The 50,527-nt window shown below is 41.5% G+C and overlaps 5 protein-coding genes across 18 annotated transcripts; 2 read left to right on the top strand and 3 right to left on the bottom strand.

The window, feature by feature from the left end:
* The first annotated feature begins 3,632 nt into the window (after positions 1-3,632).
* Positions 3,633-13,109, top strand: LOC127600751 (myelin-associated glycoprotein-like). Of its 10 annotated transcripts, none has more exons than XM_052065510.1 (11): positions 3,633-3,778; positions 4,096-4,173; positions 4,262-4,654; positions 5,478-5,777; positions 6,817-6,916; positions 7,007-7,039; positions 7,113-7,148; positions 8,365-8,400; positions 8,486-8,551; positions 9,141-9,168; positions 12,879-13,109. In XM_052065510.1, the coding sequence occupies exons 2-11, from the start codon at positions 4,128-4,130 to the stop codon at positions 12,939-12,941; spliced, it is 1,101 nt and encodes a 366-aa protein (XP_051921470.1). In that variant the 5' UTR covers positions 3,633-3,778; positions 4,096-4,127; the 3' UTR covers positions 12,942-13,109. The 10 variants fall into 10 exon arrangements, 9 of the variants coding, with proteins under 9 accessions (XP_051921470.1, XP_051921469.1, XP_051921471.1 ...); XM_052065509.1 differs by having other exon boundaries at positions 8,362-8,400; XM_052065511.1 differs by having other exon boundaries at positions 6,982-7,039; positions 8,362-8,400.
* Positions 12,979-16,991, bottom strand: LOC127600768 (phospholipase A2 inhibitor gamma subunit B-like). Its single transcript, XM_052065559.1, has 6 exons — positions 16,162-16,991; positions 15,916-16,075; positions 15,710-15,829; positions 15,290-15,436; positions 13,753-13,863; positions 12,979-13,675 (listed from the first exon to the last, which is right to left on the bottom strand). Exons 2-6 carry the CDS (start codon positions 15,959-15,961, stop codon positions 13,461-13,463), a joined length of 639 nt encoding a protein of 212 aa, XP_051921519.1. The 5' UTR covers positions 15,962-16,075; positions 16,162-16,991; the 3' UTR covers positions 12,979-13,460.
* A 139-nt stretch (positions 16,992-17,130) lies between these two features.
* Positions 17,131-23,482, bottom strand: smg9 (SMG9 nonsense mediated mRNA decay factor). Its single transcript, XM_052065484.1, has 13 exons — positions 22,979-23,482; positions 22,833-22,907; positions 22,065-22,299; positions 21,888-21,985; positions 21,699-21,811; positions 20,485-20,596; positions 19,878-19,973; positions 19,701-19,786; positions 18,756-18,862; positions 18,564-18,671; positions 18,217-18,342; positions 17,994-18,141; positions 17,131-17,305 (listed from the first exon to the last, which is right to left on the bottom strand). The coding sequence occupies exons 1-13, from the start codon at positions 23,123-23,125 to the stop codon at positions 17,227-17,229; spliced, it is 1,530 nt and encodes a 509-aa protein (XP_051921444.1). The 5' UTR covers positions 23,126-23,482; the 3' UTR covers positions 17,131-17,226.
* Positions 23,483-23,552: 70 nt separating this feature from the next.
* On the top strand, positions 23,553-27,498 carry si:dkey-79d12.4 (zinc finger protein 70). The gene is made up of 2 exons (XM_052065485.1): positions 23,553-23,790; positions 24,545-27,498. Exon 2 carries the CDS (start codon positions 24,681-24,683, stop codon positions 26,181-26,183), a length of 1,503 nt encoding a protein of 500 aa, XP_051921445.1. The 5' UTR covers positions 23,553-23,790; positions 24,545-24,680; the 3' UTR covers positions 26,184-27,498.
* kcnn4 (potassium intermediate/small conductance calcium-activated channel, subfamily N, member 4) lies at positions 26,327-50,279 on the bottom strand. 5 transcript variants are annotated; one of them, XM_052065483.1, is made up of 11 exons: positions 49,474-50,274; positions 49,343-49,387; positions 45,249-45,344; positions 43,220-43,339; positions 42,903-42,994; positions 40,446-40,581; positions 35,489-35,599; positions 29,471-29,592; positions 29,036-29,105; positions 28,309-28,475; positions 26,327-27,890 (listed from the first exon to the last, which is right to left on the bottom strand). In XM_052065483.1, the coding sequence occupies exons 1-11, from the start codon at positions 49,849-49,851 to the stop codon at positions 27,887-27,889; spliced, it is 1,341 nt and encodes a 446-aa protein (XP_051921443.1). In that variant the 5' UTR covers positions 49,852-50,274; the 3' UTR covers positions 26,327-27,886. The 5 variants fall into 5 exon arrangements, with proteins under 5 accessions (XP_051921443.1, XP_051921438.1, XP_051921441.1 ...); XM_052065478.1 differs by having other exon boundaries at positions 42,903-43,339; positions 49,474-50,273; XM_052065481.1 differs by lacking the exon at positions 35,489-35,599 and having other exon boundaries at positions 42,903-43,339; positions 49,474-50,277.
* Positions 50,280-50,527: the final 248 nt, after the last annotated feature.

Raw genomic sequence — 50,527 nt, 5'->3', positions numbered from 1 at the left:
ATAATATGTAAGGATGTTAAAGATCGGTTTGTGTGCAATGGCTGAAGATGCATTTTCATGAGATTTGCTGACATCTTGCAGAATGCCTGTTCACCCTAGTTTTAGTGCAGAACATTTCACGGACAATGTATCTTGATAGGAACTTTTCATCTGAACAATCCGTGTATCATTTGTTGATTTGTTTTTCAGAATAAAATAGAAACAAAAAGAACACATATTGAGAAAACAAGTATTCTTCTTCTTATTTCATATTTTTTGTTGACTCCAAATTTCAGGCTACTACTTGGACGTTGGAGGTCCCACTGCACTTTGTATTACAACCGGTAAAAACCAAATGGTTACAAGAGCTATAACTACGTACACAGAATTGTTCATTATTAGATCCTCATACTTAGCTCATATAAGTCTGCTAGAAATGAAAGATTTATACAGTACTTACGTATCATTTGTATGGATACAGTCTTGTCTAGGTAAGAGAATTTTTCAAAGCCTTCCATTTCAACCCTGAAATGAAAAGGCCCTTGGTCGCTTTGTTGAAGCGGGTCAAGCTTTAGCGAGCAGTTCTTCTGTCTTACATCTCCCACCAGCTCGGTTCGACCTTGATATAGTTGCTTTATCTTTAAGTCATTTGGGTGATAGATGAGGTGATTTGCTGCCTCCAACCAAATCCCAGTAAATTTATTGATGGCCATCTGTGGATCGGGATAATTAAATGAGCAGGGAATCACGACACAAGATCCGGGGAGTCCTTTCACTGAAGATGGCAACTCAATGGTCCAAGACGATGCCTTAACACAGATGACTGCAAATGCAACATACCAATGTGATTATTCTCTGTGGAGGGAAAATATTTAAATGAAGAGATGATGCCATACCTTCAGAGAAAAAGAAGAGAAATAGTAGAGAACTATTTACAGTATTCATTTTGTCCTCTTGCGACGTGACCTGTAAAGAAAGTCAAGGAGAGTTTCCAGGGTGTGGCAGATGTACGACCTCCCTCCAGTGTGACAGGGTGACGGCATTTTGCCGGCAACGCAGCCAACCACGTGTGAAGACAAAGACAACACTTCAGATAGCTGAATCATTCTCTTTCATTTTCGTGTAGTAGTTATTGTGTCCATTTAAAAAAATAAAAATCATAGTTGCTTAATAGTAGTGACTGTCAGCCGAAATCCATATTTTCCTTATGCTTTATGTCATAAACTAACTCAAAGAAAGATACAGCACATTCTCTCCATTTTGTGTTTCTTCCTTCTTATTGCCAAAGTGTATCTTTTTAAATGCCTGAGTAAACACTGATGGGATCGTTTCCATCTTTGCAAATTTTAGTCACCACGACTTCCCCTTTTGTATTTTTGTGCTTGTCTTTGGACAATGTTAATCATTTCATGAAACCACTGTCGTCAAAAAGCCCACCAAAGTTCTCAATATAAGCCTCTTTATATTTCAATATTTTCCTTTTTTTTTGGACTGTTTGATAATGTTGTGTGTTTTACACACACACACACACACGCACACACACACACACACACACACACACAGTCTGGATTTGAAACCATCTGTACTTGCGGCTGACTTCATTTCTGTTGGGAATTGATTCCATTTTCATGCAGCATAACAACTGAATGAATCTTCACCATGTTTACTTTGAACTCTGGGCTCCACTAATTGACCAGACCTTCAGATCTCAAAAATGTACTCGCTCTTCGCCTGTCCATTGTGCTTTTTTTTTTACTCATAATGATTAATAATAATAACTTATTCTTGTATGATATAAAATTATCTTGAATGTTTTTTCTTTGAACTCATTAGAAATCTAGGTGACTAAAAGCATAGCATATTTCATTGTGTGAAAAGGTTTGCCATAATATTCCAATGTTTTGATGTAAACTTGTATCGTATCTAAATAATAAAACATATTGTCTTCACAGGGGCGGCCCGGTAGTCCAGTGGTTAGCACGTCGGCTTCACAGTGCAGAGGTACCGGGTTCGATTCCAGCTCCGGCCTCCCTGTGTGGAGTTTGCATGTTCTCCCCGGGTCTGCGCGGGTTTTCTCCGGGTGCTCCGGTTTCCTCCCACATTCCAAAAATATGCGTGGCAGGCTGATTGAACACTCTAAATTGTCCCTAGGTGTGTGAGCATGGATGGTTGTTCGTCTATGTGTGCCCTGCGATTGGCTGGCAACCGATTCAGGGTGTCCCCCGCCTACTGCCCGGAGACGGCTGGGATGGGCTCCAGCACCCCCCGCGACCCTAGTGAGGATCAAGCGGTACGGAAGATGGATGGATGGATGGATTGTCTTCACACGTTTATGTATCAGAAATGTACAATCCAATGCATGAAATTATACATCATAGAGATCTATGGAAAACAAGGTAAAAAATATGTAAACATTGTCAGATACATTTCAAACGATGTGTCATCATGACAGGATTTCCTCTTCTCACATTACACACAAACAGGAAGGCCTTGCTCCTTCAAAGCATATATTGCAGTTTATCAGAACAATACACTGAAACAAATAAACAAACAAACAAACAAAGATGAACCCCAATTTGCCATTTTGCCCCATTTCCTGTCCTTTTCCTGACAAAACTCAAATACTAGAGTGTCTCTTCCAAATTGGAGCTGATCACAGCTCCCCCACAAAAGCAGGGTTCAGCATTCCACTGCCATTTGGATAACAATTGTCTTGCTCCTGCAGAGCCAGGTGGACATAACGAACACTCTCTGTCAACGGGAGGTTTTTCACAGAGAGTCTTTGTTTTTGTTTGACGCTCCAGAGATCTTCGTCACATTGGGTCAAGAAATCCTCCAGCTTGACGGTATCTTCTTTGGGCCGTCCCCAAGATAGTCTCCCTGGACCTGGGTTGATGAAGCTGAAGGATGCCAGGTTACCCATCACAAGAAAGGTTCTTGAAGAGAGTATTAGCCCAAAAAAGAAAAAAAAGAGCATATTCAGCAATTACATGTTCAAGGAAGTAGGATTACCAGAAGAGGTCTTTACTCACTGGCCTTAATGTTCCAACACTGAACCTGGAGTTGTTTCCGCTCCTCATTTTAAAGTGTGCCTGCTATTAATGGCATCTGATTGAGGGGATTTAGGATTAATCATGGCGAGAACAATACAGGTTGATCACTGCTGATTAATGGCTCTGAGTGATAAATTTTCACTGTTACTAACACAGCCACTCAATCCGGAACAGGAACACACAATCAATTTTAAAGAGGAAATGTCATCTCCACGGTAAGATTTGCTTTGTATGCAAAACCTTTCAGGTAAGCTGGTTCATCGACAGCTTATATACAGGTACAGTGTGTGTGTGTGTGTGTGTGTGTGTGTGTATATATATATATATATATATATATATATATATATATATATATATATATGACACATATATATATATATACACACACACAACACAACACACACACACAAAACTTAGAAAACGGACACGTTTATTAACTAACAATATCTAGTGTCGTTTATGGAGCTATCATTGCCTAAACTATAGTTCCGCTGTATTAAGACAAGAAGGAGCTCGGACTTTTGCCCAAGTATTGAGACCGCCCTTTCATTTGCATTATTACTTCTCTCTGCACTTCTAATGTTTAAAACCCTCCTTGAGATTTTCACCTGCAGCTCATATGTTCATTTTGGTTTGGAAAAAGAGCATAATTCTATTTCATTGTTTTTTTTTAATTTATTTATTTTTTTGCTTGGTTTTTTTTGTAAATCCAAATTAATTGATCAGCCAAGCAGAAGCTCCAGCAGGTAAGAACGTGAAATATTTTCCATACATTTAATGACAAATTCACATTTCAATTTTTAGTACACACTGGATGTGTCAGACAGTATGAAATTAAACACAAGAAATGTGAAGTTGGTGCAATGACTCAAACATGAAACAGATGGCAAGGAAATGGTTTACGCCTCAATCAATGAAGCAGAATGTCATAGCTGCTATCAAAAAAAAAATCACATAATTGAATAGAAATTTTTCGAATAGAAAAATACAACTCACAACTATAAAGAGACACATATTTTAAAACATGATGTATTTTGCGAGGTAAAATGTCTCTTCTTCACAGAAATTGTTGCAGCTGTATCAAATTGAAGAAGCATGAATATTCAGAGAAGGCTGATGGTGTTGTATGTGCTCATAGCAGGTAACAGAGTCTTCTGTTGTTTACAATCGTATTCTTTTTTTTAATCAGTGACACATATCGCCATCATTTTGAACATTTTCTCTTTCAGGTTGTCAAGGTACTATGAGTGGCGAATGGAAGGCCACTGTTGTAAAGCGCATTGACGCCCTGGTAACTTCCTGTGTGGTGTTACCCTGCTCATTCAGCCATCCGAAAGAACAACTCCCCAGCTCCAGACTTCGAGGGATCTGGCATCTTCAAACGCAACATGACCAACGCATATACCATCAGGATGAGACAAATATCTTAGCCAGCTTTCGAGATCGCACTCGATTGTTGGGGCAGTTGGGTCAGGGGAACTGCAGCTTGGAGATGACACAAATCAAAGACTATGACAATGGACCTTTCTGTTTCCGCATTGAATTAGCGCCAACAGAAGGCGATACACCCAGCCCTGACAAATTCTCCTTTGTTGAGGACTGCGTCAAGATGAAAATGCTACGTAAGTCAGCAAGGACTTTTTGGTCCATATTAGGGATGGGCATAAAACCAGAATTCCAATTTGAATTATGTGGAACAAAGTGTTGAGGGAGACCAAACGCCCCAAAATGTGAAAGCAAAAATTATATTGTATTTGCCAGCATTAGTCAAAATGTGTTACTGTTATCAATATTGTGCTTGTGGATTAAGCGTTAAACAGGATAATTCGACAATCGTTTCTGAAGTGTCATCAGATTGTAGATACATATCGACAGCGAATGGCAAAATCTTCCTTGCGCCAACCCCGTGTCATGGATCTGTTTGTGTCCAACAGGTGGCACTGTAAGGCGCTGCCTGCAGTTGCACACCTGTTGGTCATTGTGTCGTTAGTTGTCACTTTAAAAGACTTGATGTCTGCTCACTCAGTGTCGGGTTATTTTTCCTGTCACTGTTTCTGTTTCTGTTTGTGTTTTGCTTATGCCATCGTTTTTTGTTTGTTACTTTGGATTCTTGTTGTTTCCAGGACTTTGTTTGTTCTGGATTTAGTTTTCTTGAACTAAACCCTGCTCCTCCCTCTTGACTGCTTTTTGGGGTCCTCCACCAGCACCATTACGTGACACCCCGTCCATGAAAAATATCGATAATAGTAAAGAAGAGCACACCCAGACAAACAGGTGGCTATGTCGTTACATAGCCGCCGGTCATTTTCGCCGATCATTTTCAGCAATACCCCAAAAGATTGATAGATAAATAATCTAGTTTAGTCAAATGCCCATCCCTAATCATCAGTATTAGCGCATACTGCTGAATTATGTGTTATTTAACTGTTTGAATGATGTTCACAGCTGCCCCTCCAAAACCGACATTGACCCTGCATGCAAACATAGCATACGAAGGACTTCCTTACACCGTGGTCTGCTCAGTGACCTACACTTGCCCCACCCACGGGCCCTCGCTGACATGGAGCAGGGGCAATGCACACGAAGTCACCACCGTCATCAAGGAGATACACAGTGGGTTTTGGGAGGCTCAGTCCATCCTCATCATCATTCCTGAGGCGAAGGACGACCACAGTGAAGTCACTTGCAAGGCCAGCTTTTACGGAGGGATGTCATCCTCTGACAAGTTCACCTTGTTTGTCAAACGTGAGTGAATAGATGCTTTCACTGAAAGCGTAGACAAGTCAGATTGTCGATTAATAGGTTGGACTACAAACTGTTTCCTGAAACTTTGATTTGATTGAGTTTAAAAACAAAATTTTCCAAATGACATCACTGCTGAATTTTGGCAGGTTGCGCCACAGCCAGCCCAACCCACTGTGGCACCTTAGCCAAGCTTTTATATGGTGTTCCCCGACACCGGTGATTTCAATTTAAAGGAACACAATGATGACAATTTCAAAAAAAAACTCTAATACTTACAGTATGTGTTACTATAAAAGTAATTTTTTTCCCTCAAATGCATGCAGTCTTATATTACAGTAGAAACAGGTTTAATTGACAGTACAATGAAATGTTGATAAGCAAGTGCAAAGATGCAGTAAACTGCTGTTTACTGTGGGAATGCAAAATTATGGAGTAATAACAATAATATTAACAATATGCACTTAAAAATGATTTAAAGTTTAAAAAATAAGGATTAAAAACTAGGATTTAAAATGTGATATATGAAGGCGTGAAAAGGAAATCATTTTGATTGAATATTAACAGCAGGACGAATGTTAGAGAGCCAGATATAAAGAAAGCAAATAATACAATTCAGGCATCGACTGAGTAGGTTTAATCTCTGCCAATGATCAATGGGTGTACAGAGCAGAATAAAACTTTTTGCTGATTAGCATACCGTGGTAAGCGAGGTTAATTGCTCATAAGCTACTTAAATGTGCACTGTTCAATATTACACTATTATCTATGTGTGAGTCTCCGTGTGTATTGAATATTATAATCCACTTGTAATATTAGCTGAAAAGTGCTTTTAGTTGTTCTTGTTTTGTTGGTTTCTTGAAAACCACTTGAACATTTGTAGCCTTCAGCCTTCGTAAATGTAACAAATTACATTTACGGACAATAGAGTCAAATCATTTGAGTGTATTTGGATTTCAAAATGTCTTATTTTCTGTTTATATAGCATGCCGATTGTCTTTTGTATCGGAAAGTAAACTTGAACATTTGGGGTTTTTTTCAGGCACCGAAAACCATCACCACATCATCATTCCTTCAATGGTAGCAGTTGGGATCACTGTGCTCTTCGGAGGACTCTGCATCGTCATGGTGAAAAAATACAAGTGAGTCATTTGAGAAACATCTTCCAGGAGCAATCTGATGGATTAACGGTCTTTATTTTATTAAGAACTTTGATCTGCTTTCTACTCAAGGAAACGCATTTCAGAACTTCAAGGTCAATCCAGGTGAGTGCTGATGAGAATGCCTTGATAGCGCCGCACGATACGTCTGAGGATTTCCATTGTTTTTGTCGTTTAGCATGCGCGACCGGCTTTCAAGGTTGTCTCGTCGCAGGTGAGAAACTTGAGCTTCATCGGGACTTGTCCATGAACGTGTCATCAAATTCATTTCATTTTCAGGCCTCGATCGGATCGTTTGGAACTAGGGTAAGCTAACCAAAGGCAACACACACACACACACACACACACACACACACACACACACGCACACGAATAAACCATCGGGCCTACTTGTGTACAGTCCCGACTGAGCAGAAAGGAAGTGCAGCTATTTTTCTATATATTTATAGATATGCTTCATTTGAATAGTGTCTGTTCTCTATTCTGAGCTGATGGCATATTTAAAACTGTTTTCTTGGGGTTTTTCACCCCAAAAAATTCAAATGAATTGACAGCTGCACCAGTTCAACTTTAAATATTCTTAAATGAATTTCTTTTGGCAAAATCATTGAAAGAGTCTATTGGTGGAGATATTTAAGCAAGGCTAAATTTGACAGGGATGTATAGTGCCTGCGTGGGTTTTCTCCGGGTACTCTGGTTTCCTCCGCCATTCCAAAAACATGCATGGCAGATTGTTTGAACACTCTAAATCAGGTGTCACCAACATTTTTGAGGGTGAGAGCAACTTCATGTGTACCGATTGTGTGAAGGGCTACCAAATTGATACACGTCTGAAATAACATATTTGTCCAAAATACCTTCAATAATATGAGGATGTGTTATTTTTAATACTTGATGATTTAAATTGTCAGACTTTGATCGTGTTTCGAAATGTCTCACAGTACTGCCAATGTTTGCATTTTTAAATCATAATTTCTACTAGCAAATCACAATGTCCAGGCACTGGCGGGCTACTCAAGTGGTCTTCACGGGCTACCTGGTGCCCGCGGGCACCATGTTGGTGACCACTGCTCTAAATTGTCCCAAGATGTGAGTGTGTGCCCTGCAATTGGCTGGCAACCGATTCAGGGTGTCTCCAGCTTACTGTCCGAAGACGGCTGGGATAGGCTCCAGCACCCCCCTCGACCCTTGTGGGGATAAAGCGGATTAGAAAATGGATGGATGGATGGATGGATATATTTCCCACTGTGTATCTACACATATGAGTTTCACTTTTTGAATTGAACTACCAAAAATAAATGAAACCGTCCACGATATTCAAATTTATTGAGATGCACCTGCATCCAGATCTGATTCTAGATATTTACTGTAAGAGCTGCAGTCAAGTGAAAGATTGCTCTATGTATTATTCACAACATGCTTCATAGCAGGAGACCGAGAGAGAACATGATGGAGCTGAATCATTTGTAAGTGGGTCGAACGGACAGAAAGGTACTCAAAGTCAGTCAGTCCGACAGTAAACATGACATTTTGTAAATGGGATCCACGCAGACCAAGCACTTTGACATCTGGAGCTGGACAGAAGTTCTGCAAAAATCCTCGACCATTTCCAAAAAGGTACCGACCTGCACTCAGGCCTCATCACAAAGAATCAAAAGCGAGTTATTCAAGGATAACGTTGCAATATTAGATTTGTATCATGATTTTTATGAAGTGGCAATGTTGTGAGAATAAAGTCACAATTATTTTCCTTCTAATATTACGTGGTTCACGTAAAATGAACTGAAATTGCATGAATGAAGTTGGGATATGACAATAACAAATTAAGTCATATTTCATAAATTACAAAAAAAGCTGTTATGCTGCCAATGAAGTCGCAATATTAGTGACAAACAGGATTTTAAAAAATTCAAGCAACTTTAATAATGTTAGTTTTTCTCTACTATTATAGCTTTATCCAGATTCCCTTTCTTTTGATGTCATGGAAATAACACCGTGTTATTATGGCTATAAAAAGAAAAAAAATTACATTCTTACTCTTTTCCAGTGAGAAGTTTTAAAGGATAAACATCATATTAAAAATAATTTTCATGAATGACACATATATAGATTTGTTCCCTTTTGAGGGGGAAACTAAGACCCTTTGGTACAAACTAAAGAACTATTTGTTTCTAATGTTTTCTTTTTTTTCCTTCATCTTCCTCAGCCAGCCCGGAACTTCCAATTACAAACCGGTAAGAGCCTGACTCCTAATTATTCCACAGGCCTTAAAACTCAAACATTTTACTTACACATGTTCTATGTGGCCTCACTCGTCTAAATACGGTCTTCTGATCAATAGAATTAAGTGGCAAAATCCACCCGTTTTTATTCATCTGATGGCTGTCAACTGAACGTGACATCATGATTGCTCTGGGCTGAGGAAACGACTAACCACGGCTCACCGGTTTTCTCAGTTTGGTGGTGTGACGTTCCCAACCTGAGCCCTGATTGGTCGTTTCCTGAGCTTTGAGCAATTGTGATGTCATTTTCCGTCGACAGCAAGTGACAAAACGGCCGCCCCTCTTGCTGCTTAATTCATATTCCATACACACACACACACACACACACACACACACACACACACACACACACACACACACACACACACACATTATATATATATATATAAATCCTCATCTCACCCCTCGGGTGGTGTCCGTCCCTCATTCAGCTCGGGCCCTCTACCAGAGGCCAGGAAGCTTGAGGGTTCTGCGCAGTATCCTTGCTGTTCCCAGCACTGCACATTTCTGGACTGAGATGTCCGATGTTGTTCCAGGGATCTGTTGCAACCACTCATCTAGTTTGGGGGTCACTGCCCCGAGTGCTCCGACCACCACAGGCACGACTGTCACCTTTACCTTCCAGGCTCTCTCCAGCTCCTCTCTGAGCCCTTGGTATTTCTCGAGTTTCTCATGTTCCTTCTTCCTGATGTTTCCATCACTTGGGACTGCTACATCCACTACAACGGCTTTCCTCTGCCCTTTATCTATGATCACGATATCTGGTTGGTTCGCCATTACCATCTTGTCAGTCTGGATCTGGAAGTCCCACAGGATCTTCGCTCTGTCATTCTCCACCACCTTCGGAGGTGTTTCCCATTTTGACCTTGGGGTTTCCAGTCCATACTCCGCACAGATGGATTTGGGATGGAACCCTCCATGCATGGTTAGGAGCTTTCGGGTCTTAACGTCTGTGGTCTGAATCTCTTCCTTTGGCCACCTTATTATTCCTGCAGGGTATCTGATCACTGGCAAGGCATAGCTGTTTATTGCCCGGGTCTTATTCTTGCCATTGAGCTGGCTTCTTAGGACTTGCCTCACTCGCTGGAGGTATTTGGCCGTAGCCGCTTTCCTTGTTGCCAGTTCGAGGTTGCCATTGGCTTGTGGTATACCAAGGTACTTGTAGCTGTCCTCAATGTCTGCTATTGTTCCTTCTGGGAGTGAGACCCCTTCAGTGCGGACTACCTTTCCTCTCTGAGTCACCATCCGACTACATTTCTCAAGCCCGAATGACATCCCGATGTCGCTGCTGTAGATCCTGGTTGTGTGGATCAGGGAATCTATGTCCCTTTCGCTCTTAGCATACAGCTTTATGTCATCCATGTAGAGGAGGTGACTGATTGTAGCTCCGTTTCTGAGGCGGTATCCATAGCCTGTCTTGGTGATTACTTGGCTTAGGGGGTTCAGTCCTATGCAGAACAGCAGTGGGGAGAGTGCATCACCTTGGTATATGCCACATTTGATGGACACTTGGGTAAGTGGCTTGCCATTGGCTTCAAGTGTGGTTTTCCACATCCTCATCGAGTTCGCAACAAAGGCTCTTAGGGTCCTGTTCACCTTATACAACTCCAAGCATTCAGTGATCCATGTATGTGGCATCGAGTCATAGGCTTTCTTGTAATCAATCCAAGCTGTGCACAGGTTGGTACGTCGGGACCTGCAGTCTTGTGCGACTGTTCTGTCAACCAGGAGTTGATGTTTGGCTCCTCTAGTATCTCTACCAATGCCCTTCTGTGCTTCGCTCATGTATTGATCCATGTGTCCACTTATCTTAGCCGCAATGATGCCTGACATGAGCTTCCATGTTGTGGAGAGACAGGTTATTGGCCGATAGTTGGATGGAACTGCACCCTTTGAGGGATCCTTCATGATCAGGATCGTTCGCCCTTCGGTTAGCCATTCTGGGTGAGTCCCATCCCTCAGCAGCTGGTTCATTTGTACTGCTAGGCGCTCATGGAGTGCTGTGAGTTTCTTTAGCCAGTAGGTGTGGACCATGTCCGGGCCTGGTGCTGTCAGGTTCTTCATATCTGAGACTCTTTCCTGTATGTCTGCCACTGTTATGGTAACTGGGTTCTGTTCAGGGAGGTTGCTGTGCTCCTCTCTCAGCCAGAACAGCAGTGGGGAGAGTGCATCACCTTGGTATATGCCACATTTGATGGACACTTGGGTAAGTGGCTTGCCATTGGCTTCAAGTGTGGTTTTCCACATCCTCATCGAGTTCGCCATTGTGCACTGCTGTTATGTGCAACCGCCTTCTCCCATATGCCTTTCAGTTTCCAGTCTTGGTGGGTCAGCTCTGTTGTTAGGACCCTGCCACTGAGCGTACACTTTCGCAGGTTGTGTTGCGAACAGCCTGTTTATTCGTCTGGCCTCATTCTCTTTCGTGTACCGCTTTAGGCGACTGGACAAGGCTTGGAGCCTTTGTTTGGCAGTTTCGAGTGCTTCAGGTATGGTCATCTGGATGTACCTCTCGGTTATCGGCCTTTTCATCACACCTCTCTGGGCCTCTGTCAATTGACTCACATCTTTCCGGGCCGCCTTGATCTTAGCCTCCAACCGTCTTTTCCATGGTGGGTAACGTATCTCATGGCTTCCATGGTTGCTCTTACAGCCCAGAGTCTCCAGGATTACTGATGCTGAAGCGTATATCAGCTCATTGGTTTCTGTGATCGTTACGGTAGGGATCGCCCTCAGTGCTGCATTCACACTTTCTATGAGACTTCACATAGCCGTTGTAATCGGTTTCTAGGTTGCCCAGCTTTCATTCTCGCCATGATCTTAGCTTTCAGGTCAGTTGCTGCCTCGCTCAGCATTTCATTCATTGGGGCTGGCCACCCAATCTCATCATCTGCATTCATTGGGGCTTGCCTCCCAATCTCTTGTATGACCTCCTCCTCTGATCTGGCAGCCTGGGGCCCTTCGCCATGGAACCTGCGTTGTACCTCATCAATCTCAAGTTGTGACAGCAGTTGCCGTTTGTGGATGTTGGAACACTGAGCTACTAGTTGTTTCGTGGTCAACCGTGACTGTGGGTTTCGAAGTAACCATTTAGCCCACATTCTCTGCATGTAACCCCTCTGACTAGGGTTGCTGGAATAGTAGCAGTCCAACAGAGCCATGTTATCGCCTCCCGCCCATCTCCGCTTTGTTCCAGTAGCCCATTTTTCATCAAGGTGCTCTGGTTCCCCAGCACCTGACGCAGACCTTGTTGAGCCGGCATATCATTCGTTTTATTGTCTCTCATCATTGTATGAGGTAGGCATTAACGTGAAGGATCTTGCCCAAGGACCCACACTGGATGGTGTTATGTGCTCATTTTTGCCCCAAGCGTGATTCGAACCACCGTCTCCCGTATGCCAAACCGATGCCTTACCAACTGAGCTATCCAGCCGCTATATAATTAAATTATATATATATATATATATATATATATATATATATATATATATATATATATATATATATATATATATATATATATACACACACACACACACACACACACACATCAGAATGCTGTGTTTTGACAACTGTGGCCGCGTAGAAAATATTTTAAAGCAAGATTTTCATCTGACTTCCCCTTTAACGACTGTCCTTAGTAACTTCTCTTAACCCGCTCGCAGGACACTTCCGATGCTGATGATTACGAGAACACAGCATATCTCAACGTGCACAGGAAGTGCTGAATTCAACAGCTCACAAACATCAATATGCATTGCAGTCATTTGTCAAGTGAAATATATTGCAATATTTCAATTGTTTGCTTTAACTGTATATGTTCAGGAAAACAATGACTTAGAAAGTGAAGGAGATACAACCATATGTTCAAATAAACAGAAACACCTACGTGAAAATGTCTAAATCCTAGTCTAGGTGTGATTTTTTTTTTTAAATTCCAGTTGTCATTGAACGCATCATATGCTAAAGTGTGAGTTGCTACGCATTGCCGAGCGGAAAGAAGGAGCAGCAACTGCAAAGTCAACATTTCTCTCGTGTGAAGCTTTCCCACATTTGAAAGTAAAGAAAAGAATGGGGAGAAGGTGTGTTACATTCAGTGTTATCGTTTTTCACAGTTACTCATCCTGTCCACTGGAAGTTCAATGACCTCATGGCAAACAACTGCCTGGGAATCTGAAACACCTTGAAACTGAGCTGCAGCATGAAGCAAAGTTTCATTCAGCAGTTTTAAACAGGACAGGCTCTTCTCAGAATAGGCCTGCGTGATAAGGCAAAACAATGAGAAACAGCAGTGGTGCTCCCAAGAGAAGGAGGCTGGCTCTTGGTCTACTGCCGCCGTTGCAATAGTCGCCCTCACAGCAGCTGATTCGGGTTCCAGCAAGCCCTTCCAGTTGTTCGGTATTGGTGCACATTTGCTTGGAGGCACAGCCCTTCATGGTTGTCCTTTGGCCCTTGATCTCCACTGAGAAACAAAGTCATACTTGTGGGCATCCATGTGTACCACTTGCAGAGAGAAGGGCAGCTTTGCAGGACGGTTACCTGTTGTGGAGATGCAATGGTACTCATTGCCTTGACATTCCACAGTACTAGTGCACTGTAGCCCATTACAAGTGAAGCATTTTCTACCGCTGGGCCTGGTCTTGCTGTAGTCTGTAAGATAAAATCAGCGAGTTGTACTGTGCGGCACTGATGGGATAGTGGTTTACTCGCCTGACTTCAATGCAGGTAACTTGGATTGAATTTCCACTCGGCGACCAAGTCAATGTGAGTGTGAACGGTTGTTTTTATATATATATATATATATATATATATATATATATATATATATATATATATATATATATATATGATCTGTGATTGGCTGGCGACCAGTCCTTTTGCCAAATGTCCATTCAATTCAACTCAACTGTATTTGTAGAGCGCGCTAACCCTATCATGCACCCCGTACACTGATAACATGATAAGCTGTCCACTGTTGTAACCGCTGTCGCTGAAAGGGTTAAAACAACCACCGCTGTACACAAGGTGACATGGAGCAAAAATAATTCATACAACAACAAATAATAGAAAGAACAAAAATGGTAAAACTAAAAATCAAGTCTCATGCTGAGTCAAATGCCAAAGAATAAAAATGAGTTTTAAGATGAGAGGGGCCAGCAACAGAAAAGGCTCGATCCTTTGCCCCTGATGCACAGGGGCAGATGAGCTTGGAGAGGTAAGGTGGTGTGAGACCATTTAAAGAATAAAACAAATAGAATCTTAAAAAGAACTCTAAAATGTGGAAGGAGCCAGTGAAGGGATAGGTTCCAGTCCATCCTGCTTTTTCAGGGAGGGATGACACTGTCCAGCAACTCAGCCCAATGTGGGTAAACGTTCCGTTTCAGATGGAGTCACAGGATGGACGTTTGAAGGAGACAGACGTTAATCACAGAAAGGTGGGCTCTCCGGTGGAATTTTGAAATGAACTGTGACCCTAAACTTTTGACTGAACCTATCCAACTCTTCAGCGTTTCCGTACTTGCGACACAATTTGCTATTCTCTAATGAGTCAAGGCGTGATAGCTTTATTTATATTGCACCTTTCATCCAGAAGGTAACTGAATGGGCTTCACACAATTAAAAGTACAACATTTATAAGCAGGGACGGCTCCAGGATTTTTCTTCTCTGCTGGTGCTAAATAGGGGGGTGAGATAGCAATTTGTAAATATACTGTATATATACCTGTATACTGTATATTACCAGTATATTCAAATAAAATGCTGGTGGGGATTAACTAGAGCTAGGCAGATTTTGAACCTAGCCTCGGTGTAGCGCCATCCCCGTTTAAAAGCATTTACAACCAAAAAAACTTAAAGATATGTAAAGAACCACAAGACCATCTTATCACGTTTGCTCACCAAACTGAGGACACCGTGGACTCTCCCCAGAGTTCTCAGAGCCGACATTTGTTTCAGAATTGTGAAAAATAGCTCTCCACTCAATTTTCATTTCCTTTTTCACTAAAACAGCATGTGGCATCTGACTCATGCTACATTTTACAAAGACAAAAAAGCTCCAGTCACATAAACGTGTTACCCGGTGCAGGAAGGCTGTTGCACAAGTCTGTAGTGCAACACTCGTTGGTGAGTACGGTCCTGGTCTTTCCAAAATTGACTGAGGCTTGTGCACACTGTGCAGAGAAGCTGCAGCTTTTCCCATTGATGTCTGCAATCACTGACTCGCCTACGGAAAAAAAAAAAGTGCACAGGCGTTTCGCCCACAACCAAAGTGAGCAAGACATCAACACACACACAATGGAAGCAGTGCAGCCAAGAGAGACATTACGAACTGAATGGTCAGTTGGGAATACATTATTTCAATTGCATGAGAGAAAGTATTAGAATTTAGGTTGTAAATGTAGATCAGGGCTTCTGATGGTGTTTGGGTCAGCCGAGAAGGCCCTGCTGGCCCACCACTGCATAAACTCACATGCTCGGTGGTCCTAATATTCAGTACCTGAATGCATGATGATTCTGAGTGCGCTACAATGAGTCACCATTGGGGGGCATTCTTTTGTTGTGTCGATGCAGGTGGCTGAGCTTCCTGCTGCACATTCATAACACTTCAGCGTATAGGCTGGGAAACAAAGGAAATGCCAAAATTTTACATTGCGTCCAGTAATCTATTACATTAAACACAGACAGATATACACACAAACTTGCCTTCAGGAAGGAGTAAAATCACAAGGAGGAGCAGTCGGTGATGCATTGTGCGTGATGGCCAACAAGTGACTTTTCATTGGGTTTGTTATCCCATATGTGATCAGGTCCTTCCAGAAGGAGTGTTTTATCCTGAGGCCACTCCCATCCATCCTCCTCTTCACTTGAAAAAAAATTGTAATCCACATTTATTGCCACACAATCATTTGCAGCTTGTTTTTTTTATTCAGGATTTTTTTTTTTACTCACCTGGTAGAAATACTAGATCTAGTCACTCAAGATGTCCAGAATCCCAAATTAAATTAGCATTTTCTCACACAATGGCACAAGGACAGTGTTGTTGCTCTACCTAGTAAAGTTTGGGCTACAAGCAATGCCAACCTTCACCCCTGCAGTAGCTCAAAACAAAGATATGGTTTTCATTGACCCCCCCCCCCCCCCAGTAAATGTTGCAGACACTTTGCATTGTAGCGTCTTTTTCATATTAGTAGAAAAATGCATCTGCGACTCCCCTTTCTACAGACATATGAGTGCATTACGATCAGCAAGTATAGTACAAAAACCTATTAAAAAAAAGGCAGGCGGTTTCAAATATTTCCTTCAATGCCATTATGTTTTCACAATGCCGTTAAAGTTCTGATCATAATTTCATCATCCCAGCACTGTCACACTGGTCAGTGGAGATATTAGACTTCTTCCCCTCTCTCAACCACAACTTCGCACAACATGTAAACTGTGCAATCAAAAGCAACAAAACTCCCGTTCCCAATGTCAACGGCGCATTTAAATATTTGAATGACAAAAGAAAATTCTTACTGCTTTCAAATTTATTTGGTTTTATCTTCAATCTTATGTACAGCACTTTGTTGCAGCTGCAGTTATTTTTTTTTTCCAACATTAATACATTTGAAGTGAAATTTCATTCACAAATCACATTCACAAACGGCTTTTATGAGAGAAGTCTTGCACCGGCTGCTCAACTACAACAGCGCAGTCAAACTGTCTCACGGGTCAATAACGGACGTTTTATCATGTGTAAACATGTCCGCACAACTGCTTTTCAGTCTTTCCCACCCTGTGGTGCAGGGCGCAGCTCCCACAGCTGAACTGCGCAGATTTCCCTGGGAAACAAGGTACAGTACAGGTAACCTGACAAGCATCTCTAAATGGTGATGTCATCCTGAGCCAGTGGCAGCCCATCATTCCACCCCCCCCCCCCCCCCCCCCCCCGCCTACAAACTTTTCAAAACCATGTCTCTCGTTTCGGAGTCCTTCTGTGGCATGGTGCTCTGGAAAAGCATGAGGACGCCACTTCTAGCCCAGCAAGCGGCTGTATTCAGAGAGGGCGGAGGACTTTTTGACACCATCCCAGATTCGAGCGGCATAGTGAAACCTGTAGAAATGGAAACAAAAACACGGTGGAGACTTGTACTGTTGTTGCATCTCTGTCTACATGGCAGGGTGGGGCAAAATTCTAAATTTCAGAATTCAATTAAAATAGATTCATTTAAATTTGAATTGAACTCCACCTCACAGGATGGTGAATTGAATTTGAACTACAGGAATTGGAACGAAATTATGCAATTCAGAGAAACTCATCACATATCAGCTGGAAAGCATTCTGGAAAATAAAGTGCTGTTCTACCACCATGTCAGAAAGAGCACATAAACCAAGGAGGTGAGGTTTTCAGCGAATAGATCTTTTGTTTCAAAATACATTTCGCAATTCGAGTAAAACAAATGCAAGACTACCTTTTTTTGGGGGGGGTGGGGGGGGGAATATTTGCCTGTCAGGAAAAACGTGCTTACAACAGTATTTTGTGCCCTATAAACAAACCCAAGAAATTGGGCAGGGTTGTTATTCTTATCTTAAATGATTAAACTTTAAACACACTAAATTGTCAAGAGGTGTGATACGCGCGCACACACATACACACACACACACACACTCACACAAAATAAAGGGAACACTGAAACAGCGCAATTAAATTCAAAGTGTTTCCCTTTATCTTTTTTTTAGCAGTATATACATATACATACACCACCAATTGCCCACATTACAAGCAGCAGTGTTAACATACCAGTTCTTTTCAGTGAGGATGGTGTGTGACAGCTGACACCGGGGCATGGCCAGTATTTGGCTGCGCAGCTTGGAGATCATGGTGGAGAAGGAAGGGTGTCCCTTGTAACCCGGGAGCAAGGAGAAGAGGGGATACGTCATTGTGGATCCTAAACAAAGTACACCGGTGAGTTCAACGCACAAAAAGCTGAGTTTTTAAAGTTGACGGCTTTTGTCTGTCTGACCAGCTTTAGTGAGATTATCCTCACTGTCAATGTCCTGCATGGGGAGCAGGAACATGTTGACTTCAGTTGTCATATAGTTCTGGCCAAGACCAGGGAAAATATTGCAGTCCAGCATGGACACTGAACCTAAAAACATACCATTACATGAATCTTCATGTGTCATTTGTTTGGTAATCAAAACTCATGCATTGGAAACTCTTGTGTTGAATCTGCAAAATCTTTTGTAAATCTTGCAAAACCTCTGAGTAATTCGGGCATGCATTTTGCTTTCATTCCACTTTAATAGTACTAACAATAAGGGCAGCTTTAACAAGGTGCGGTAATGTGAAATGAGAAGAACAACAGACCTTTGTATTTGAGGTGAGAGTGGGCCATTAATTTGTCCACCACCATATGCATGTCTTTCAGATTCCTTGGGCAGAAGTCCTCACGCCTGCTCTTATTCTGGAGGAACACTGGAAGCAGGAGAGGAGTTTATTATTATTGTTACTGCAAGTCATTAAAAAAGGTGGGTGGATGAGCGAGTGAAGAAGTCCCACCTATGTGTGGATAGTACTCTGCGCCGTCCTCACTACCAGACGACCCCGTGCTGTCGTGGCTTGCAGACGGCGTGGAAGGTTTCAACATTTCAGCCGTTTGAAGAAACCTAACACCCCCCCAAACCCCCGAAAAAAAAAATCATCACTGTATGCTTAGATTTTTACCAGTGGTGAAAAATCAGTGCCAGGCCTTCCCTTCAGAAGCACTGACCTACGTTTGTCATCAAAATTCTAATATTTGTTCCATGAAATAGATCCCCCCTCCCAACTTTGTATTCATTTTGTGGCATTTCCTTGGGCTGCACTGCTTCAAATGCGCATCAGTGGATATAGTAACTTTTTTCTGAACAAACTGCAGCCTCTATGTGATATCACTCTTAAGAGTCAGTATTGCTGGCCGATGTAACTAACTAAATTATATTAGCATTGGGACTGTTTCTTTAACTGATCAAAGATCAAATTCGGCTGACACATTAGTTACAACGTGATAGCGGTAGTTATCGCAGATATTCAGCCGATTGAGGCAGTCCTCTCAAAAGGCGAGGCATATTTTCTGATTTTTAGCACTAAAGTTCAAGCTTCAAGCAGCTTGTTGTTGCTTGACTCATGCACAACAACATAATCTCCCACCACGTGAATCCTTTTCTGGACAATCGCACAGCGGACGAGGCAACTGACTGATCGCACCAGTTTGTAGGTGCAGTGCAAGTTGTTCTCAACAAGCTTGGATTTGTCCATGTGTGTCTACCCTTGAGACCAACGGTGAGAACGACATTACTGATCTTATGAAAGAGCAGAAGACAAATATCCTCTCACAATATAAGAAGAAATGCCCAACATTCCTGAGGGAGGACCGGGTAAGGTTTTTGTTATTGCCTCCCTGTGTCACTATCCAGTTTATTTTCATTTTCACCGCCGAGAGGTCTTGAATCAACAAGTACCCACCTGTAGAGGTTTAAGTCAGTGAACCAATCTTGAACCACAATGACCACGTGGCACACTGTAAACAGGAAGGAGGCAATCTGAAGAGACTGTACAGAGGTTAATAGGAGGAAGTTAATTCAGAACTGCCTCATTGTCTCCAGGTACAGACAATATTTTTAGCACTTTGCGGCCTCTAACCTGCATCTCCACATAGGTGTAAGGGAGATTGTATTCCGGGGGCAACTTGCGATCATTGTTGATGAGGTGGTCCAGAATAGAGGGGCTGAGCATTGGCTGGGGGAACAGAACACACTTTTTCAATGCCTGTCACACCAAAATGACTCAGAAGTTGACATCAATAATATGAGGAAACATTGAAAGCACACACAACATGAGATGTGGTTCCACCACTTCCCACATCTTGTGAGAGTGACGGGAATGTCTTTTTTTTTTAATCGAAATTTGTAATATTCTCTGTAAGGTTGAGCGACGAATCAATTTTATCGATTAACTTGAGTTTGTTACTCAGGGCTCTTTCATTGTATTTTATTTCAAGTGAATTTGATTTTGGGGTTTCTGTATTTCAAATTGTGAGGTAAAAAAATATCTGACATTCTATTTCACAGACAAGTAACACAATTTTTTTTTTACGCTTAAATGATATCTATTAAAATGTTTCAAAAGCAACACGGTCACATCAAAAGCCGAGTAATTGTATTCGATTTTGTGTTGTTTGATTACAGAGCTGGTAACTTTGTTTCACACTCCAACGTTCCACTGTACTTCCACTTTTTTGATTCCCCACCTGGGTGTCCAAGAAGATGATCCTCTCCTGCGTGATGAAGAAGTCAATTCCTGTGCTCTGGTTTCCACCTCGCTCCTTCATCTCTTGAGTCTGCGCTCTGAATGCGTAACCCCTGTGCACACCAACGACCACGTTCTTCTCAAACATTCATGTACTTTCGATGAGCTTCACATCCACTGAAAACATTTTGTGTAAAACCTAAAAAAAAAAATCATCCATGCATTTCCTTTTGCCCTTGTCCTCATTAGTCGATCCCAGCTGACTTTGTGCTACTGGCAGTGTACACCACATACTGTTCAGCAGTCACATGCGGGGAATAACAAATGACCACTCACATTCACACCTTAGGACAATAGGTCTTCATTTAAAAAAAATAAGGACAATATTTTTGAAATGTCAGAGGAAGCCGACTTTGACTCCCAAGAAAGAGCAGGTCCCCAAAATTTGGACAATTGATGGACTCTTAATTCATATCAATCATGCAGAGCGCATCAACCTAACTACACAAATTTTAGAAATCAGATCAGATAGATCAAAATACTGTTGAAAATGCGCATTTTTGCCTGTGTCCAGACTTCAGGGTCACCCTGTACAAATGATTGCAAATTTTTGACCAATTGCAAATGTGTTTGTTATAATTGTTTTGGGGGGAATTTTTTTAACCGCAAACTACCTTACCAACATCTCGCATTCTTTTCTCTCTCCTTTACACTTGAATGGCTATTGAAGGGTGCTGCGTGGGAACATGTTTAATCCAGTGGTGATGTGATCAGGGTAGTTTGAATCCATTGCGCCACCGTTCTCACCTGGGAAACTAGCTGGATTCCTTTGTATATTTAAGAAACTCACGCCCAGTAACACAAGCATGCAGGTTTCAAATGTTGCATGAATGCACTAATATAAAAAGGAGCTCTTGGTGTGTACTAGACAAGAGCAGGTAGGTTCAACCACGACGCCAGCATATGTTGAAAGAGTGTGCCATCATTCCAAAAGTGGAACGAAGGCATAGATAAATTTAAGAGCTAAGAAGTACAAGAATTTCCTGTTTTCTGACATTCTCCGCCAATATACAAAAAGGATGATTCATTGCTGCCCACTTAACATTCATCCAAATTCTTGTTGAAAATGTATTTATTATACATGGTAAACACAGGGCTATCAACAAACACTTTTGTTTATATCAACAAAAGCATATGCTTGTTGCTTTTCTTTACCTTTGGTCTTCTTCAGGGGTGTTGGCTGACAGCAAAGACATGACAGTTGATTTCCCAGTTCCCTGCAGGCCAATGACTCCCACCACCAGCATATCAGTTTGGTCCCGCAGGTACTGCACATCATAATACAACATGTAAACTCCTGAATGCTTAGGCATGAAAGAAAAGTCTATGCGCTGATGATTTCACCTCCATGGCACTGTCACACCAATTCAACTGCTCATCCACCAGCTTGATGCTGTGCTTCATCTTCTCTGGTGGGATGAGTTTAGATTGGCCGACCAAGGCTGCAATCAGATCATTATATTTGGAATTAATCTGTGAATCTTCTCTGCGCTTTTAAGATGGAAATCAATGGTAACTCACGATCCACAGCGCTGCTTGTTGCAGAGGCACCCATTCCTCGGTTCTGGATCTGGTAGACAGGCTGGGTGGGTCGCTGGCCTTCCCTCTCCACTTTGGAGGGTCCGGGACCGGTAGACTGAGGCGTCGCTTCTGGAGGAGTGGTCGGTTTCACCGTGTCGTCCCGAGCCTTCATGAGCATGATCGGCTTGTCAAGAACTGGAGCTGCGCTGACAACCGTACTCTGTAATGGCTTGGCCTTCAAAAATGTCCAAAAAGGAAACAAATCAGTGAAAAGATGAAAGATATTTATAGCATTGACGATTTCAAATGCTATCTTGTTTGACAGAAACATTGAGAGGTAATGAATGTCACGCAACAGACTAATTTGCGCAGTGGCTTAGGGATAAGTCGCCACAAGAAGGCTTGCTAAATTGTGATTATAACCAAATCTCATACCAAACCAAATCTCATTTTTATCCATTCACGAATTGCATCACCAATTTAGATGATCCAAATGCATATTTTGCAGTCAACATCCATCAATACATTTAACAGTAAGATTAATTGGACCTTCTGCCAAACTAAACAACGTTCTTGTAAGTAGATGAAATCGATACTGCATATATGTCGTCATCAAAAATTCTTTTTGGACTACTTAAGTGTCATTGTATAATCTCCCGCAGCACCAGATGACCCCAGACAACAAAGTGGTTGGGAATTACTGATGGTATAGGTTAGTGTACAGGTACTTGTTTGATAAAGAGGTTCATTTGTGAATAAATAGAATACCCTCTCCCCGGGGGGCTTGGCCAGAATGATGGGAGTCTTCTGAATCAGAGGACCTTGTGGTTCCTCACTTCCGTCCTGAAAACAATAACAACCAAATGAGTCACACGGAGGACGTCGGAATAACTGGTGTTACCGTTAAGCGTTACCCTTCGTTCCCGCGGTTGGTATTCTCGATCCCGACTGGGACCGGACAGGTTCTGGCCTGCAGGTCCAATGTCCCGGTCGCCACGACGTCGCCGTCTCCGACGCCCCGGTCCATATATGCCAGGCTGACTGTGGCCTGATTCTGACATGCTTGTCACACACTGACTGGTAATCAATTCAATAAGCAGCTACTCGTAATAAGCAATTTCCCAGACAGCTAGTGAGCGCCACCTACTTTACCTAGAAGCGAGATCAAGTCAACTTTCTGTGTCCCCTATATGTCTCCACAATAATAAACGGAGTCCCGCCAAACATATGAATAACCAAAACTCTTGCGAAAGATTTTGTGAGGACATAAAAAAGCATCACCAAACAATAAACAAAAAGCCACGCTTAGTATTTGTGACACTCAGATTAATTTAAACGTTAATCGTTTTCGGGCTAAAGTGTCCTTTAATAGCTTTCACAAGGAGGCGCCGCTGGCATTACACATTAAGCGTACATGTGTGTACTGAATGTTGACGTTGTGAAACATTTTGGAACATCGGTTGTTCCGACATCATCGATCATTGCTTATTTTGACGTATTGAAAGACATTATATGTACAACACGAATATAATTTTGTTTTATTATTTTTTTATGCGTATGTTTTTTAAGGTTGAATTCCTTTTGATACCTTCACGTAAAACGGCTCATTTATTTGTGAATTTGGACCACCGCGGTGCATTCTGGGGATGGGAAACGACTGCGTTATTCTTCCGGTTTGAAAGGCGGCGTCCATCGTCAACATCGCAGTGTCTTCAAATCTATCAACGTAAGGGGTTTTGTTTCTTTCATAATATGGCTCAGCGTCTTAGAAGCACGCCCAGTTGATATTTGCTTGCCATGGACACAAACCTAGATAGACGCCCTTGTATTCCTGACTGTAAACCCCCCGATACAAGTCCTTTAGCTAACTGTGAGTTATTTGCAGTTATAATGGAATCATTCGAACCAACCAACAGCTTTGTATTCAGGAGGGTTGTATGTTAGTTATTAATTATATTTCACCATGTTACAAATTAGCCTGTCACTTTTTAAGTCTTGGTTGTGCTAATTTCTCAGTTCGAATACCAATGAAACTGCGCAGAACTACCTGAACCTCTGTTTATTTACAGGTGAAGCTTTAGTTGTCAAAATTAAGGCTTATTATCAAAATATCCATAAAGACTTTATTTAATTCCATACATGTCCAAGAACCACATAATCCAAAATTGTAAACAATAGAAGTGCACACCTATGAATGCACCTCCTCACATACAGTGTGTGCTATTCAACATGATCTTTGCTGTCAGTTGCAGCCTGAAATCTTGAATGCATCAACATCACCAGATGCTGGATTCTTCCAGGCATCGACCGCAACTGCTTTTTGTCAGCAGTCACATCATTTAGAAAACACAAGGGTCCCCTTTTACAATTTTCGCTGGCAAATCTAGGAGTAATTCCTAATTGGCGTTTGAAATCAAGCGTTTCCACTGTTGCATCTGTCATGACTGTTGAAAAATGTTAACACGATGCTTTGCTTTCAGACTTTTCATAGGTCACTTGTCTGAGGGCCCAAGCGGTGATGAATATCACACAATGAGGTCACACAGCACGGATTCCCGTCGGTGGCAAGCGAAATGATGAGAGTGCGGTCAATGTTTGTGCAGAATTAGCAGCTTGATGTCCCACTACACCAGCCACAACATTACAGCCACCTGCCACATCTGCAACATCACCTTCCGACATTTGTCAACGCTCTCCTTACACTTGGACAATGCACACTGTCCGCCGGTGTGCTGGAAGTGTTCTCGGTCTTTTAGTAACGTATGGGACCTTAACAAACATGCGGAAGAACACTGCTCGGCCTCAACGGACGAAAGGAGCGACCTAGCGTCAGACATGGAGCTGGCGACGAGCCTGGAGAAGTCTGAAAACAGCGCAGACTACAAACCGGGAAGATCCCTCGACTCTGATGACGTGAGCACAGATGAGTCAACAAGCAGTGCCACTGGTGATGATATTGACTTTGACTTCAAAGCAGCTCAAGGTGATCTCAGTGACGCAGAATCCGATGAGGACACAAACTCGAGTTCGACGGAGTCCGCGGATTTTGCAGACCATGCCAGTAGAGGCAAGTCCACCCTCCCTGCTATCAAGGACTCCATTTGCAAAGAATGTGGCCGAGGCCCCTTCAGGTCCATTAAGCTGCATCTGCGCCACTGCACCAGCCTGTTGGGCAAAACATTTCAATGCTTTCGCTGCAAGATGTTCTTTCCTAACGAGGCGGCTCTCAATGAGCACCGCACTTTCTTGTACTCTTGTGACGTCTGCGGCCAGGTGTTCAGTAACTGGGACGCGCACCATCAGCACCAGCCTCCCAACCGAGGCCGCTTGTGCTTGATCTGCTTCTGCTCCGAATCCATGCCCAAAGCGTGTGCCATATGCAAATCCTTCTTTGTCAATGAAAAGTTCTTGTTGGCCCACGTCACCCGAGTTCACACGTCGGTGGTCAGCACTAAGTTGTGCATCATCAACAAACCGTTGGGCTTGACGGACAATGAGGTGTCGATGAATGCGGTCACAAAGACTACTCCTAAGGTCGTCATTAACACCAAACACATCATTGGACATGGACAGCTCCCTGCGGACCACACATATTCTTTTTCTGATGAGGCTGAGACAAGCCACCCTGACCCATCATGCTCAGCTTCACGACCCACAATTCTGGCCTTGTTGGAAAATCAAAGCCAGGAGTTGGCCTCGACAAAGCGCACAAAAACTCGCCGGTGTTCCAGGATGCTGCGCACCTGCCGACAGTGCGGCACCATCCTTCGGCAGCCCTATCTAGCCATTAGCCATCGCTACCTCCACCGAGGCAGCCGCTCGCACCGGTGCCAATGCGGCCGCGCCTTCAAGCACCGGCTGCACCTCCTGCGGCACCGTGTGCAGCATGCTGAGGCCAAGAATTATATCTGCGTCAACTGCGGGAACACCTTCACCGGAGCTAGACTCTTAGCCGAGCACCTGAAGGGAAAGACTAGGAAAAAGAAACAATGCCAGGGAAGTTGCAGGATGCCCCTTGCATGCAGCTGTGGGCATTTCTTTTATCGGGCATCTGCCTACATATGGCATCAGATTAAAAACAATGTGAAAACCAGACATTTTGAAAACATCTGTAAATGACAATCCCTTATACAAAAGTGTTAATTAGCAAAAAGGATGTCTTACACATAATTTCAATCACACTGTTCATTAAAATGCTTATTTATGATGAAACCCGTGTCAACATCCCACACCTCTTTCAATTCCAAGCATATTCGGAGCAGTTTTAAAGACGTGCAAATTCCAATTTATTTTGACAACAGCAGAATACAAGAAATGTCACTGATTTCAGCAATATACACATACAAAAAAGAAAATCTCCAGTTTATCCTCCCCATCGAGATAGTTTGTCCAGTCGTGTGAGGTTTTCTAACAAAGTGCTTCCTTTCCAATGAGGTATGTGTTTTGGGATTGCTTGTTTGAATGGAAGATGTACAGTGAAACCCCACTATTGGCGTGGGTATACGAATCCAACCTTGGAATGAATAGAGAAAATTGCAAGAAATGGACGCCCACAAAAGGAGGTTGCGTGAATTGATACCCACATGATGGTAACAAAGAAGGGTTGAGGAGCGATGATTTATCAATTAATTGACAACTGCTCAAATTTCAAATTACTCAACAACAATTTTGATAGTCAATTCATGGTTAAAAGATCTTGTTTAAATGATCCAAATCATCGGAATCTCAGCCTCTTAAATATTGTCTAGTGCGAAACAAAAACTGATTAAGCTCCCCACCTCAGAGGGATTGAGGAATCAACACTTTAATTTATTTTTGGAGAAATGACAGAGCATTTTGGAGCCAGATTGTGTTTGTTTTGGTATGTTTCATGGGGGATTGCTTCGTTAACGTCAGCTTTCACATGCTCAAATTACATTCTCAAATTTTAACAGGACACAGCGACACATTCACATTGGATCAGAATGCTTGCTTGGAAAAAAAGTGCTCTCGGATGATTGGCGCATCGTTCTGATCCACTGGTCCGCTAAATTTCAACGGAGTCAACTTGAAGAGACAACGGCAACGCCGACATATATGCAACTACCAATCAGAGGAAAACATATTTAGATAATAATGAAAAAATTGTGAATTTGAGAATGTTAATAGTGAATATGCGGGGGTTCACTGTACGTCGTATGTTGGGTGGTTCAATTTTCCTGTGTTGTGATAATTTGTGGGTTTTAATGAACTGTTGTATTTGAATTCCGACTATACGCAACCTACTCAATGTCCGCTAGGTGGAGTTGTTAGGCCACTGAAGAGCAGCCAGCTTGCACCCTGTTATCAATATCCCCACAAAAACTCGGGCTGCATCCCATAATGAAGATCTTTCATTTGACACGAACACGACAAGATTTTAAACAATTTCAAATAAAGATGTCTTCGTCGGCAACACTGCGTTTTTGTTAATCTGTGTTGAAACCTGTTGATCTCTGCAAAGCTTTCATGAAACTGAATACTACCACCAATGAGTTTAAAATAAATAAGGCACTGATAAGTCCAATCCAAAGCCCTTAAAATGGCGTATAATAATAATAACAATAATACAGAGCAAGTTTTGAAGCTTGACAGTGTACATTTGAAAGCTCTCGATGAGTTCTTCCACAGTCGTGATTGGTGACGGACACCCGAAACTGGGCCCGAAGATAACCTCTTGCCACTCCTCCAAAATGCTGGAAGGATGTAGAAGTAGCTCTGCACAGGTGAAAATGTTCACCGCCTCCCTTTTGTAGACATTGTCGGACAAAATGTTCTTTTCTGAAGTAAGGGCAGTGGTCGTGTCACCTGCAAAAGAAACGCATGATGACAGTTCCATAGACAGACCAACAAAAGCACATGCTCACTGTGTTCCCACTCTTTAAGCAATGGTGATTGTCTTAATTTTCTTATTTTCTTCATCCTCTATGAAAACGGACAAAAATGTGGGCATTTTTTTCTGCGTCACTCACAGTAGTTGTGAAAGTCATCTTCATTTGCGTCTTCATGACTGCTTTATACTGCCCATTTACTGTGCATTTTGTTTTTGTATAGTATTGACAATTACGACACAATAGTGGTATTATTAAAACAGGTAATCCCCACTGAAGGCCGCCGGGATCAGATGTACTGCCCGCCACTGCATAGTGATACCCCTCCTCGGCCATATTGTGCCATGTTGCTGATCTGCACAGCATCAGCCGCTAGTGTTGTGAACTTTGTTTACCTGATCTCCTGGTTGCGGTGACGTAAGACCTGAGACAACAGCTTTGAGGTTTCTTGGAAGGAGCGACTCAGCTCTTCCAGTTTCTGCTCCATAGACAGGATCCGTTGCTCCAGCTCCCGATACGAGTTATTCCAATTGGCGCTGAGATCACACATAATCATCTGCATCTGGTCATGCAAATGCAAATGTTTAAGTCTGGATTTGGTTTCCAACCAATACATTAATTTAAAACGAACACATTTGCAGTGGTCAATATTTCGGTCCGAAATCCTACAAGGCTCCTGCTGCAGGAAGGAGGACTTACATGTTCCACTAAATAAAAGCTAATCACGAAAAGTAAGCAATGACAATGTGAATCTGTAAAGGAAACAAGGCCAGTTTTCCATATAAACCAGTCACATCAGTGCTTCTTCCCGGAAAACCCTCTGTATCCTGAGTTTATTCAACTTCAAAATTTTATTTCTTCTTTAACACTTTCATGCACCAATAATAACCTGTTACCTGATAACATTATAGCGGTCCAATGTAGTGACCGCTGTCCCTGAAAGGCTTAAATGGCCGTCTTCCCATCCGACATTTCTAATAAACATTTGAATTAGTGTTTGATCACCTATTGACTGACTTAAATATTACATTGGTTGTTTCGGGGGAAGGTCCTGCATTGTTTTGTTTTTTTTTCCATTTGGCCAGCTGTTAGGTGTTAGCAATGAAAATATCAATGGTCTACCTTTGGGAGGTCCACCATCTCACTGACGTAATCGCGCAGTTTTCTCTGTTTGAGGCGCAAGTGACGAAATCTGCAGAGGACAAGTTGAATATTTTCAAACGTCTTTTTTTTTTTAAACGTACAAATTTATGTGTCAACGGTATCAAGTAATTTCCTGTCTTTACATAATAGAACTGCACATCAGATTTCTTATGCAACATATGCCATTCAGTGACAAAGCCAGAGAGTCAGCTATGTGAAGCATTACACTGCCATAAACAAACATGAATGCCTATTTTGGGATTGTCATTGATGGACAAAAATAACTGCTGACTTGGTAAAATAGGAAAATGATGACTTATGAAATTCTACATATAGAACACACACACACACACACACACACACACACACATACACATTCACGCACGCATCCTGCCTGTAGCTGTCGGAACATACACTCTGATGGCCTCCAAAAGACATCTCTGGTGTCTTCGGTGCTCTCCTCGGGTTCCTTTGGTCAGGTTAGCTCGGTGCAGGAGCCAGCACTCCCGAAGCACGTTTGCAGCAGCGTGGCGGATCTGAGTGGTGGAAAGATGTATTCTACTAATTTTTCTAATCAATGACTTTTGTGGCACAGGAGAAAACGTGAGGTGTCCATCTTTGTCCGATTCCGACATTGTGCTATAGTTGGATGCAGAATTCCTGGGAAGTCATTGGTCATTTTTTGCTTGTAACCAGTAATGTTTACAGTGAGGAACATGCTCATATGAGAAAGCATTTCCTCCACATTGGCAGTTCCATACTTCGGTACAAAATAGTCTCTCTGTATAACAGCTTTTCCCCTATTGTTTATGGATGTGGAACGTATGCCACCCTGTGATTAACAGGAGCTTACTGGATCTTGTTCTGTGGTGATGCACAGTACCGTATTTTTCGGATTATACATCGCACCAGGCAAAAAATGCATAAGTAAAAAGGAAAAAACATGTACTGTATAAATCGCACTGGAGTATTCGTCGCATTTTCGGGGGAAATTTATTTGATGAAATCTAACACCTGAAACATACATGTCAACTTGAAAGGCAATTTAAAATAATAGTAAAATAGAAAACAACAGGAGGCTGAATAAGTGTACAGTATACTAACGTTACGTGACTGACATGCCTGGTAATGTCAGCAACGACGTAACATATTAAGAGTCATTCAGATAGTCAAGTCGGGATGTAGACGATGCGCCGCTTCCTCTTCTACGTCGCTTACGTCAGACTCATAATCGATTTATCAACACAGGCCGAGAGCACCCTCTTGTGGTTTAATGTGAAATGACATCATCATGTGTTAATAATTTCACACATAAATCGCTCCAGAGTATAAATCGCATCCCAGGCCAAACTATGAAAACAACTGCGACTTATAGTCTGGAAAATACAGTACGAAGAATCCTAGCCCTGCAGTGAATTGCAAAAATCTGTGTGTATTGTTTAATGCCTATAAATGAAACAAAATGGCAACAAAGCCCCGCTTTTGTTTGAATTAAGCTCCTCAACTCACTTTACCATAGTTCATTGGTACCAATATCTTCTACAAAGAAGACTTTGGTCTGAGCACCAAGCAGCCATTAGGTAAGTTTTTCAGTGAATAACAGTGGATAGGTTAAGGAAAAAAAAATAATCCACCAAAAAAGTGAAGTTGCCAATGCGAAACACAAATATGCAGGAGTTCCCTGTACACAGCAACCAAATAAAAACAACGCGATCTGCTGGAACTGAAACAAACCTGCCCTCGCTGCTCCTTATGCAACGTTGCCACCTCTTGCATCACATTTTGTATCTTTTGTCTTTGATTCTATTCATGCATACTTTGTTTTCCTGCCCAATCACTGTAGCGGCCCAGTGATGATGTCACGCCGGCCCCACTGCGAGGGTTATTAATAGAGGCTGTCAGTGTAAGCATCCAGGTGTCTTCCCTTGTTCCCATCAGTGTAAATCTGGAGTCGAAGGATGCACGCACACACACAAGGATCAAAACAATCAGTCATGTGTAAAGATGCACCTTGTGACAGGATGCAGCCACTGAAGAGAGGAAATGGTTGTATCCTTCAAAACAGTGCACGTAGTTTGCTAAGAAACACCACGTAAGGCTTCACACCTCACAAAAGAAATAATTTAACCCTTAGATGCATATGTGGGTCAAAAATGACCCGGTGAGGTTTTTTTCTTGAAATATCTTCGGACTGAAAATTTATTATAATTTCATATTCCAGGTATTCCTCAAAAAACATGTTTTTTATATAATGTCATTCACAATTTTAACTTACATTTTATACATTTTAAGAAATTTCAGTTTTTGTATTGCTACCCAAAGTTTCCATAAATGGGTCAAAAGTGACCCGTGTACATTTACTATGGAGTCCAATGGGAACCACTGATTCGAATCGACTTTAGCTGTCAGCAATACATTGACTGCGGACTGGGCAGACTATACTATCAGAAATGAACCCCTCAGGAAAATTATTTTACACTGTAAGAGCTGATACGTCTAAGTATTATCTTCATATAAAATTGTTTGTGTGTCGTTCATGACTATGATTTATCTACAAATTGGCCTTCTGCCTGGAAAAAGATCATATGGCAGTCTTTCGCTCTGTATGGTACCTGTTCCTGGTCAACTGCAGACAGCAATTCATCCCCAGTGATTGTGTCACTGTCGATGAACAGCTTGTGCCATTCAGGGGAAGGTGCAAGTTTCTACAGTACATGCCAAGCAAGCTTGCCAAGTATGGCCTAAAGATCTTCTGGGTTTGTGATGCAGGCATCCCCTATGCAATAGATGGTATAGTTTACACGGGGAGACAACCAGGGGAAGACGTTCAGAAGAATCTGGGATAAAATATTGTCCAGCAGCTGTGTGGTAGATTTAGAAACACCGGTCGCAACATTACCATGGATAACTTTTTCACCAGTGTGCCACTAGCGCAGCATCTCCTGGAGAAGGAGCTCACTATTGTGGGGACTCTATGTCAGAACAAGCCAGACATCGCTACTCAGATGAAGCTTTCCAAGTCCAGGGAGGTTTACAGCACAGAGTTTGGATTCAACGACAGCCTTACCATGGTCAGCTATGTCAGAAGGAAAGGAAAATCTGTTGTGCTCCTGAGCACGATGCATCACGACAAAGCAGTGGATGAACATAGTAAAAAGAAAAAAACAGAAGTGATCAAATTTTACAACGAGACAAATGGAGGTGTAGACACCATTGACCAGATGGTTGGCAACTACCCGTGCAAGCGACAAACACAGAGGTGGCCCATGGTGCAACGGTACAACATAATTGACATCGGTACCCTAAATGCCTACACCTTTTACATGGCGCAGCACCCAGATTTCAAGAGTGGCATCACCAATGCACGACGGCTGTTCCTCAAAGAGCTGTCAAAAGAGCTTGTCACACCACACATGAGGTGTCGACTGGAAAGCTGCACCCAACTGCAAATCCCGATTATTGAAGCAATGAAAAGGTGTGGGGTGACAAAAGCCACCACTAAGACACAGGAAAGAAATACACAGGGCCAACCAAAGTGAAAAAGGTGTCAGATCTGCCCAAGTAACAAAGATCGCAAAGTCAGCAATAGGTGGGGGAAATGCAATGTACCTGTGTGCAATGATCACTGCCAGAAAGGCAAAACAGGCAATGCATACAGACAGACAGACAGACAGACAGACAGACAGACAGACAGACAGACAGACAGACAGACAGACAGACAGGCACACACACACACAAAATGGATGTTCACATTTTTCTATTGCTATTCTGGGTAATTTTTATTTTTCAAAAATGTTAAAAAATTAAAAATAAAGATATTTCAAACATGAACTCATTCCTGTATGGTCCTAAATATATTACAAAATTTTATACAAGTGATTATTCTTAACCAAAATGACAAAAATGTAATTAAAAAAAGCATTTATTGTATTATGGGTCATTTTTCACCCACCTATGGAAGAGTGTAGGGGCCAGTCACTCATGCATCTAAGGGTTAAATGAGGCCGAAAAAGCTTCAGGGCAGTATTTCTTGGTTACTGTTTGTTTATTAGACGACTCCCTTTTTTGGAATCCGAAGCAAACACTGAATAAGTCCTGTTGAGTCCCGCAAATAGAGTAACGCCTATACAAGACGCACAAACACGCACACACTCACAGTCATGTTTCCTTCTCCATCAGCTCTTCCTTGTAACCCATTTCAGTCATCCCTCACGCCTCACTTTTAGCGGCTTCCTTCGATCGCAAAATTGTTTATTATTTATTTATTTATCGGGTGGGGTGGGGTGGGGAGGGGGACTATTTATTATGTCGCAACATTTTGAGATACAGTAAATCCCCCACAATCACTGATTTCAGGTTCGCAGTTTCACTACTTAGTTGATTTTTTTTGTACTGTTATTTTTCACTGCTGTAAATTGCGAATTGCTCCATTGTGAAACAAATAGAGGTTTTCTTATCTCATCTTATCTTATAATAATTTGTGTTGTTCAAAATCTCGATTAATCTGGGTGCGCACCTTGGGACAATTTAGTGTTTAATCAGCCTGCCATGTGCGTTTTTGGAATGTGTGAGGAAACCGGAGTACCCGCTGAAAACCCACACAGGCATGGGGACAACATGCAAACTCCACACAGGAAGGCCGGAGCCAGAATCGAAACCTGCACCTGTGCACTGTGAGGCGGACGTGCTAACCAGTCGACTACCGCGCCGCCAAGACTAAATATTAAGTGCCATAAATGCTATAAAAACATGCTGTGGGAGTAATCCACAATGTTTTGGCAGTGCACTAGGCATTGTTTTTCTTTGCGTCTTCCTCATCCAATGTGTCTCTATTGTACAGTAGTGAGGATACATTACGTCTCGTCGGACTCAATACGGGCGTACGTATCTGTGTGTTGAAAATATTGCCCAAAAAAATGAAATATATTAATACACAGGTGTATTTTTCAGCTCTTATGCATTTTTCCAAGACAAACTAATTCATTATTAGCAGTCAAACAGCAGATAATTAAAATTATTATGAAGCCTTCCTTTAATTCAGATTCAGAAAACTTTATTTATCTCCATGGGGTAATTTGTACTTTGATCTATTTAACTCAAGTGAACAGTGTTAGCTCATTTAATATAGTTTACCACTGCTAATGAAATGAATTGTAATCTCTTCAGGGTGGTCAAAGATTGACATAGCCGCCGGTACACACAAGCACATATTCCCACATGACCTGCCTTTTGCCGACGTCAAGTCACTCAACACAGAGTGGCAAATGGTTTAGCCAGTTAACAGCCAGCCAACTCTGCGCTCGCATTCGCCAAATCCGACGTCCCTTTAACAAGCCAGGCCCCAAGTGGACAAAATAATACCTGCATCTCGCATGCATATCATAGTGGGTTTAATGCATAAAGCTATACAATATACCATACATGACGTATACAGCTCACATGTCGATTCTGTCTATCAGTGGGGTGGTCTGAAATGCAACCCCCGCAACAACGAGGAATTACTGAACAACAGTTATCGCTCCTTGCCTTAACTGAATTTGATTCACCGTATGTGAATGTTTGTTATGCTGTAATCACGTGAACAACAGGAGTTCATGGTTTTCATCCCCAACATATGAAGGCTACCTTTCTGTCAACACACACACACGCACACACACACACACACACACACACACAGTTTCCTGCCAATCACTGCCACCGTCCTGAACTGACACAAGTTGCTTTCCGGACTAAAGATGTTTTCCTCTGTTTGACGCCTTGAAAAGGCTGTAAAAAGGTTGACCGGGCTAAAAATAAATATGAAAAAAAAAAAAACAAACCAAAACATGTGCAAGACACATAGAAATTGGTCAAGTTTCCACTTCTCCTACCATGCATTGAGGTGAGCATGAATCAAGTATGGCCAAAATAATAGATTTGTAGATACTGTAAATCCAAATATCTTTTCGCTTTATTATCGTTTAAAATTCCTCTCCTCATTTAGTTGTTGTTAATGGTGTCTCGGTAGGTCGTGTCGCACGACAAAACCTTTCAACAATTGAGCAACCAAATATTAACGTGCACAAGGATCGAATGACTTCATGACTTGCTCAAGCCAAAGTAACATTCTCACATTCTCCCCTGGAACCCACACAGATGGTCTGTTCAAGGGACAATACAAAATATATTACCGTACATAAAACACAAATCTATCACCTCACTCGCAAAATATTACAATTACAATTTGCAATTTCCTCCTCTTTTATAACTGTTCAGCGTTCGCGTAAAATATAACAACCACTCAACAACTCGTTATGACTTCATGACAGCACAACTTTTCACTAGCTAATTAAATCGCATTTTTGGCAAATGGTGTTTTGGAAATATCAAATTGTTATATGTGAAAGTAAATGAATGCCACATGAATTAAGAATGTGTTTTTGTAGCTCTTACCCCTTTTGAGATCTGGATGTCCAGCATGAAAAAGTGCACATGCTTCTCCCCTTTATTCAATGCCAGCTTCTTGGTTACCACAGCGACCAGCATTGCGGTGCAGGCTACACCCTGAAAACCGACATAAACACATAAACTGCCCATCACACACACTAAATGAAATCATCTCTATGAATGTAACACCAACAAATATTTAGACCGTGGCGACCTATTCCTCTTGAAGCAAAGAATAATTAAATAAAGTAGGGCAATGTGGCTCCTCATACCTCGTATGGTTTTGTCCTATAAATCAAAGTTCTATTTACACATAGGGTTCAAAAGTTAAACACAAGGCTGTGTGGCACCGCTATATTAGTACCGATTTCCTCTGAGAATAGCTGGCTGTCTTTGCTGGGCACAGGACGACAGAATGATGAAGACAGACCTCCAAAACAAAAATACACACACTGTAATACAAACACACACGTCACAGAACACACACTGACCACCACAAACAATAACAAAAGCACATTTTACCTTTTTTTTCTCTTCAGCTTGCATCAGAAAGAGAAGGACAAAGTAAAATGTAAGAAAGCATTCGATTTGAATCACATACACTATTTGGACAAAAGTAACGTGAACAGGACATATTTTGTGGGGGCCTTTCCTATGTTATTTGCTGGAAAAACCTAAAAGCGGTTTTATTCTAAGTAAACAACAATATTGCTTTGGTGCTATCAGGTGGCATCTTGTTGCCAAAGAACTATGTTGATATGAGGCGAAAAGATGCATTTTCACAGAAGTAGTCCTTTGCTGCCACCTTGTGGCATCTATAGGCAATTATAAACCCTTTTGGGTTACCGTATTTTCACGACTTATAAGGCGCCATTAAAAGTCTTAAATTTTCTCCAAAATGGACAGGACGCCTTATGATGCGGAGCGTCTTGTGTATGCGCTGAGTTCCAAAACCTGACTGACAGCCGACACGCTGTTTATATAGAGAAAAGGCGGAAGTGACTGTGGACACGCATGCGGCAAAGAAGTCGGCCAATCAGTGAAGGGTGGGCCTGTATATATACATATATGGATATCTTTGAATCTTGGCTTCGGTGTCTCCTTGTGGAGTTATTCGTGTTTTCGACTGGCTTGTGTGGGGTTTCTCCAGGTGCTGCAGATCCTGCAACATTTTCAAATTCAGGCTCTGTATCAGATCAGTCCAAATTCCAATCAAGCTTTTTTTCTGTGCCTAAGCAACGTGTCCCAATACTTTTGTCCATATAGTGTACGCAAGTTAGCCACATGGAATCGCATCTACATAGGCAAACTGTCATGACCTATTTTTGCTGAAGTAGTTTTGATAGGTTTTGAGTTTGATCATTTCTGAGGTGGCACGGTGTTCGACTGGTTAGCACGTTTGCGTCACAGTGCAGTGCAGAGGTGCAAGGTTCGATTCAGGCCTTTCTTTGTGGAGTTTGCATGTACTCCGGTTTCCTCCCACATTCCAAAAACATGCATGGCAGGCTGATTGAACACTCTAAATTGTCCCTAGATGTGAGTGTGAGCGCAGATGGTTGTTTGTCTCTGTGTGTCCTGTGATTGGCTGGCAACCGGTTCAGGGTGGACCCTGCCTCCTGCCTCAAAAAAGCAGAGATAGACCCCATCACGGCCGCGACAGTCTTCAGGATAAGCGGATTATAAAATGGATGAATGGCCCTTTTCATGTCTTATCTGTCTCATTATGTTTTTGTGTCCACCAGTCTGTCCCTTGTGTTCAACCAATCAGCTCCCTGAGCCACTTGTATCTTGTCCAAGTGTTCTTCATTGTCTTACCAATTTGCTTGGATTTACGCTTCATTCGAGGAAGCTGGGAAGTTTGAAATGTCCTATTTGGATTGTCCCAGTTATGACCTCAAAATGTTCACGATGAATGTAAACAACAAACATGTCTGATTACGATAAGTTTGTTGTTGTTCTGGTTCATCGCAACACTTTTTGACCTCCAGCAAACCTTCTTCATAATTTCCTTAATTTACATCAACAAAGGAATATATTATCTTAAAAGCATTTCATTCTTTTCATCAAATACCTTTATGCAGGGAGATAATGCTCTATCTTCACGCAGTCAGTACAAATCGCAATGTGAGACTCGGACCTCTCAGTTCAAAGGGGCATTGTAGTGCGCTTTCCCTAGTAAGATTTCAGAATTACTACGCTCCATGAATGCAGCAATAGTTCTGTGATTTCTTTCAGTCCTTGTAGGAGCATTGCCTTTGGTTATGTTGGTGTCCCCTGTGATATTTGTAAGTCCGTGCCCTGTTTTGATTTGCTGTTTTATTTTTATTTATTTTTAAACTCATATTCATTTAGTCTCTTTTCATATTACATGCTTTGTTTGCCCTAATTTTATTTTCGGAACATAAAATCCCTTTTGTTTTGAGCACATCCTGTATTTGGGTCCACCTTTTTGCCACACTGACGAAAACCCTCAACTCACAACACATCACTGTTGTCTGAATGATGTCCGAGGTAGCACATCTTAAGCAACGTCCGCTTGCCACCATCTTTCAGGTGCGCCAGGAATCGGGTGGTGTCTGACCGCCACCATCGCTCCGCTGGGAAATGGAAATTTATCTTTTCCAAGTGGTGCGCACAGGTTGGCACACCCTCGTTGTGGTACTGCCAAAGTCTATTAAAAAAAAAACTAAAAATGGATAGGATGGAAAGCTTTGCCTTATAAGGGCAGCTTATAAAAAGCTGATGGAGAAATAGAAATGATGGTTTTCCATTCTCATTCCCACATCAGCAGAGACACTCACCACCCATCTACTCTCACATATACACTGCTAACAGAGTAAATGACAGTCTTCACTCACTGTTGCTATTGGTCCACTTGTTATACTCACACACCCACTCCCCCTTTCAACAGCACGCGGTCACGCCCTTTTTATTCTGCCCTTTTACAATGCAATTCAGTCAAACAATGTCTTACTTATTCCCAAGAGACGCAGATATTTGTTTAACTTGTTTGGGATAGTGCATGACAAGTTTAACTCCTTTTCGTGATTTAAAAATCCTATTATTAGACAATGATGACAATGGCACGTTTCCCTAAAGCAAGAGTAGGCCAAGTGTAGCCCGCAGGCCACAAACACACGCCTGTTACGTTCTGTAATCCTCCCCGCTGAGAAATTACAAAGTATCCTGTGGTAATATTCATGTTTCTGATACAGTATTTGTTTAGCTATTTCTGTTATGTCGGTCTGTTTTTGTTTTCAGCTGCAGCTAGAGTGAAGGGTGTTTGCCGCCAACAAGCGCACCTGCTCTCCATTTATCAATTAAGTTTGCCATGTATTTAAGGACTGCCAAGCTGTCTTGTTTCTTGTCGGATTATTGACATTGCTCATTTTAGTGCTTCAAATGACCTAGACCTCTCAATGCTCTCTATAGTTGCTCTTGCTAGTCATATAGTCTAGTTTGTATGTTAAATTTTTCTTATCACTCTTGGTCTTGGGCTTGGCGTTATTGGCTTCTTGAAGATTCATTTGTTTATTCTTGGTGGTCCCTAATGCCTTGCCTTTTGCAGACGCTTTTGTTTATGCATTGTTTCTCCTGGCTCCTTGTGACCAGCAGTTTCCATTTGTACTTTGTAGGTGCGCTTTTCTGTAAATAAATATTTTTTGTTATCGCACATTATATGACGCTGCAGTTCTGGAATCCAAAACCATTATAAGGTTCGGCCCTGTCTTCTCATTTTTAAGAAATATTTTCTCAAAGAGTTTTTAATTTAGATGGCATCTTAAATATAATGACCCAACCGCAACATGACGGCATAAAAGGGAGGCAAAAAATATCTCATACATAACCCCCTCACTGTATTTTTTGTTTGTTTGTTTTAATAAATACAAACATCTTAAACTGATTTTTGTCTGATTTTCCAGTATTCACAGAAACAATTTGAAATTTGCAGCAGGACATGTTGACCTGTGAACATTTTTAATGTACCGAAAAAAACAAACATAAGAGGAGGGTTCATTTCAAAATAAAACAAATCATTAAAATATATGATTAAATTGTACTCCTAAAATTAATAACATTTTACGGATACATTTAGCCATTTTTGATGAACATATCTTGAAATGGCCCGGACCGTTTATCAAGAATGACATTTTTGGTGATCGTCATCCTCAATTAACTATTAATAGACTGTTAAGTGATGAACAGATGGACTAACAAATGCAAATTTCGACACTCCAGTTATACAGCTCAGCCTTTGAAAATGATCTGTGCACCTCCAAATGTGTGGCCTGTTAGTTATAATTGGTCATAATACAGTAGCATTTCTAAAACAGCATATCTAATGGCCTTTACATATTCCCATACAAATATCTCGGTCATTGGACCATATCCTTATCAAAAGAGGTCAGAACTGAGCTGCCCATTTATGAGCCACATATTCTCACTCTGCAGTAGCTATTAATGCAACATGGATGGTCTGCTTCACTGAAAGAAAGTACATTTGTTCACTTAATAGCCCGTACTCGATGCCAGGCATTGAAGAAATCCAACAACAAGAAAGTGTGATAAATGAAAGCGCAACAAGGAATAGAAAGAATTAAAAATGAATGTAAGGCAAAAGAATACAGAATAAAATATGATGAGAAATAAAACTGAATAGATTTTCTTTTAAAAAAGGGGGGAAGACAAATGTAGGTCAATTTGATTGAAGTAACTAAAGTAGAAGTGAAGAGTGAACACTACTTCCTTGCCTCAGAAAAGGCAGATGAAGCATACCTTGATGAAAGGAACATTTTGCACATGATGCAATATGAGGAAACAGAACAGCAACGGAACATCTTGTATGTTTTTTTTCTTATCAACTTGTTCTCTCCATGAAAAAAGAAGAAGAAGAAGAAGAATCTATGAGACCGCAACTTGCACGTCTAGGCAATAAAAGTGAACAAAAGTGTAAGTGAGTTACCATGACTCCGGTGAAGAGACACACCGATTTGCCACAGCTCGTTTTGGGCGCCACGTCGCCATAGCCCACCGTCAGAAAGGTGATGGCGATGAGCCACAAGGCCGTTTCCATGTGATCTGTCGAGCCTGCAGTCTGTCTACAGTGGAGAGGAATCAGCACAGTGAGTGAAACTGCTTCTTAATTTTCTTTTAAACTGCAACACAGTGCTTAAAGCCAAAATTAATGAACGATTTAACATGGACTTGTATTTTGTGGAAACCATTAATTGCTATTGTTAATAATTACCGGTACACATTTGCCCACGATTGTGATATGTCCTCAATGCTGAAGTTGACCGCAGTAATTTAAAACAAATTCATAATAGAAAAACACAACAACTGTAATCTCATTTCATGAAAATAAAATGCAAGTGAGATTTTTCCTTAAGGTAAAATTTTGTATAAAAAAAATAAAAAATGTAATTTTGAAATAAATTGATGCCTTAATACATTATATTTTCAGAAATATGTTGGAATCATCAATTTCTCCACATGGAGACATGTAAGACCCCATGTTGGTAACATTGCAGACAAACTCAGGCCGGCGGATCTGCGAGAGTGAGTGCTGCGGTCTGTGGGAGTGGTCACAGCCAATGTTAATCAAGGTAACATAGTGGCACAGTTTAGCATCATCTGTTTCTGTTTAATATTTTTATGAAGTAAAACTGAAAAAGAAAAACCCGCTTCAAATTTGCAGGAGGCATTAATTTAATCTACTGTATATTTTTGACCCCAATTCACTTCATTTTCCATTCAAAGATTGTGCAGTGTGTCTGCTTTTGAGTTAGCTTGTGTCTTTTCGAATCATTTGTCAGTTTGAACAATTCACATCATATTCCCTCAATCTGAAGCCACAAGATTAAAAAATGTACAGGTGTGTGTCATCATCCGGACTGAACATTCATGAGCTTAAAACATCTCATGTGTACCAAAGTCTTATAAGGTGTGGCCTATTAGTCACATGAGCAACTCAACTCGCTCTCTGTGTAAATGCCAACTGCTTTTCTTGAATACAATGTGAATAACAGTCGGCCATTCAACACTCAACTGTGTGTCTTGAGCTAATCACAACCAATATTGTAAAGGTCTAAATAGAAAGACAAGTTAAAATGACCATCAAGATTTGTGGAAGAATAAAACTTTCAACGATGGATGAAATCCAGAGCAAATATAAAAATTGTGTTTGTTTGTGTTCATCTGCAGTGCAGGTCTTAATTTAACAAGAATAAAAATGACATGACAAATGAATAGTTCAAATGTTATCCTGACACTATTGTCCAATATGTTCATGAACGGTGTTATTGTATTTGCAAGCTGAAGTCATAATAATCTTGATTCTATCCATCCATTTTCTAATCTGTTTATCCACAGAAAGGTTGAGGGTGTGCTTGAGCCTATCCCATCTGTCTTCGGGCAGTAGGCGGGGGGGGCCAATCGCAATCGCCCAATCGCAAGGCACAGAGAGACGGACAACCATTTGCGCTCATAATCACACATAGGGAAGATATTGAGTGTTCCAATAACCTTCCATGCATGTTTTTGGAATGTGGGAAGGGAGAACATACAAATGGCACACAGGAAGGTGCTAACCAGTCGCCCACCGGGCCGCCCATAAACTTGCTGTTAAGAAAAATTGATGTACTGTATTACATGTCTTGACACATTCCCTCTGAAAAGTTGTCTTGACATTTGTTTGACATCACATTCTGACATTTTTTTTTGGTCCAATCTTAAACACAAGCCATGGTACACAGAGAACTACGATCAGGGTGATCTCATTATCGAATTTCCAAGGGGAAAATGGTCCCTGACAGCGAATACAAACCATGCTAAGGCACCCATCGACCTCCATTATTATTTTGGGGGGTCCTTGGGGGGTATTTCAATTTGTAATAGGAAGTAACAGAAAATAAATATTCGTCCCTAGGGTCAAATTGGTCCCATTTAAAACTCATTTTAGCCGACCTGGCAATTCTTGGCAACATGCTAACCTTTTATACAAGAAAACAGAAGTTTAACAATGTTTATAATAAAATCTGAATAACAAAACACAGTGTAAACAAAACATGTGCAACGAGAACCTAATCATTGTTCAAGGTCAAAGAAGACAAGCATTGCTAACAAATGATTGATGTGTATGTTAATGCTTATGGTCTTAGTGCTTAATTTACTTCACTTTTTGGACACAACCAACCGACTAAGGTTGTGAGACTTGCTGAAGTCTTGCATGACAATCTTAAAGTAAGTTTTGCTGATTATTCATGATACTTTATTTTTTTGACCCCAGAACCTCAGAAACTTTGCATTTCATAGGTTCTACTGTTGTATACGCTTTTGCAAACAGTTTGGCTTGAAGTGAAACCACTTCATCATCAGTCCGCATGCACTAATGAATATATGTACTGTATGTGTTTCGTACCTCTCACAAAGGGTAAGCATCCAGGATGCCGTGAGCCAGAAGAAGAGGATGAACACCAGCAGGGTGCGAGCCGGGTACTTGTTCATCAGCACCTTGAGTACGAAGCGGAAGGTAAAATTGATATTGTTGAGCGAGCCAATGCTCCTGTAGGAGGCGCTCAGCAACACTTTGCTGTGCAACAGGACAGCCCGGTGCACCAGGTACAGGCGCAAGAACATCAGCACCGACAGCAGCAGCTCCAAATTCGCCAGGGCCGCGTTGTGATGGTTGGAGTCACACAGTGGAGGTGAGAAAGACGAGTTTCCGTTGAGGCCCACCTCCCAGTATGTGCCGACGGGATGGATGGCGCAGGCTAATAGCTCGAGAGTGATCAGAAAAACCCTGTGGCTGGTCATGGCGATACGCCAGTCGACCTGGTTGTGATCGTTGATGAAGAGCTGAAAGGCATAGAAAATTTTATTAAATTCAGTCTAAATTAACATTGAAACTAGAATATCCGGAATGTACAGAACTATCGTCCTGACGTTGCCATTCTGACACACATGCAGAGAGTTGGGACTGGTGAGAATTAATGCAAAAATGTGTCATGCTCATAAATGGATGTGATATAATATACAGTATCTATATATCTATACACAGTATAACACACACACACACACACACACACACACACACACACACACACATATATACATATAATGTGCAAAAGATAACATTACATTGAAAAAAAAATCAATGATAATCTTTCAGGATAACAGTTTCAGCAAAGACCTTTTAGTTTTAGAATAAAAACAACTACAAACATCAACACAGCGATATACAGGTACATCATATAATAGTCTACATGAATGATGAATGTTCCCTGCTTGCAATAATCTAAACAATCAGAACGTTAATGTGCTCGATGTGAAGAGTTTATCATTGTGAACAATAAAGAACAAGAAAAATATTACAGGCAGTAAACACTGTGAGTGTGTTCTCTTCCTTATCTCTTTTCAGCATGCATGGGCCCCTCCTTGTATCGCACACGGCTAGTAACCATATTTAAAAACACTTTAGGTAATAAGACTACCAGAGCAAATGCTCTGCCTCAAGAGTAGGCAGTGCATTTGCCACATGGGGTTCAGTCCGGACTTTAATGTACCACTTAATACCACTGCTATCATGTGGCAATTATAGACGCTACCAATACGATATAAATGTGCAATACGACGGCACACAACTGTCCGACGCATATCATTTGTAGTAGTAGTAGTGAATCAATAAGGTGCCTATTCCAGCTTACTTTGGGCAAAAGGTGGACTACACCCTGCACTGGTCGCCACAAAAAACCATCCATATCCACATCTACACCATCACTGAGTGGGAAACCGACTCCATGCTGCCCGCTCAGGTAAACGGACCACTCCACCAACAGCGACTTACATTAGATGTATTATTATTATAGTAGTAGTAGTAGTAGTAGTGTTAATTTCAATGCATTATTATTGTCATCATCTTAAATGTTTAAAAAAAGCACCCACTGACCGCCGTTCAACTATGTGTGTAAGTGTGTTTGTGTGTATGTGTGTGGGGGGTGGGGGGCAACACACAGACGCACGATCAGGGCTAGAAAGAAATCCAAGTACCCGCTTCAAAGCAGTCAACTTTACATCATCTACAAGTGAAGATCTTGGAATCTGATTTGACACACACGCAAAAAAAAAATCCAATTAAATCAAACATTCACATCTCCTACTGGAAGCAAAGTGCCATCATAAATGTTTAACATGTAGAACAAAGACTGTCAGGACAAAATGAATGCAGTTAAATGAAACTAATATTCAAAATGGGTGCAAATGCAGGTCATTGCTTCTGATAGTGTGAAGGCCAATCAAGAAGGGTTTACCGGTTTTAGTGTGGTTCACCATAGAAGGACTTTCTGCACTTTTTTTCATGCACATGCATACTGTAATTATGAGAGAGTGTTTATTGTATTTAATCTCAGCCCAATCCCTTCATGTACAAAGTATACTGAGTTCACACACAACGGCCATGTGGATTGGAAACATGGTGCAACTCCAAATAATGTGTATGCTCATGTGGACAAGGTTTTTGAGCAGAGATTTCTATTCTAAAGTACATATCAATTTACCAAAAAGAGTGTGAGTAATTGGTGTTGAGACTACCATCAGTGAAGTGAGACCAGCGACAATTGCCCTCCAAGTCAAAGTAAATTGTTTTGGACATTTATTGGCACGTTGCACAAAAATATGGCAGGCCACACCCTGATGAGGAGCTGTTCTCGCACGCAAATCAAAACAGTACCGTGAGGCAACCCAAATTATTGGAAACAAAGGAACTCACCCTGATGTCCTTGTAATGGAACGCGATGATGAAGATGAGGAGACAGCCAGTGGACAGGGTGATGGAACAATTCATGATTAAGGCAATATCGGTGCCCTGGACAAAGGAAAAACAACATTGTGACTAAGTAAGAAAAAAAATTCTTTTGGTCAATAGGAAGCAATTAAAAATTTGAGTCTGGATTGATGATTGAGGGTTTTTTTTTTTAATGAGGTCAAGATGGTGTTACATCTTTGAATATACATGAAGAAAGCTGCTGTGGAATAAAGATCACTTTAAAGTCCATTAATGGGAATCAGAAAAGACAAAAACAGGTAAAACTGAACCACTGTAATTCTTTAGAAAGTGCGCACTGACAGCGAGGCCCTTCAGAGAGATCAACGCCAAAGAGAGAAAGAACATGACAATAAATCGATTAGCTGACTACTAGGCGATTATCAAACGCACGGATAAATATTTTTCATTATCACTCAATCGTTTAGACATGAATTTCGGTGTGTGTGTGTATGTATACATATATGTACATATATTTACTGCTGCAGTATATGTGCCCTGCAAATGGCGGGTGTCCAGTCCCGGTCGTACCCGAAAATCATCTGGGATAAACTCCATCTCATCTGCTACCCTAATCAAGCACCATTGTGATTGAATGGATAATTTACAGATGCTTCTGTGTCTATTCAGACCCGGTCCATACAGGACTCCACTGCGCCTTCTTCTCACAAGTTTCAAAGTCTCAAAGCATCCATTACAAGGTCAGTGGAAGTATTGACGCCACTAAAATGTGATTTACATTTCAAAAGTTAATGACAAACATTCAGCATCGGGGAAAGTTGAGCGTGTAGGTAGTACGATGTGACGCCCCTATTGGCATTCCCCATGTTTTTCCCTCCCGTTTCTGCAATAGCGTCCACACTGTGTCTGTATTCCGTCAGGGTTCTAATTAGCGGACTCCACAAAAAGGCTGAACATTTCACCACATTCCATAACAGAGAGTTCAACGGCATGTTTCCTGCCAGCTTTCTAAAAGTGTTTTTGTAATGTTTTCCTGTTGGAAATAGTCATTTCAAGCCCGATGAGTTTAATTTTGGGTTAACCTTCGCACAGATTGTTTCTCACAGTCTTGGACGAGACATCGTCGGCAGGTCGGTGAGGGGAAAACATAATGAAAATTCAATGCAAAGGTTTCGTCTGGTTTGTTGGTAATGTAATAAATAAATGGAAGCCAAGAGAAGTCACGTGCACCTGATTTTGAGATTGTATGGTTTATTTAAGAGTTTCACACAGGAAATAACTAAAGATTCAATCTAATCATTTTTGTATGTGCATTTTAGGCAGCTTTGTCTAAAATCTTCTCATTCACATCATTTTTTTGGGGACCAGGCTAAAATATCTTATTAATACATTGACTATGGTGCTTATCGTCATGAGTGTTTTGGGTGGCGGGGTACACCCTGGATTGGTTGGAAAAGACCCTGGAAAAGACAATTAACAAGATAATTCATTTTCACTCCCATTCACACTTTTGGACATGTTAAAGTGTTCATTGAAGCTCACAGCCATTGTTTTTGGAATGTGAAAGGAAGCCAGAGATATGATTCAAAACTGGAACCTCAGAATTCAGAAGCAGACTTTCTAAAACTGTTGCTGTCCCCTTGTAAAAATAAAGTTGAAAAGTCATAATTAATTGAATAATCATATAATCACCAAAAGGTGCAAGAATAAAACCTAGCAAGCTGAAAACCTTTCATCTTGGTCTGCCTTTGGAGGGCAATTGCACACTGCTGCCTCCAACATAGCCGTACTGACCATCTCATGTATTGGCTTTCAGACTGCCCATGCAAACGCTGACATTATACACTAAATGACGCGGAAAGTTCTGAGGTTAATCTAGCTGCAGGGGAAGAGGCCAAATGTGGAAAAATCCTCCCGAAATAGCCTCTTTTTCGTGCACAACCGTCAAGGTCGGGCTTAAAATATAACTTTTGTACGTTGCCATTAACTTTGATGGGCCCTCCACTTTCACTACCAGGCAACATTAATGCACTGCAGTGGTTTTCAAAACAAACGCCAATTAGACTGCAATCAATGCTGGATTACTTGGCCAGCACAGAGTCTGCATGACTAATAGCTTTATACAACGAGGGGTTGTGCATTCAAGACAATGAGGAGTGGAACACAGATATGAAGGAACAAAGCAGCCCTTAAAAAAAACAAAAACATTATAGTGCATGTTAGCCAGCCCTAATTGAACTGCATGAAGACATCAGCATTTTTCCGCCTTTCTTCCTCAGTTACCGTTTAGCATCAAGATCCCACCCGACAGGGACAAATCTTCAGAGAATATTTCTCCGTTTTAAGTGAAACACCTGACACTGACCTCTCCCGCCCTGTTGTGTGGAAAACAATTGCCACTTGTTTCATTTCACTTCCATGTCTATTTATCACTGACTCCACAGCAAGGTGGTCTAATGGTGTGCATGCATGGGAACCTTTCCGTGCAAGCTTGCCTTTGTTATCCACTGCGATCTGCATGTTGATGTCAGGAGTTTAGATGTCTGCAATCGGAGTTACGAATCAGCCAGGGGGTTCAAAGCCCCTGTGCGGGCTTGGCACGACTTGGGCTGTCTGCTCGCTAATGAAAGTTGTTGTGACGACAGACAGGGACGCGGGTGGTTTTATGGACAGGGTAGTTATAATGCAGAAAAAAACAGCAATATGGTTCAATATTAGACTTTAGACATATCTTGCATTGAATGCAAAATCGGTGAATGATTATAATGTCAATATTTGCCGTTGGATCAATGACGTCATTGACCGGATACCGCCCATTTTCAGTGTATTGAATGTTTATCAGAGTTTTGGGGAGAATTTTTAGGATTTAATTATTTTTCTTTATTTTAAATGTATTTAAATGTGTGTCAATTGAACTTGAAGTTTGGGTATTTGTGTGGTAACAAATAAATGTAGGTCGTGGGTTAGATGGTCGGGTTGTTGTCTTTTAAAGGCATCTGGCTTTTCAGGCATCACCAAAGTGTGCAGTGATGAAATGTTTGAGATCAAATCTGTTTCAGATGAAGGAATTTCAAGATCAACTGCAGTCGTTCTGCCCGATTGCTTTTCAAATAAATGTCCAACACAATACACGTAACCACAGAGGGAGTAGGTCAAGCTACCCTGTTGCACAGAAAAACTGTTCTTGCGTTAAAAGGCATACAGAGCCACCATATTGATGCAAAAAACAAACAAACAAACAAACAATACAATACAATACAATACATGCTGATTTATATAGCGCTTTCACAACAGCGGCAGCTATAACAAAGCGCTTTACAAAAACAGTTAACATAAAGTAAAATAATAAACACAACACATAACATAAAACACGGACAGTCGTGCAGACAAACAAACAACGAGCAACCACAATAAACTGAAGTCGATGGTGAGATGGTGATCTTTTTAATCGACTACTTAAAATTTTAAGCTTGAGCGAATGTTTGTCAGTATAGTATACCTGTATATAGTATACCCTATAGTGACAAGTACATTTTGCACTCACCAATAGCAAGAATTGATGAAGTACAAATACATTTTACTGTACATAGGTCGATTTTTCAGGTATATTTACTTTACAACTTTTAACTTTTATGCCCTACATTTGAAAATAGATAGAGCTCCTACTCCTTACTTTGTCAAAATTGGCCAGTTCCATTTCTTTGCAAGAAGGCACGTAGGAATGTCAACCGTGAACAACGACAAGAACTGATTTGAAGAAGCAAGATATTCCCCACTGATGGCCTTGTTCAGAGTTTGGCATTGTTCCTGGCAACTTCAAACAAGTGCAAGTTAACAAAAGACAGATATTATTTGGTGTGTAATTGTGTTTTCTTTGTCTTATTTTTACAACTGTCCATTTCAGTCTGTATACCTTTACTTAAGTAGGTCAGTTGAACCAGTATTTAAACTTTTACAGGTGTCAGTCTTCTAGACAGTATGGTACAGTTCAGCGAGTCATTTTACCACCTCTGCCAGTAAATTACATTGACAATTTTATTGGATTATCAGTTTGACCCTTTTTGTGTTGAAATCCATACTTTCATGCAATCTTTGTTGTTTTTCTTTGCAGCTTTGTCCAAAATCTAGTTGTTGTAAAGAAGGAGAACGTGTTCAGTAAACAGGTAGTGGTTTTAATAGAAAAAGAAGAGTGCTAGTTAGGCGCACGTACCGGTTTGTAGAAGAATGGGCACATCTCAGTATGGAGGATCATCAGCAGTATTCCGAGCAGAGCTGAGCCCAAAGAGAGCGCGCACAGCCGCTTCTTGTCCTCCAGCAAGAACTTTCTGTCTCGCAGCCTGTACAGGTTGTCTCCCTCCATTTGAGTGCCCCTCTTGCCGTGAAGAGACACGGGCACGGAAACCTCCGCCGAGTCCCCTCCGTTTCTGTGCACTAAGCCGTCGAAGTTCCCACAATCCACCTTGGAGATGGCGCGCTTGGTCATCTCCATCTCCAGAGCGCACACGAGGCGGCCTTTGCGCCTCTCGTCGCTCCCCGGTGGTCGGGATCTTTCCCTCGCGTGTCCGGTCCCCTCTTGGCCACCGGACATAGTGTCAGGTGTACGCGTCCCTCGTCGCGTTTCACGTTCATGGAAGCCGCTAATTGTGGAAGTGCACTTAACTCCCTTTGTGAAAAAAAGAGAGGCGCGGCACTGTGGTACGATTTGCACACACCGCTGTATGCCAGGCAGTCAGTCCGTCTTTCTTATCTTATCTTATTTGCATGTGCGCGTGCAGCATATGCTGCGCCCTGCACGATCACGCGGCGTGTTTGCAAACAAACCGAGTGGGTTTCCTGCCAAACTCCAAGGAATATGCTGTTCCCATAAAAAATACGTGTTGGCCTACAGCAAGTCATAATGAAGTAAAAAGAGAAACACTTGTTAGCCTCAATGCGAGGCACAAAGCCTGATCTCCCCTTGAGGAATTATCTTGATTATAATAAATACAAACTAAAAATACCCCTTATCCACTGCCTTCCGTAATTATTGGACGCCTAGTTAGAATGTGATAAAAGCCTCCAATAAAAAACAAAACGAATGTGTTTTTTATCGAAGAAGCATGCTCTCATACTGAAAACTGTAGAAATATTTCCCCAGACACAGAATTAAACTCCTCCCATGGCTATCTCAGTCCCCAGACCTCAACCCCATGCACTTGTGAATGGGGCTATAGAGGAGAATGCAGGTCACTGGATGATTTAAAGAGACTGCAAAAAGGAACGGA

Source organism: Hippocampus zosterae, chromosome 5, assembly GCF_025434085.1.
Source record: "Hippocampus zosterae strain Florida chromosome 5, ASM2543408v3, whole genome shotgun sequence".
Taxonomy (NCBI): domain Eukaryota; kingdom Metazoa; phylum Chordata; class Actinopteri; order Syngnathiformes; family Syngnathidae; genus Hippocampus; species Hippocampus zosterae.
The sequence above is the reverse complement of the archived record's forward strand: the minus strand, read 5'-3'. Positions and strand labels throughout refer to the sequence as shown.

Excerpts from the sequence above, each read along its gene's own strand:
- LOC127600768 (XM_052065559.1), bottom strand. The coding sequence starts at position 15,961 with ATGCATCACCGACTGCTCCTCCTTGTGATTTTACTCCTTCCTGAAG. Across the intron at positions 15,830-15,915 it reads GATTTTACTCCTTCCTGAAG|CCTATACGCTGAAGTGTTAT; the intron begins GCAAGTTTGTGT and ends TTTGTTTCCCAG. Across the intron at positions 13,676-13,752 it reads CCATTGCATCTCCACAACAG|TGGAGATCAAGGGCCAAAGG; the intron begins GTAACCGTCCTG and ends TTTGTTTCTCAG.
- si:dkey-79d12.4 (XM_052065485.1), top strand. The coding sequence starts at position 24,681 with ATGTCCCACTACACCAGCCACAACATTACAGCCACCTGCCACATCTGC.
- smg9 (XM_052065484.1), bottom strand. The coding sequence starts at position 23,125 with ATGTCAGAATCAGGCCACAGTCAGCCTGGCATATATGGACCGGGGCGT. Across the intron at positions 21,986-22,064 it reads AACAAGCAGCGCTGTGGATC|CCTTGGTCGGCCAATCTAAA; the intron begins GTGAGTTACCAT and ends ATCTGATTGCAG. Across the intron at positions 21,812-21,887 it reads GGTGTGACAGTGCCATGGAG|TACCTGCGGGACCAAACTGA; the intron begins GTGAAATCATCA and ends TATGATGTGCAG.
- LOC127600751 (XM_052065506.1), top strand. The coding sequence starts at position 4,128 with ATGAATATTCAGAGAAGGCTGATGGTGTTGTATGTGCTCATAGCAG. Across the intron at positions 4,174-4,261 it reads GTTGTATGTGCTCATAGCAG|GTTGTCAAGGTACTATGAGT; the intron begins GTAACAGAGTCT and ends TTTCTCTTTCAG. Across the intron at positions 8,401-8,485 it reads ATGATGGAGCTGAATCATTT|ACCAAGCACTTTGACATCTG; the intron begins GTAAGTGGGTCG and ends GGATCCACGCAG.
- kcnn4 (XM_052065478.1), bottom strand. The coding sequence starts at position 49,851 with ATGTCCGGTGGCCAAGAGGGGACCGGACACGCGAGGGAAAGATCCCGA. Across the intron at positions 43,340-45,248 it reads TCCATTACAAGGACATCAGG|CTCTTCATCAACGATCACAA; the intron begins GTGAGTTCCTTT and ends TATGCCTTTCAG. Across the intron at positions 29,106-29,470 it reads CTTTTGGAGGCCATCAGAGT|ATTTCGTCACTTGCGCCTCA; the intron begins GTATGTTCCGAC and ends TGTCCTCTGCAG.